A 69772-nucleotide genomic window follows, 5' to 3' on the forward strand; every position below is an offset into this window, starting at 1 on the left:
GAGGAGCAGGAGGAGTCGGTGCCCATCACACCCGAGCAGCGGCCCGAGCGCGAGCGCAGGAAGAAGCTGTCCAGGAGCAGCGGCAGCGGGCGGCCCTGCACATGTCACTGGGCCAGCTGCAGTTTTTGTGCAGAGGGAGATCGACATGGAGATAGCCGACAGCAATGGCTACCCATAGCCATCAGTCCAGCACCGTCCCCCGCAGCACCCACGCGCAGGGGGAGATCCGGAGGCAGAGACCTGCACCCACCTGCTCCAGCCCCAGTCCCAGCCCTCTCCCACATCCCTGCTTCTTCCTTATTTTATTAAAAGTGTTGGCTGTTCGCTTTGCAGCGCCTCTCTCTGCCTGCGGTCATTTGCTCAGTGGGAGGTGGGGCACGGGGGCTAACGCAGCCCCTTCCCACCCCACAGGTGCCTGAGCTGGGCTGGGGATGGCCACCGAGAGGGTGGGGAGAGGGGGCATCGCTCCGGGTGGTGGGCGCCCGTGGGAGAAACCATGCTGATTTGCACCAACGCCGGGAGGATGGAGGCCTCCATCACCGCCCCAGCACCAGCATCACCGCCCCGTCACACAGCTTCGCTTCACTGACAGCAAGACCAAGACTGACCTCTGGCCCATGGGAGCAGGTTCTTGACATTGGGTTTGCCATCAGGCCCACTTCTTCCTTTCTGCTCTTGATTTTCTTCACGAGGTCACGAGGCAAACAGCTCTCCTCCGCATGAAGATTCTGATCGCAGCTCTGAGAGGAAAGGATGTGGAACACCAGGCATTAAACACAGGCGCCACAAATACTCTGCATCAATCATCGTTAAAAATGTGATGTTCTATGTAAATCCACTGCAATATTAATGTTGCCATTTGTCATTAAGACCTGTGGCTTAAACCTGGAGATTTTCCCAAAAAATAAAGTGTGAAACTATACTATTGTATAGCTCCTCATTTACCAACAACAGATGGGAGGCACCTGTTGATTTTTTTTTAGAGATTAAGAGTCAGTTTTACAGCATGTGTTATAACTGCTCTTGTAAGTAAAAGGCCTCTTTTCCCTACCTTTAGGCATACTAATTTAAATTATCAGGTTTAAATTTTCAGAGAGAAAAACCTTTAACTGCAAAAAGGGACATGGACCCAGCAGCGCAGAGCAGTGCCATGTGCAAACCACCACCCTACACACAGGGAAAGCACAACAAGTCGGATGTGGTACCGAATAATGCCAAAATAATGGCTCTTCACATCAGTTCTCTCTGTCATCAGCTTAGTCCTTTTAGTCAGACACAGAAATCAGAAGTGATTTCTTCTTCTTTTGCTGAAGTAGACTTTTAAGTAGATATTGCCAAAGAATGCAAAAACAACCAAAAAATGTTAAAGCAGGTTTCCCGTTAAGTCCACTACCTCTCACAAAACAGACAAGTGGCTTCAAGAGATGCCTGCAAAGAAACTGCGTATGGAAGAGAACCCTGATAACTCCAGTACAAGCAGTCAATGTGGAAACGGCAGCACTGTCCCTCCTCCTGCTCTTCCTACGAGCTCTTCGCCAGCCACATGAAGAGGCAAAACCAAGGATGATGGAATCAGATCTGACAAGAAATTCACCCCCCACTACCCAAAACGATCAAGAAATCTATTTGAAATACAGATTCACATCCACTAGCATGGATGATGAACCTCGTCCTAAGCACACGTTGTGCCTTGAGACACGAGCTAAGGACTGCATGAAGTCACCACCACGAGCAGACGTTCAAACCTGAAGCATCCACAACACCCAGGCAAACCTCCACTATTTTGTCAGCAATGCTTCAAGTCACACGGAACTCAGTGCAGGACTTTACAAAATGTCACCAAAATTAATGACAGCAGCCTCTTTGCAGATTGCTTACTCAAAAGCAAAAACCAAAAAGCTATGTACCCTTGGGGAAACCCTTGTCCTTCTGTGCAGCTGGTGTCTTCCCAGGGCTCTTCCTCAAGGCAGGAGAAATTACCATGAATTTGGAAGTCCACACAAACTCAGAAGCACATTTAGTCCTCTGGCAGTCATTACCGATGGGCCAGAAGTCCTCTCACCCCTCCACAGAACTGCCCATTAGTCACCTGGCAGTCATTCTCCATGGACCGCAAGTCCTCCATACCTACCTACCTAGCAACCTACCTACCGACTTGCCAGAAATGAGTCAGAGCACACCAGAAGTGACACTGCCTGACATGAAGTAGACATGTTAGACCAGAAATGATGGTTTCAAGACAGAAAACACAACACAATCCACCAGAACAGCAAAAAAACAACCAGAAGAAACATCGCACACAAACCAAAGGCCCCATTCCAAACCCTAAAATCGCAAACAAACTGAAAAAAAAGGACTCTCCACAAAAAAAGACCACACAGAACACAAGGTAAGGTAAAAAAAACCTAACCCCAGGAACCAGGGACAACAAACCCAGATTCTCTCCTAACAGTAACACGCTTTAATTGTAACTTGCTTAAACTCTAGCATAACCCTGTCACCCCATAACCCTAGCACACTGTAGCCCTAAGATATCAGAAAATGGAACACAAACTCCCTGGAGATCTCTGCCAGGGCCTTCAGGTGGCCCCGGATCTCAGACATCATAACTCTGAAGTGGGAGTGAGATGGAGCCACCAGATGTCACCAGCATCCATCTTCACACACTGAAAAAGTGCCCAGGTTAAATGCTCCTGGGGAGAAAGGCCGAGGCACTCGGAGACTTTGAAGCAGCCAGCCATGACCACGGGGCTTCAGCTCATTGTTTCTGTGCCACAGCCACCAGGCAGATGACCCCATCCTACCCGCAAGACCCCTTGAGGCAGCCGTACTCAGCGCTGGGTGGCTGGATACAGCCTTTGCTCTATCGGGAGGTGCTTCTTGGGAGCAGGATCTCTCACGGGGTCACTGGGAAACCCTCCTCAGGCCTGGAGGCCTGAGAAACATCTCTGTGCTGCTCCATATCTCACCAAAACCAGGGGCAGAGCAAGGCTGTTCTGGTGGCCTCCAAGAGAACCAGCTCACCTGGGCTGCTCTGTGGCCACCGGCTGCCTTGGCTGTCAGGCGGGTCTCAGTATTGCTCTGCAATCAGCTGTCACCTCCCTGCAGGACGCTCTTCAGCACATGGTACATCTCCACTTGCTCACCCTGGGGACAAAGATCAAAAAAGAGTGTGGTGGTACATCTCCCCCCGCCGTTTTTCTGTTGTTTTTCCCCTTTACTTCGGCTGCTTTACAATCTCAGGAATTCCAGGCCACAGCTTTTGTGTAGCGAGTTGGTCAGTTAAGCGCCCCTTAATTGTACCAGAAACTCCTACATGGCTGGAGCAGAGAGCGGCTCTGTCCTTATCAAGATTCATATTATGGCTAACGAGGAGAATGAGAACAAACAGCTACCCCAGACAGCCTTGAAACAGAGTGGTACCATCGCTGCTAGAATTCCAGCAACAAGCCGACCCGAATTGTGGCTCGGATGGAAATTTACTGGCGATTAAAGTCAATCATCTCACAATCCTATAAACGGCAGTCCTAAGTGAGGCCCTTTGAGCTCTCCTGGACCGCTGCAGGCCGCACCAGCATCTCCCTCTGATCAAAATGTCTCTGAGAGTCAGCGAAAACTAGCAGACTCCGAAAGTCTGCTGCTACCAGAACTCCATTGCCAGAGATCGACAATGGAGCCTGGGCGGCTGATATTCTTCACTCCTCGAGACTCTACTCTCGCCCGTTGAGAAATGCCAAGGCATTAGATGTGAGTATTTCACTAAACTCGAGGGGAATTTTTAACAGGTATACTATTTTCATACATGCATTTATAGTTGTAAGTGTGCATGCATGAATCAATTTAAGTAGTTTTGTAGATGTATGATTTAATTTTAAAAGGAGTTTTATATTGCTGTACTATTCTTATAGCATTACTCTCCTAAACCGTTGACCAAGTCTGAGACTAAGAGTGGGCCCAGCCGCACCTGGGCTCCTCTCTGAGAAGGAGTTTAGAAAGCAAGGGGGTCTGTTCTGAACCTCGTGACTCAACGGGAGCGCCCCCCCCCCCCCCCCCCCACCTTGCTTTTATTCCATATATACGCAATGCTTTTATGAATCATTTTAACTTGTTGTGATTTAATTCTCTTTTATGTGCTTCTATGTAGTAATAGAGTGAACCTTGCCATCTTCGAATCTGTAACTAAGTCACTGTTTTGATCAATTTTGTCTAATCACTTTGTTAATCATTGATGATTGAGTGCTATTGAAAATATTATAATCAAATTCTGCAATTCGCTACAAGTAAATTCTAACTTTTACTAAATCAAACTGTGTAAAGTCACTCATTCATAGTGAATCGACATAATCAGCAGGATTCACAAACCTGCATTCGTGACAGAGAGCGATGGCGTTTGCTTTGTCCCCATTCCCAGGGTGCCACAAGAGACCTGCCACCCCCAAATCACACGCTGGGTGCTGTGGACACAACGTTGGTACAAGCTGCAGACATGGGTCAGGACGGCTGTGGGGAGCAGGCAAGGCATTCTGCGGTGTCCCCGGTCCCGGCAGAAAGCAGAGCTGGAGAGAACAGCGGGGGAAGCCCAAGGCGGACGGCGCTGGGGCCCAGCAGGGTGCAGCACCCACAGAAATGCCCGGCTCCTTGAGCCTTGGCCCCGGGGCTGCAGCACGGGGACAGCACCGGCTGCGACTTTGCTGGGAAAAGCCAGGCAGGGGAGACCCTCACACCCGCCACGGGTACCCAGACCTGGGATTTGACAACCGGTCCCTCTGCCCATCGCCGCCATGGCATCCAGAAAGCAGCGCCGCTGGCCCTGGCATGGTCCGGAGCCATCTCCTGATGGATGAGTCTTTAACCAGCAGGCCTGAAGAGAGGAGAAATTGTCCCCCATTAACCCATGCTCAAGGTTTTGCAGGCAGGAGGGTTTTTTGAGCTGTCTGGTGGTGCTGCTCCTGGGGAGCACTCAAGAAACAGGGCGGCTGCCTGTACCTGCAGGCAGGCGGTGGAGTGTGCACAGCGGGAGCGAGCGGTGGTTTGCGTGGCTGTTGAATGGATTCAGGCTTGAAATGTGTCCAGCCTGGTATGCCTGGTTCCTTTTTCCTTGCAAGTTGAATTTAGAGCCTAAATAGTATTATTTTAAAAGCAAAACCAACAAGCAAACCAAGAAAAAAACCAAAGCTGGGCAATTGTTTTCCTCCCACCTGGGCTTTTCTCCCCACTCCTGGCCACTCTGCAAGGTGATGCCAATTATTAGGGTGCAGGATTAGGCCCAAGGGCAGGGCTTTTGCAGGCAGCACATTCCTTGAGGCCCCCAGTAATGCAGTTCTTGGGGACTGCTCAAGAAATGGGGGCAGTTGCCCATCATTGCTCTTTTGTGTCTCTCCCCATTGCTCTCTGTCCGTCTCCCTGCCCCCATTTTTTAATTCCTCCCTCTCTGTCTTTAGCCCATTGCTATTTTTTTCTTTCTTCTTCTTTCTCTGTCTGACTCCCTGTCTGTATTTTCTAATTCCTCCTTCTCTGTCCTGTTGCTATTTTCTTCTTTCTCTACATCTCTCTCATCTTTTCTATTGCCCTCTCCTGCTTCCTGGCTTTATTCTTCCTCTCTGTCCTGCAGCCTGTCCCCTCTTTCCTGCCTCTCTCCCCTGCTCAGCTGCCTCTGCTTCTCCCTTCTCTCTGGGCCTCCACCCTGCTCGCCAGCCCGTTTTGCTCCTCCTCCACCTCCATCCTGGAGGCCATTGCTCTTCTCTCCTTCTCCACCTCCTTGTCCTCATCCGCATCCCTCTGGCTCTCAGTCTCTCTGGATTGTTTCCCATCCTTCCCTTGCTCTCTGTCCCGCGCTCTCTCCCCTTCCTTTTTCCTCGCACCCTTTCCCCTTTCTCCCGCTGTCCTGATCCCTGTTCCGTTTCTCTCTCACTCTGCTCTCCTGCTGCCTTTTCTCTCTCTCTGCTGCCCCGCCCTGCTCCCTCACCCTGCCTGTGTCTGTCCATCCCTCTGTCCTCCTTCCTGCCCTTCTCCTTCTCTCTCTCCCTGTCCTGCTGCTTAGCGCTGTTTTCTTTCCTGCACCTCCCCAGCCCCTTGCCCTCCATCTCTTTCCCGCTCTACCCCTGTGCCAGCTCCTCACCAGTATTTTTCCTTCCTCCACTTCCTGCCCAGCTCCTCCCCTGTTCTCCTCGTCCCTCTGTCCGTCTCCCGTCCCGCTCTCCTCCCATCCCTCTCTGGCCACCCCACCACCCTGCCCCACCCCTCTCTGCTGCTCTCTCCCTCTCTCCTCCTCCTCCTCCCGGCTCCACCGGGGCTCCAAGGCCGGGCCCGGGGCAGCCCCGGGGAGGCGGCAATGGGGCCTTGGGGGGAGCGGGGCCGGCCCCAGGGACGGTGTCCCCGCAGGGTCAAACAGCAGGACAGAGCGCCCGCAGTACGCCGGGAGCTGTAGTCCTGGGGCATGGGGCTGCTGAGCGGCCATGTTGGTTCCCAGGGCACGCCGGGAGCTGTAGTCCTGGGGCATGGGGCTACTGGGAGGCCATGTTGGTTCCCAGGGCACGCCGGGAGCTGTAGTCCTGGGGCACGGGGCTACTGGGAGGCCATGTTGGTTCCCAGGGCACGCCGGGAGCTGTAGTCCTGGGGCATGGGGCTACTGGGAGGCCATGTTGGTTCCCAGGGCACGCCGGGAGCTGTAGTCCTGGGGCACGGGGCTGGCAGGCAGCCATGTCGGTCTCTGGAATGGCAGCAACCAAGCGAGTTGAAAGAGCATGGGACGGCTCTGCTGGGGATGCTGACATGCCCTGAGTGCTGCAGATCATTGATAAAGATATTAAATAAAATACTACATAATAAATATTAAAAGATATAATAAATATATATAAAAATAAATATTAAATATTATATATTAAAAGATATCCAGATCATTGATAAAGATATTAAACAAGACTGGCCCGAAAACTGAGCCCCGGGGAACACCGCTTGTGACCAGTCGCCAACTGGATTTAACTCCATTCACCACAACTCTCTGGGCTCAGCCATCCAGCCAGTTTTTTACCCAGCGAGGAGTATATCTGTCTAGGCCATGAGCCGCCAGCTTCCTTAGGAGAAGGCTGAGGGAGATGGTGTCAAAGGCTTTACTGAAGTCCAGGTAGATGACATCCACAGCATTTCCCTCATCCACTAGGCAGGTCAACAGGTCATAGAAGGAGATCAGGTTGGTCAAGCACGACCTGCCTTTCATAAACCCATGCTGGCTGGGCCCGATCCCCTGGCTGACCTGCACACGGCTGTTGAGCTCACTCAATATGAAATGCTCCATAATCTTTCCTGCCACTGAGGTCAGGCTGACAGGCCTGTAGTTTCCCGGGTCCTCCTTCCAGCCCTTCTTGTAGATGGGCGTCATATTGGCAAGCCTCCAGTCATCAGGGACCTTTCCCTGTTAACCAGGACTGCTGGTAGATGATGGAGAGTAGCTTGGTAAGCTCCTCTGCCAGCTCTCTCAGTACTCTCGGGTGAATCCCATCCAGCCCCATAGACTTGTGAGTGTCCAGGTGGTGTGGCAGGTCGTTAACTGCTTCCTCCTGGATTATGGGGGCTTCATTCTGCTCTCCATCCCTGTCTTCCAGCTCAGGGGGCTGAATGCCCTGGGGATAACTGGTCTGGCTATGAAAGACAGAGGCAAAGAAGGCATGAAGTACCTCAGCCTTTTCCTCATACTTGGTGGCAATGCTCCCCCCTGCATCCAATAAAGGATGCAGATTCTCCTTGGCTCGCTTTTTGTTGTTAATGTATTTGTAGAAACATTTTTTATTATCTCTTACAACAGTGGCCAGATTGAGTTCTAGCTGGGCTTTTGCATTTCTAATTTCCTCTCTGCATGACCTAACGAGGTCCCTGTATTCTTCTTGAGTTCCCTGCCCCTTCTTCCAAAGGTGGTAAACTCTCCTTTTTCCCCTGAGTCCCAGCAAAAGCTCCCTGTTCAGCCAGGCTGGTCATGTTCCCTGATGGTTCGTCTTACGGCACATGGGGACAGCCTGCTCCTGCACCTTTAAGACTTCCTTCTTGAAGAACCCCCAGCCTTCCTGGACCCCTTTGCCCTTCAGGACTGCCTCCCAAGGGACTTTCCCAACCAGCGTCCCGAACAGGCCAAAGTCTGCCCTCTGGAAGTCCATGGTAGTGGTTTTGCTGGCCTCCTCCTTGCTTTGCCAAGAATCAAAAACTCTATCATATCGTATTATGGTCACTAAGCCCAAGATGGCCTCCAACCGCGACATCTCCCATGAGTCCTTCTCTGTTTGTAAACAGCAGGTCAAGCGAGGCACCACCCCTGGTAGGCTCACTTACCAGCTATGTCAGGAAGTTATCTTCCACACACTCCAGGAACCTCCAAGACTGTTTGCTGTGTTGTATTTCCAGCAGATGTCCGGCAAGTTGAAGTCCCCCACAAGAACAAGGGCTAGCGATTGTGAGACTTCTGCCATCTGCTTATAGAATGCTTCATCTATCTCTGCACCCTGGTTGGGTAGTCTATTACAGACTCCCAGCACGACGTCTGCCTTGTTGGCCTTCCCCAAGGATGAGGGCATCCTTACCCATAAGCACTCAACCTTATCATCACAATTGTTAAGCTCTATACAATTGAAACACTCCCTAACATACAGAGCCACCCCACCACCTCTCCTTCCTTGCCTCTATCTCTTCTGAAGAGCTTATAGCCATCCAGTGCAGCACTCCAGTCATGAGAATCGTCCCACCACGTTTCTGTGATGGCAACTATGTCATAGCCATCCTGCTGCACAAGGGCTTCCAGCTCCTCCTGTTTGTTGCCCATGCTGCATGCATTGGTGTAGATGCACTTGCGATGGGCTATTGATTTCACCCCCAATGTTGCCATGCCACCCTTGGGCTCCTCTCTAGCGAGCCTCCTTATATCCCCTTCCCCCTTCGAACCTAGTTTAAAGACCTCTCGATGAGCCCCACCAACTCATGAACGAGGATCCTTTTCCCTGTTGGAGATAGCTGAACTCCATCTGCCGCCAGCAGGCCTGATGCTGTGTAAACCTCCCCATGATCGAAAAAAACAAAATTCCACCGATGGTACCAGCCTCTGAGCCACCTGTTAATCAGCTGAGCTTTCCTATTCCTTTCAGTATTCTTCCCTGCCGCTGACAGGATTGAGGAAAACACTACCTGTGCTCCCGATCCTTCAACCAATTGTCCCAGTGCCCTGAAGTCCCTTTTGATCGCTTTTGGACTTCTCTCTGCAACCTCATCACTGCCAACCTGCATAACGAACAGCAGGTAAGAATCAGAGGGCTGTACCCGATCGGGGAGTTTCTTAGTAACGTCTCTAACCTGGGCCCCAGGGAGGCAGCAGACTTTCCTGTGGGATGGGTCTGGTCAGAATATTGGGCCCCCTGTTCCCCACAGGAGGGAATCGCCTGTGACAGTTACCCTCCTTTTTTTCTTAACAGAAGCAGTCATAATGCGTGGGGCTGACTCACTTGCCCTAGGCAACCCCCTGGATGGACCGTCACCTACATCCTCATTTGCCTGGCCCTCAAAGTACCAGAGCCCCACATCTGTTGTGTAAGGGCAACTGGGAAGGTAAGGGAGGCCGGGAGGGGATTCGCCTGCTGTCCCGAGCAGGGACCTGTTTCCATTCCCCCCCTGTCTCTGAGGTCCCCTCCTTCTGCTTCCTGGCAAGAGGGTAGGGGAGCCTCTGCTCCTTGTGGAGCCTCCATCTGCTGCCTTGGCACCAGGGATGGTAGGGTGTGGCTCCACCAATCTATCTCCCTCTCACACTCCCTGATACTCCTCAGCCTTTCCACTCTCTTTCAGCTCTGCCACCAGGCTGAGCAGATCATTCACTTGGTCACACTGAAATCAGCTGTTGTCTGTGCTGCCCTCTGGTATGAGTGACAGGCTCAGGCACTCCCTGAAGCCAGAGACCTGGACGGCTGTATGTTTGTGCAGGAGCTCCGTCTGGGTCGCCGCATTCCTTGTGGCGATGGCTTTTGGGTGAGTGGAAACCATAGCTGCTAGGTCCTCTCCTGAGAGGGCGATGACCACTAGTTGAGTTTCCCTTTAGAGCCAGGAGGGGACTGTGCCCTGCCCGCATGCCCCGCCTGTGCAAAGTGCCACACAAACTGCCGTGCCACACCCTGTTTGCCTGTCCTGTTCACTGTGCTCCTGATCCCTCGTGCTCCCTGAGGGCTGCTTTTGTACGTGAGGGGGTTAGGCCACCGTCGCTCTTGTCCCTGCCCATGCTGAGTCAGAGCTGCCTCTTGTCAGGAGCTCACTCTTTCCCGCTTGGGGTGGGGGGGCTGGGGTACCCTCCCTCCCTGCGCTTTTGCCTTGCACTTTTGCCACCGATTTGCCGCTTTAGGAAGGGTACCCCATCGCGATCCTCCGCTCCGGAGCCCTTTGCCTTGCTGGGTGTCAAGGGTGTCTCTGCAGCTATCAGGGCAGGAGCATGCAGATGGCTTCTGCAGCTTTTTGTCATGTCATAGTGTTGCCTTTAAGTAGTAGATTTTGGTAGCAGATTTTGTTGTACTAATGAAATATGATCCTATGCCTTTAAGTAGTAGATCTTGTTATACTAATGAAATACAGTCCTTGAGTAGCAGTGAAGTGATGCATATTTTGCTACATTGATAAAATGTAAAAAGGAAGGGAGGATGGCTAAGCGGATGGTTGCTGACCTTCAAAGATAAGGGGATGGCAGAACAAAAGGGGCATGCACATAATAGAAAAAACTGGGTAAGAGGTAATTCGGGCAGGGGGAGATCGCGACCACCGACCCAATTAGGGACTGAAGCAAGTACCCCCCTGACTCCTCCTGCACAAGCGCAGTGAATTAAAAAGACACTATAGCTTTAAAGACTATGCGAGTAAACTGTTAACCAATGAAGATGAGCGCACGAAGACAGGTTAATGATTATGTATTAGAAAGGTGTGGAGATTGTATATTCAATGTATAAATAAGGGAATAGAATCCAAACTTGGTGTGGTTGATTTGTGGAATTCTTCCACCTTGCACCCTGCGCAGAATAAAGCAATATCTCCTTTCAAAACAACTTTTGGTTTTGGGAGCTTTATTTCCAGGTAACAATAGGTTGCTGAGTAGGTGATAAGGCAGAAGCATGGCTGTGGCTTGTGCAGGTGCTTGTGATGTCATGTTGCAAAGTAGTTGAGAGGGCAGGAAAAAGTCCCTGGCTTCTGCAGCCGCTGATGTTGTCGCTGATGGCTGAGTAGCTGATAAGGCAGAAGTATGCAGCTGGCTTGTGCAGCTGCTTGTGATGTCACTGGTGTCTAAGTAGGCGACTGGGAATGAATGGACAACTGGCCAGTGCAGGTGCTTATGATGTCAAGGGTGTGTCTGCAGCTATTAGGGCAGGAGCATGCAGCTGGCTTCTGCCACTCTTTGTGATGTCATAGGTTGGTGAGTAGGTGATAAGGCAGGACCATAGCCCTGGCTTGTGCAGGTGCTTGTGATGTGTCTTGGTTTTGGCTGGGATAGAGTTAATTTTCTTCCTAGCAGCTGGCATAGTGCTGTGTTTTGGATTTAGGATGAGAAGAATGTTGATAACACACTGACGTTTTAGTTGTTGTTAAGTACTGCTCATGCCAGTCAAGGACTTTTCAGCTTCCCATGCTCTACTAGGTGCACAAGAAACTGGGAGGGGGCACAGCCAGAATAGTTGATCCAAACTGACCAAAGGCTATTCCATGCCATATGATGTCATGCTCAGTATAGAAACTGGGGGGGGTTGGCCGGGGAGCAGCGATTGCTGCTCGGGAACTGTCTGGGTATCGATCAGTGGGTGTGAACAATTGCATTGTGCATCACTTGCTTTGTATATTATTATTACTATTATTATTATATTGTTATTATTACTGGTACTATTTTACTGCATTTTATTTCAATTATTAAACTGTTCTTATCTCAACCCAGGAGTTTTCTCATGCTCACTCCTCCGATTCTCTCCCCCATCCCACCGGGGCAGGGGGAGTGAGCGAGGGGCTGCGTGGTGCTTAGTTGCTTGCTGGGGCTAAACCACAACATCGGGTCAGACACCCACTATACCTGTCACCTTTATCTGTCCTCTTTTTAATCTTTACCCATAAGGTCTCGACTGGCTCCTCATCCGTCCCCAGGCAGAGCTCCATGCACTCCAGATGCTCTCTCACATACAGGCCAACTCCCCCTCCTCGTCTTCCCAACCTCTCCTTCCTAAAAAGCCTGCATCCCTCCATTGTAACACTCCAGTCATGGGAGCCATCCCACCACGTCTCTGTGATCCCAGCAAGACCATAGCCCTGCAGCTGCACAGAGATGTCTTAACTCCTCATGTTTATCCCTCGTGCTGTGTGCACTCATACAGGCATTTTAGAGAGGCTTGTCTGCATGCTCGGTTCTCAGAGAGGGTTTGGGGGCTTTCTCCATAGTGGTGTCTTGTAGGCACTTCCTTGTTTTATGTGCAGGTGCTGGAGGTGACCCTACTTTAGCCTCTTTTGTTGATGTGCTGATCCCTTCCTGTCACGTCACTCCCTGCTCTTTGCTCAGCGATCCTGTCTGTCACTCCCTCACAGGACTGCAGGTTGCTTTCTCCCTCCCCGTCCTTCTCAGTTTAAAGCCCTCCTTATGGGGTCAGACATCCTGTTGGCGAAAACAGCTTTGCCCTACTTAGTGAGGTGGATCCTCTCTCCCCAGCAGAGGCTGACCAGCAAACAGCGTCCCATGGTCACAGAACCTAAGCCCTGTTACCAACACCAGTTCCATGGCCAATTACTGACTTGTCCTAGTAGTGCCCTTCTCCTCACACCCTTGCCTCTTCGCTGGCAGGACTGGAGGAACACCACCTGGGCCCTTGACTACTGCCTCCAGTAGGCAAGTCCTGTTCTTTTTTGTCCTTCTCTTGTTCCTCCTTTTCTTCCTCCTCCTCTCTACTGTTGCGTCAAGAGAGGCTTTGGAAGGTACCCAATTTATCGTTATAAGACCGGTCGCGTTCAGTGCACTGAACTATCACGATTACGGATTCACAAATAACGTAGGCACCTTTCGTCTAGTCGTGCTGCATGAACTATCACGGCCACACTTAAAGCGTCTGGTCGCGTTCAATGACCACTATCACACTAGACTAATAAATCAAAGCAATTTATTAAAGCAACAGACACACAGGTTCTTTGGATTACCGGTGATAAATTCACTGACTGCAAGGCACATGCAAATACCAAAGCTTTGGAATAACACAGATGCATCAACAGACCTAAAGCGACTCTATAGAGGTTTCCAAGTTTCGCGCAATGATGGGGGGGGTGTGTGTGTGTGTGTGCACTTGGTATAACCAAGTGTTGGATTCTTACCCAAAGGTGTCCCGATGGGGGGGAAGAGAGGCTCAGCCCGTCTACTGATCCCAGAGGTCAGAGTAGTACACGATGGTATCTTCCCTAACGTCCCCTCTCTCTTAGGCCAATTTATAGTACTTTTATCTTTCAGGTGGAGCTTGAGGGACTCTAGTCGTACATACTTTTGTTACGATTGGTGTAAAACTTTCTCGCTTCGTTTTAAAGGTACAGGCTCAGAAAAATTCAGAGCACAGGCTCAGTGAGGAGTGGTCTCACCTTAGAGGCGGGTAGGTTTTGGGATGGAGGTGTGTTTTGGTATTATAATGATATTATAATGAGCAAAGTTTACCAAAAGGACAGTATTTTGTCAAAATCATGACAGCTTGTTGGCTCAGGGTATCAGTTATGCAGCTTATCGGTGCCATGGTCCTCTTCTGAGTCCCTTATCACAGAGCTTGGCCGTGGTGTCTCCACACCACTCCTCCCTCTGGGCAACTCCCCTTAGAGCCAGCGCACCAGGCTCCCCTCATGTTGCCGACATCCAAGGTTGCAGGCTTAGGGAACTCCCTGATGGGATAGATTCCTTGCATCCACCTGCATTTCATCTGGACAGCTTCTTCAATGCTGTGTTTTTCTTGAAATTGTAAATCTAAGTCTAATGTCTAAGTCACCTCCAGCAATTACTCCACATCTACCTACCTGCTCTGCCTTCTCCTCCTTTTCCTGTTCCTGTTCTTGTTCCTGTCCCTTGTCCTCCTGTTCCTCCTTGTCCTCTTTCTGTTCCTCCTCATCCTCCTCCTGTTCCTCCCTCTGGCCTTCATGATCATTGTCCTCTTGTTCTTCTGTTCTTCCTCCTCTTCTTCCTTTTCCTCTCCTCCTCCTCCTCCTGTTGCTCCTATTCCTCCTTCATGTTCATGTTCATCCTCCTTTGCTTTGTCTTCCTTTTCCATCTGCTCCTCCTTTTCCTCCTGCTCCTCCTTTTCATCTTCCTTGTTTTTCTGTCATCTTTCTCCCTGTAATTCTCCTCCTCCTTCTCCTCTTCCTCTTCATTCTCTTCCTCCTCTTCATCTTCTTCCTCTTTTCTCCTTTTGTTCCTCCTCTTGTTCCTCCTCCTCTTTTTATTCTTTCTCCTCCTCATCCACCTTCTCCTCCTCTTCCTTATCCTCTTCCTCCTTCTATTCCTGCTCATTCTTCTTCTGTTTATCTTTTTCCACTTTTTCCTAGTCATCTTCCTGTTCTTCTTTCTTCCTCTTCCTCTTCCTCTTCCTCTTCCTCTTCCTCTCCCTTATTCCCTATTCCACTCCCTTATTCTTTAGGCAGAGGCCAACAACCCAGTATGGAAAACTACAGTCAAATAACAGCAAGATGTCTCAAATTGCCTGTGTCCTGACTTAAGAGGTAACAGCACCACACCCCGCCCCCCCCCAGCCCCACACCCAAAAAACCAACAGATGTGCACATATCGACCCTTTCATAGAGACCGAAGGACTGTAGGGTAATTTCTTTCTGAACCCACATGCAATCCTATGCCAGCCCAGTAGCATGAAGGGCTTGGATATGTGTGCATCTCCAACTCTAGTAGAGATGGCGGTTCTGGTCATCCTTTCATCTGGATTTGAGCTGAGAAACCTTCTAGGAAGGTCAGCTGTCCCATGCTCATCCACAGTCCAGCAAACAGATATTCCATTTGAATACAAGTCTCCTTTGTCTTTTTGTGACACAGTTGGGTCTGATGGGTTGGAGGTCTCAAGTTTCTGCCTAGTTTGGTCCTGGCTGGAGAGTGGGAGCAAATGTTCTTGGAGGAGACATAGGGGAGGGCACACACGGACACAGGCTGGATCCTCCTCTTTGGAGAAAAACAGGGCACAAAAATGCACAGGGCAAAGGCCAGGTCAGTCCCTGTCACGGATGCGGGTTTATGAATCCTGCTGATTATGTCAATTTATTGTGAATGAGTGACTTCACACAGTTTGATTTAGTAGCAGTTTAGAATTTACTGGTAGCAAATCGCAGGATTTGATTGTAATATTTTAATAGCACTCAGTCATCAGTGATTAACAAAGTGGTTAGAGAAAACTGGTCAAAACAGTGACTTAGTTAAAGATTCGAAGATGGCAAGGTTCACTCTATTACTACATGGAAGTGCATAAAGGAAAATTAAGTTACACTGAGTTGGAATGATTCATAAAGTGATTCATGATTGTGTATGCAGGGGATAAGGAGGACCCTCCCGCTGAGTCACGAGGTTCAGAATAGACCCCTTTGCTTTCTAAACTCCTTCTCAGAGAGGAGTCGAGGTGCGGCTGGGTCCACTCTTAGTCTCAGACTTGGTCAACGGTTTATAGGAATAAGGATAAGGCAGCAGTATAAGACTCACTTGGAAACTAAATCGTACATCTACAGACTGCTTAAACTGATTCACACATGCATACACACAAACATGAATACATATGTAAAAATGGTATACCTGTTAAAAATTCCCCTCAAGGTCAGTGAAATACTCACGTCTAATGTCTTGGCATTTCTCAACGGGTGAGGGTTGAGCCTCGAGGAGTGAAGGGTTTCAGCCCAGGCTCCGCTGTCGGTCTTCAGCAATGGATTTCTGGTTTTAGCAAACTTTAAGATTTTGCTAGCTCTGAGAGGCATTGCACTTGGAGGGAGATGCTGGTGCAGCCCGTGGCAGTCCAGGAGAGCTCAAAGGGCCTCACTTAGGACTGCTGTTTATAGGATTGTGAGATGATTGACTTTAATCACCAGTAAATTTCCATCTGAGCCACAATTCAGATCAGTAGTTGCTGGAATTCCAGTAACGATGATACCACTCTGTTCCAAGTCTGTCAGGGGTAGCTGTTCTCACTTCCCCTGTTAGCGATAATACAAAGATTTTGATAAGGACAGGGCTGCTCTCTGCTTCAGCCATGTAGGAGTTTCTGGTACAATTAAGGGGCACTTAACTGACTAACTCGCTACACAAAAATGGTGGCCTGGAATTCCTGAGATCATAAAGCGGTTGAAGAGAAAGAGGAATAAGGGGTGGGGGGGTGGTGTGTGTGCACCACCACAGTCCCCTTGAGACCACGTTGCCTCAGGTCATAGAATCATAGAATAGTTTGGGTTGGAAGGGACCTTTAAAGCTCATCTAGTCTAATCCCCCTGCAATGAGCAGGAACGTCTTCAACTAGATCAGGTTACTCAGAGCCCTGTCAAACCTGACCTTGAATGTTTCCAGGGATGGCTTCCTGGAGGGGGACATGGATCAAGGACAGAGCTGGGAAGGGCTGTCTGCAGAAAGTCTTTGCTAAAGCTATTTGAGGACCATGAGTGAATTCAAGTGATGGAGAATGGGGAAATCCTGCATTTCTGGGCCTGTGGGGGTCCCCAGGGTGCTGCCGTGTGTGGTCCCTGCCCCATGGTGTGTCCCCAGCATGTGTCCCTGTGACCTTGTGTCACAGCAGCCCTCTGTGAGGTGCCACGCCCCACAGGGGGGTCACAATGGCCAGGCTCTATATCTTCCTCCTGGGGCTGGTGCTGCCCCAGTTTCTCATGGCTTTTGCCCAGAGAGAGCAGTGCACTGATCTGGGAGATCCTGCTGCCATGAGGAGGATGAGAGTGCTGAGAGGTGAGGGGCTGGTGGGAGGTTAGGGGCTGACGCCTACTGGAGGCAGTGTCTGTCCCAGCCAGGTGCTAGGGGCTGCATCCCCATCACCTCTCATCTTGCTGCCAGGCACCTCTGAGAGGGCTCTGGCTCCATCCTCTCCCTGCCCTCCATGGGGCAGCTGGGGACTGCTCAGAGACAACCTGGCCTAGCTGTCTCTTGTTGGGGCTGCCCAGCCCTCCTGGCCTCTCCTCACAGAGCCCCATGTCCATCCCCTCTCCAGCTTGGGGCCCCCTCACTGAACTTGCTCCAGCACATTGCTGCTGTTCTGTCACTGGGGAGCCCAGAATGGGCCCAGTCCCCCAAGGTGGTCTTCCCAGTGCTGCAGTGAGGGGAAGGCTCTCTCCCATCATCCCACTGACTGCCCTCCTGCCTCCTTACCCCTCCTTGGTGTGAAGCCCTGCAGCCAGCAATACTTTTCTTTCTTTTCTTCCAGCTCTGTGCCCATGCATGTGTTCCCAGGCCAGACCTGTGCATTCTGAGGATGGAGGCAGGGCAACAGGGACTGTCCCTGCGGCCGTCACTACCTTTGCGGCCGTTGGGACTTCTCTGCTAAAGCAGCTGCAAGACCATGAGGTAAGGCGGGGCGGGGGTTGAGGGCTCCCCTCCTTGCCCCTGGCTTCCCCAGGGAGCCAGGGCAGAGGGGGATTTCACCTGACGGCACCTCTGCACTCCTGCAGGCTCTTTGTCCCCAGGCGCTAATCCTGCTGCTCAAGCTGGACTAAGGCCACTGTTCCCCACTCCTTTCCCCAGGAGCTCGCAGCACACTCCTGGGCAAGGCAAAGCCTCTGGCATAAATCTCAGCATCTCTCCGGCACCTTTGTCCAAGTGTCCAAGGCCCCTCCTTAGCTTTGGTTTGGGAACTGTCCCAGCACCAGTGCTCCTGCCAGTGTGAGGAGCAATGCTGTGCCCCAAGGTGCAGAGTGCTCGTGGCTTCCCCTCCTCGGGCCATGGTCTCGTTCCCAAGCCTTCCCCTTTGTCACAGTCTCTTTGGAGCTCTCAAATTTACAGGACAACATACTCCCTGATCTAAATTTTATTTCATGAGCTCATTAAGAAATACACTACATGAACTCGATGAACAGGGGTGCTCAATCCCCTTTTGCCCAGACTAGACTATCACATGAATTCACTTCTTAACCGGTCAAGTCATAAGTTTCAAAACTTACAACCCATAACTCTTAATGTAGTGCACCTATGAGCAAAAAAAAAGAATTAGTTACCTAGCCGACGGTGAGAGGGCTCATCCCTCCTCCGTCACAGTGCAGGGATCCCCTCTATCACACCAGGAAGCATGAAAGCTTCAGCCGCTCAGCTGCTATTGGATCCGCTTCAAAAGCTTTTTGAGTAAGCTGATGTTTTATACCCTCCAGCTTGGAGGTTTGGTCTATGCCATTTCCATAAAGTAGTGGACTCTGAGGAAACTGCTAGACAAAAGATAATGGCTGCCGCAGACAGCAATCTGCAGGTGATAATGGCTGCATCATGGCCCTTTAGCTTCTTCTGGCCGCCTGCCCTGCCTATATGGTGCTCTTGCTTTGACCTAATGGTGCTGCTCCCAGTATACATGAGGCCTTAGCATGAGCTGGGTTAGCCAAAACCTAGGCAGGAGTTGAGTGAACAGTCACACCCTTCCTCGCCTGGCACTTTCCCTCTGACCTCCACCATCCCCCGTCCTCAGGAATGACTTCCTTGGCTCCTGCACAGCCATTTACCCTGGTGGAGTTGATCTCCCTATCTGGCTCTCTGCTAGCATCAGAGGCGCTGCGGAAGATCTTAGTGTTGCCCATGGCTGTCCTGACTGATGCCTGCAGCTCGTACCTCGTGCCCATGTCACACAGACGATTTGGGGGGCAGCAGGTCTCTCTCGTGGCTCCCTGGAAAAGAGGGCAAAGCAAGTCCCATCACTCCCCTTTGTGGTCTGTCCCCAGGGTGACCGAGTGGAGACATACCGGGAGCTGGAGAGGATCTTGCAGGGAGATGATGGCTGTTTGACAAGCGGTGTCGTGAACCGCCTAATAGCAGAGGCATCCAGTGACATGCGAGCAGCCCAGGTGAGCTTGTCCTCTTTCAAGGCCACCAAAGCAGCCTGCCTCTGCCCCTGGTTTGGGGGGAAATACAGAGTGGCGCAGAGATGTTCCTTGGTTATTCAGACCCAGCGGAGGTCCTAAGGGAAGAGATTCTGGGGACTCGTCATTACAGGGAATTTGGCGAGGGGATGCAGAGAGCTGTGCGGACACGCGGACTTGGGGCTGTTTCTAACTGAGAGAGAGCTGGGTTCAAGCTCAAGGTTATTCCTCCTGCCTTGAGGAAGAGCCGTGGGAACCCACCAGCCCCACAGAGAGGTCCCAGGGGGGTTTCAAGTCTGCGACAATTTGTTCCTGGCATCTCCATGGAGAGGAGCCAGTGGCACGGGGCTGTGCCGGGGAAATGCCTCCCTTGTCTTGCAAGGGAGCTACTCGCCTACCCCAGGGAGCAAGAGGCAGCAGCTGCCTGGCCCTGAGCACAGCTGCCCCAAGGGGTTTCACAGAGGACACGGGGTCATTCAGCCTGTCTGAATGCCTCAGCCTTTTTCTTGGGAGTGTTTAGCCTGTGATGCTTTTGCAGGGTGTGACAGGTGATGTGAAGACGGCCGCTAGCGATGTCCTGGTGGCTCTGGCCCGCTCCCACTTCCACTTTGTCATGTCTGAGCTCCAGAGCCACCTGAAGGCCATGGGGAAGGTCCCTGACGAGACTGTGCTCCTCACCTTGGGCAAAATGGCCCGCAGCTATGGTACGGCACCCTCGGCCTCCTGGTTTGGGTAGGGGTCTGTGATAATAGCGAGAAGGGATCCTCCCCCTCCCTAAACACTCTGTGTTGAACTGGGGGGCTATGGAGTTGCTGTGCCTCCTTGCTCCAAGCCAGGGCCAGCTGGCAGCTCTGCCCTACCAGCCCAATCCCAGTTCCTGAAGGGTGGGCACCTGTTGGAAACAAACCCATGGGGTGTCTGTCCCCCACTCTCCTCCCCATTTCCCCAAAGGGCTTTCCTGTGTTCCCCTTGGGGAAGGCAGCCCTCCCCATGCCCTCTGGCATGCCCTGCATGGCCCAGCAGCCCCAGCCTCGCCAGAGATCGACCCCAGTCTCCCATGTCTCTCACTGACCTTGGTCCCTCTGTCCCTGCCTTCTCTGCAGCCCTGCGGTGCATCCCCTTCGTGGGGATGACGCTGCTCGCCCTGCGCACTGTGCTGAGCCAGGTGGGGAGTGGCCAGATCTTGCACGTTGTCTGCAGTGGTGAGTGTCAGCTCCTTGGCCGGGGCCCCTGGGGCAGGGCTGGGGTGGCCTTCAATGCCTTCATGGGATCTCAGAGGGAACGTGGTGGGTGCAGCCTGCAGCGAGGTCAAGCCTTGGTATTCCCAAACTCCTGTGAGTATGCAGAAGGAGAGGGGAAGCCCAGGAGGTTCCTGAGGGCAGGACATGGTGGCGCTGCACAGAGGAACTCCTAGGTCCCTTTCCATGGCTTCTGTTCCCCTGCTTTCCTCTGGGATTAAAATCCGTGCTCTGAAAGGGCATGTGTGTGGGAAGGGAAGGGGCTGCAGTGAGAAATGCTGGAGGGGAACAGGCCATTTGAGGAGGAGAAGGTGCAAGAGCGAGGAGGAGCGAAACAATGGGGTGTTTGAATCCAGATGCCTCAAGAGCACAGATTGCCCTCAGATCCAGATCTGGTCCTGGGCTGAGCCCTGCTGGAGCCTGGGACTGTCCTTAAAGCAGGCTTGGGCGTGGATGCAAGGGACCGTCCCTGCTGCAGACTCTCACATGCTCCCTTTTCCTTTCTCCTGGTGCAGTTCTTGAGCAATGGTCAAAAGCAGTCAATACATACTTTGGCAACCGGGAGCAATGCCCGTTCCCTCTCAAGGGGGTAGCACACTTCTGTGAAGCCATTTACCCGGTGTTCCGCTATGTGGTGGTAAATTGGCTGGACTGCAAGGATGAAGAGGTGAGAAGTGCTGCTTTCCATGCCTGGGTCCACAGCAGAGACATCCACGTTGGTGGGTCTGTCTGTGCTCAGTTGGGTGCGAGCAGAGGGGCGAGGGGAGGGAGTGGTCTGAGTGACAAGGCACCCCAAGCCAGGAGCCTGTCGGCACCGTGCCTGAGACTAGGGGCTCCCTGGCAGGAAGCAGCCAAGTCCTGGGGCCTTTCTGCAGGAAGGGTGGGGTATCAGCATGGGGAAGTGCTCTTTCCTCTCTGGAGTGAGCCCTTCTCCTGCAGGGCAGAAAGGAAAGGAAACCCCTCCCAGTGGGAAGGGCAGACTGGTGTCCAGGGGATGCTGAGCACTAGGCAGACCTTCAGCCCTCTAAGCAGAGCCTCTCCCTTCTCTCTTCAGGACAAGCAGGCTGTCCTCGGGGCAGTGGCTGCCATGATGGGGGTCCTTCTGCATGAGGAGCAGCACCGAGAGCATGCCTGTGAGCAGCTCCTCTGGCTCCTGCACCAATACCAGGAGGTCCGAGACACCTCCCGGGTCACCAAGGTGAGGTCTTGCGCAAGGCTCAGCGTGGCTCCTGGGGGGCATCTATGAGAGTGCCACGAGGTGCTGGGGAGCTGTGGGGTGCCAGGAGGAGCTGGGACGCCCTTAGAGAAGGAACAAGGAGATCAGAGGAGGCCTGAGGCTTCCTGGGCTCTTTGGACAAGAAAAGAGAAACCCAGGGGGGCACGAGAGAGGCAAGAGTCCCTGCGGCTCATCTTCTCAGGAAATGAGGCATTGCCACCTCCCTGGGGCTCTGTGTGCGGAAAGAGCTTTGCCCTAATGCCCAGGGCCATGTCCAATCCTGTCCAGTGAAGGGCAAGGTCTGATGAGTGGGAAGTGCCGGGAAACTGAATTGTCAACACTGGGCTCTGTTCAGAGGAAAGAGACCCTCCTGATGCTGCAAGCAAGAAGCCCCATTTAGGAGGGTTTGGGGCTTTCCCTGGGAGCCGGTGCTAGGGACTCCCCTTATCCCAGATGTGCTGGGTTTCTCCTTTCCCAGGTGCCTTTAGCCTCCTCTTCCTCCCCTGTTCTCTTGTAGAGCCTCAGCTATGTCCTGGAGATACTGGAGGGAGTTCAGACGCCCATCCCACAGGGCACGGCTCTTGCCATCAGCACCGCTGTGCACCGCCAGGTAAGGGGAGCCTGCGCCCTGCCGCCAGCCTGGGGCCTGCACACCTGATTGCCATGGAGGGGAAAGACCTGATGGCTGGCAGGGCAGGGCAGGACAGGGCAGAACCGGGCAGGGTGTCCCTCCGCCAGGACTTTCCTGCAGGCCAGGAGGATGCCAGGATTTGTCACCTAGGTGCCACCTTAAGGCTGCAGGAGGCCTGATCCTGGCTGTTTGGAATGGGCCTGAGGGGCAGCCCGGTTCCCACAGCAATTTCCCTCTTGGTCAAGTTGCAGGCGGACTCTGGAGCGCTGGCACCCTAAGGGCAGCCTTTTAACGCTGCTCAGTCTCGGCTCCTGGGCAGCCTGGGCTGCTGCAAACCTCTGTGTGTGCCTGGGGCCACTGTGGTGTGGGCTGGGTTTTGGCTGTGGATCCTGTGCCCAGAGTGCCCTGGGAGAGGCGAGCAGAGAGCACTGTTTCTTTTCAGTCCCTCTCAACACTGATGCGACTTTCTCTAAAATGGACCTTGTTCCCACAGCTCTCTGATGTGACCAAGGAGCCTGGCCCAGCCCATAAGGCAGTGCTATCCCGCTGCATCATGCTGCAGGGTAAGGAGAGGAGGCTGGGCGATGCCCCGCCGTGCCATGGCAGCTCTCTCCCTGTCCTTGGCGGTCAGGGGCAGCTGCCTGCTAACGCAGAATGTGATTTCTTCCCCACAGCGCAAAGCTGCCCTGAGGAGACGGTTGTGTTTCTACACTCCCAGCTGAGCGGTGGGAGCGAAGCCAGTTGCGTGGCAGCCCTGGGCCTGCTGGGAGCCCTGGCCCACTCTGATGGTCAGTGCCACGGACCAGGGACACAAGGCAGGGGTTGGGGCTGCTGGGCTGAGAGCAGGAATGGGCTGAAAGTGGTGCACCTGCACCCAAAAGGAGCTACAAAGAGCAGGTCCCCCAGCAGAGCTGGCACCCTGCAACAAGGCTCAAGCACTCCCCCAGCAGTTAGAAATGGCGGCACACCAGGGACGATGCTCCAAGCTCAGTAACACGGGCAGGCTGGCGGGTGGGCTGGTGTGCACAGGAGCTGCTTGTATCCACGCCATTTGTCTTGTCCTCTGTGTTACCATATTACCATAGCTTTCAGTCCCTATAAAATAGCTGTGCCTGTAGAAACAGAGTTGCTGCGGCTATGCCACTGCCTCCTGTGAAGTCAGTCAGACCCCACTTTTCTGTCCCGTTGGTGTGCAAAAAACTTGGTATCTTCAAGGGATCCCTTCTGCCATCTAGGCTGTGCCTCAACGCACACCTCTCTGTATGTCTTCCAGCACCTGCGACAAGAGAGAAGCTGCCCCAGGTGGTGGAGGCCGTGCGGTCCGTGTGCAACGACCCCAGTGCCCAGGTGAGCTGGTTTGGGAAGGGACAGTGCCACCAGGGGAGGCAGAGAAACCCTCGGGGCAGAGCTGGAGTGCCTGGGAAAGCGCCAGCACGCTGCCCAGGTGGTGGGTGATGGCTCCTCCCCGGGGAGAGCTGGCAGAGTGGAGCAGGCAGGTTGCTGTGCTCTGTGGGGCAAATGCCCATCCAGCCTGGTGCTAAAGCCCAGCCCTGGTGCCAGGAGTGAAAGCTGCTGCCGTGCACTCATCATCTCTCCCTGAGCCACAAAGGCTGCCCCCAAGCAAAGGCATCTTCCTTTTGGATTTTGAACAGGAGGATCGTAACCGCACTCTCTCCTGGCAGGTGCGAAGGGCAGTTCTGGAGTTCATCAGGGAGCTGCTCAGCTCCGGCTCTGAGAGCCGCTGGGCATGGGATGTGGTGGGGCACATCTTCATCGAGTTCAGACGGACCTCGGGCAGACTGGTAAGGGCAGAGCAGGACACTCAGAGCTTTGGCCGGTGCCTTGACTGCGCTGAGAGCTCCTGCAGGCATCTTTGGCCATGGAGAGCTCAACGCTGCAGGGCCATCAGGGTTGGCACTGCCGTCGGAGTGGCCTCCCAATGGCTGTTCCTTGTGGGCGTCTGTGCTGATGTTGGTGGAGATGTCAGTGGATGATGTGGGTTTGCACCCGGGCATGCCACCCAGGACTGTGGGGCTGCCTGCACACCCCATGGGCTGAGCTGTGCCCACAGGCGCCTTCTGCAAAGCCACCTTGCAAAGGGAGGGGCTGGTAGGGACAGGACATCCTTCATCCTTAAATGCTCATGGACAATCAGCAAAACACAGCCAGTGCAGACAGGTGGGCCTGGCTAGAGGAGATTTCTGTGGTGTTCTTGTGCCCTAGCCCTCCAAAACACACCCTGCCCATCCAATAGCAGTCTGGGGGCCTGCATCCCTTCTGGCAAGGGGACAGGCCATTTGGCCATCCCTTCCATGAGCATTTCCAGCTGGGTGCCCAGGAGATGAAAGCTGGGGATGGCTGAGCCTCCCACTGACTTGCTGAGGATCTTCCCTCTGGCTGAAGCTTCCCTCTAGCTGGGAGATCTGTGTGTGTCACTTTGCTCTGAGGCTTGGGGAGGCTCTGCTTTGGGAGCAGGGCAAAGGAAAGGGCTTCTGGGTGCTCCTCTGCATCTGTCGGGCTGAGCGTGCTGCTGCCAGGGCTGGCACCGAGTTACAACAATGCTGAAGGGCACGTTCCTCACCTCTGCTTTGCTGGCATGAGAGCAGCATTTAGGCCCTGGGGGACTGTGCAGACAAGCAGCGTCGCTCTCTGCTCCCAGGCTTCCAGTCCTTCCCAGGGTCCGGGACCTGGTCCTTGAGCTGGGTCCGGCTGTCCTTGTTCCCCTTTCAGGAGATCAGTGCTGCCAGGAGGCTGGCACAGGAGCACTGGTGAGTTGTGCCTGAGCTGTGTCAGTCAGGAGCCGAGAGTAATGGGGATTTTGCCAACTCTGTCTTACAGGTGGCAGGAGGCCTTTTTGCCTGCGAAACCCAAGAGGATGGAGCTCTTCAAGCCCTGTGCATGGACATCCTGAGCTCGCTGGATGTCTCTCTGAGAGGGATGACCAAAGTAAGTCACCCTCTGCCCTGCTGCTGTGGCTTCCTCTTGCCTTCGGGATGTTTTTCCTCATGCCCCCCCATGCCCTGAACCTCTCCCCTCATGTGTGCTGAAGTGCACAAGGCTCAGGGAAACGCAGACCACCCTTTTTGTCTTTGAGCTGAGTGGAAATGCCAATGTGGCAAACTGCCCGCTGCTTCTCTGCAGCTCCTGTGGCCAAGGCTGCTGCAGTATGTGGTGCCAGCCCAGTACAGCGGCATGCTGATCCCGCTCTCCTGCTGTCTCCGAGCCCTAGTTGAGAGATGGGAGAGAGCAGGGTGCAAGGAAGAAGAGGAAGATCTGGATGGCATGGACTCCCAGGAGCAAGGTAGGAGCCCCAGTGAGTGCTGCTGGGTTTGGCCAGGGGCCGGGCCAGCCTGTGTCTCCCTGCACCCCACCAGCCCTGAGCAGGAGCCCAGGAAAACCAAAGGGTAGAGGCAGGTGCTGCTGCACCTTGCCCGGTGCAGAGGCCTGGCTCTCCTGCTCGCAGCACTCTGCTGGTGAGCCAGGACTCATTCCTGGCCATGAGCTGCCTTCATCTCATGCTGGGCAGCCCTGGGGAGCCCCCCCGGGCCAGCGCTGTGGCAGTGCAGCTGCTCGCAGCCCTCAGCCCTGTGTGGGGCATCGGAGGTGCACGGGGCAGAGCACGGTGGGGGCTTGTCGGCTCACCCAGCCTTTCTTCCTCCCCGCAGCCCAGCTGCCGGCTCCCCAGGCCCTGTTGACTCGACTGCTGGTGAGTAGTGGGGCCCTGGGGAAAGAGCTTTTCTGGCCAGGGGTGGTGGGAGAGCCCAGGGCGGATATGCTGTTAAGGCCAGTGCTGGGAGCCCCCGAGGAGGAGGCAGCATGCCGAGCCTGCCCAAGCCCATTGGGGATCCCACTCCATTCTTGGGGCTGGCAGCACCCCAGGTGAAGCCATCGGCTGCCTGCTGCTGGCCGAGTGGCACCAGGCTCCCTCCCTCCCTCCCTCCCGGGAGAAGCTGTGGCTCTGGCAGCAGGAGTGACCCTTCTCTCCTGCCCTTGCCTAGGTGGTGGCAGCGGCTCCTTACGCGAGCAGCGAACGCACGGTCGCTGCCTTGCAGCTGCTGCAGGCTCTCCACGGCACGATCCACAGAGCCTTGGGGCCAGTGTGGGCGACCGAGATCCCCCTCCTGCTGCAGTACCTGGAAGGTAAAGTGCGGGTGGTGAGGGAGAGGCTGGGGGCGGGGGGAGGAAAATGCAGCTTCTCAGCGTGATGGAGGAGAATTGTCCTCATGTCCCCAGGACTTGCTCTGTTGCCTTTCCTGTTCCAGGGAGCCAGCACTGAGGCTGGGGGCAGCTGACCCCTGGTGTCAATTCAGCCCAGGGAATGGGTGGGGCCGTTGATGTCTCCTTGGATGGCAGGTCTTGGTGGCACCTCCATGTCCTGCCCAGGATGGTCTTTGGGGGAGGGACAGGACTGGTGCTCCTGGAGCGGGTGCAGGCCTTGGCTTTGGAGGACCAAGTCCCCAGGCCAGGCCAGGTTTGTAGCAGCCATCCTTGGCAGTAGCCTGGGAGAAGGGCTACAAATGGGCAGAAAGCGGTGGGTCATTAAGGAGAAAATGCGTGTTGCTGGTGCATGCTGTGTCTCAGTGGTCGGAGTTGTTCTGGGAGCTGCCGTCAAGCAGTGGGGATCAGCTGCGGTCAGTATGTCCTTCCCCAGCTTGAATCAGTGGCCCTGACAGATGCCCCTGGGATCCTTCCTGTGTCTTTGGCCTCACAAAGACTTTGATGTAGGTGCTTTCTAGCCTGATGGCCTGGGACTTTTGGGCGGTCTGACCGCAGAGGAGACCACAGGGCTTGTCTTTGGTGTGAGCTTAAATAGCAGCAAGAGCTTTTGCTTCCTCTTGCTTTCTAGGAAAAACCGAGAGCTCCGTGGACTCTGCAGAGTGGGAGCACCGTGTGCTTAAGGTACAGCATCCTTGCGGGGGTGTCAGGAATAGAGGGGGAGAAGAGGGAGCAGACAAACTTGTGGGAGAAAGCTCGGGGCTGCTTGTGTAGGCAGCAGGAGGTGGGGGTACCTCATGAGCACCCTGTGCCTCCCCCCGCAGTAGGTGCCTGCCCGCTCAGAGGAGCTGCTGTCTGCACACGTGCCATGGCTGATGGCTAATGCCCTCTAACGCTGTGGCACGTGCCTTAGCACTGCCTCCTCCTCTATGTCTGGTGTGCTGGGGGGTCTCGCCTGAGGTGTTAGAGGAAGAGGGAGGCTGGCGAAAAGAGCGTGGGGTGGGGGAAGAGACTGCTGTTCCCGGCAGCTCTTCCCCAGCAGCATCCCGGGACATACGAGTGTGGAAAGGGCCCTGGCCAAGGGCAGGGGAACACTCGCTTCCTCTCCTGTTCACCCCAGTTCCTGCGAGCATCGCTGGAGCCCATCGAGGACAAGGCCTGGACTGTGGGCCTGAGCCAGGAGCTGAGCCAGCAGCTGGGCAGCTCTGCCCCCAGCTCCTGGGAGAAGGTGCGTCTCCTGCCCCGTGCCAGGGCTGGGGCCGGCGCCACTGCTCTGCCCACACAGGCGGTTTTCACTGCTTCCTGTTCCCTCACCCTCAAAAGGCACTTTCCCCAGGCTGCCCCAGTGGCTGGCTACAGCCTGACACCGCAGCCGGCCCTGCCTGCTCCCGGGGCGGTTGGGTCCATCTGGGGCCAGCCCTCTCCTGATGGGTCGGGCCGTGACTGCATCTTGCGTTTGGCCTCTTCTCTTTCAGTTTTTCCTGTACAAGGCTCTTGGGACAGCGCTGGCAGCTTGTCGGGACCTCAGATATGTCCAAGGGCAGGTGCTGAGGTTCCTCCAGGAGACAAGCCCCGTGGAGCTGTCTGAGGCCCAGGTGAGGTGATGCTCATGTCCTGAGCATGCCCTGCCTGTTCCTGGGGGAGAGAGCGGGCTGCTGCTGGCCCGGCTCCATATCTCCTTGATTTCCACATTGCTGCCGTTTCCCCCTTGCTGCAACATCTTGTCAGGCTATTGTCACTGGCCACAGCCAAGTGCATGGGCTGGAGCCAACTCTCTGTTTCTCTGTGGTTGCAGGGAATGATTTCTGTTGTGTCCCATGCTGCCGAGAGCCACTTCCACTTGGTCCTGGACACAGTGACTATGTTCTCTGCCGCTTTCACCAGAGGCTGGTTCTATCAGACTTCCACGGGCTGGAAGGTAAAGGCTCCAGGGTTCTGCTGCTTGGCTTTCCTTTTTCAGCCTTATTTCCACTTCCACACCTGCAGCAGCCAAACCGGGGCAGCTGCCTTCAGATTAGCCCTCTTGTAAGAGCTACCTGAGACCTGTTTTTCAGAGGGGACGTCCTGGCATTGGGGCCCCTGAGGTGTCTTTGGAAACGATGGGGTTTGACACCTGGGGGATCAGAGCCACCCAGCTGGGGCAGCTGCAGTGGTTCCTTGCTGGCAGCCACGTTGCCCCTGACTGAACTTCAGCAGGAGCTAGCAACAAGATGGGGTGGGCACAGTGTGACCCTCTGTCCCTTCCTCAAAGCTGAGGGCCAGGAGCAGGAGTCTGGTGAGGTCTCGCTGGCTCTGCTCCCCACCTGGGGGCTGTGGGGAAACCTTTCTGGGCAGGGCACGGCCTTGCAGAGAGAGCAGTGCAGCCTGGTCTGGGGAGGCAAGCAGACTGGGCTCCTCTGCACCACTGACCTGCACAGGCTGGGCATCTCTGAGCAGGACCATGACAAGCGATGTCAGATACCTTTCCACTGAAAGGTTCCAGACAGCTCCCTGACCTCTCAAATCAGTGGTAAAACAGCCAGCAGCATGTGCAATGCTGGCTGCACCCTCCTCCCCATCCCCATGCAAGAACCCAAGCTGCAGGATGGGAACAGCTCCCAGTCCCGGAGCTCCCGCAGCTCAAGGAGCAGCTTGGGGAGCTGCTGGGAGGTGCCCAGGGAAACAAGGAGCTGGTGAAGGTGCCGGAGCAGGGCCTGCTGCAGGAGCCCGCAGGAGTCTCGGGGCTGATGTCTCAGGGCATCTCTGTCAACACAGGTACAGCGGTGGAAGAAGGAGAAAGCCCAGGGCATTCGCGCTGCTCTCATGCGCACCTACAGCGGCATTGCGCTGCATGCCCCCAAGGAGCAGCTGCTCACCCGTGTGGATAAAGAAATCATGGGCAACATCCTGCGGCTCTCCAGAGCCAAACAGAGGGTAGGAGCATGGAGCACACAGGGCGGGGATGCCTGGGTGCCCCAGCTCCAGCCCCTAGGGGCTGGGGCATACCGAGATGGATGGTCTTTTTCTAAAGATCCCCCAAGGAAGGGTTTGTCCTCAACGTACAGATCCAACCCCCCCTTTTGGTTCCCCCTGCCCACGCTCACCTGCCACCTCTCAGCCCTTCAAAGAGTTCAAGGGGTGCTTTTCTGTCTTTGGCCTCAGGACTTGCAGCTCAAGCTCGCCCTGGTGCAGAGCATCACTGAGGTCAGCTGTGCCATCCAGGCTGTGGGCGACTGCAGCAACTTTGAGCTCTCCTCAAAGCAGGAGGCGACGCAGACCCTGCTGGTGAGCGCCCGTAGCCAGGGCAGTCACATGGGGGGGTTTTGGGCTGTGCCATCAGACTGGTTTCCCCAGAGGCACGATGGACTCTTGACTTCATGCGAGCTCCTGCAGCTGTGTCCTGAGCCAGTGGGGCTGCTGGGTGCTGGTGCTAGCTGGCTGCGGAGCAGGGTCGCTCCTGTGGTGCCTTTGGGGATCCGTGGGGGTGACGGGGCAGTGTCTGCCCAGGCCTGGCAACAGAGCCTGTCCCCAGGGGAGGCAGGAGGGCTGTCCCCTGTCTCTGCCTGCTGCCAACTCTGCATTTGTCTTTCTGGGACTTGCAGGACTGGATAAAGGGGGAGCCCTGGGACTCCCTAGTGTATGGAGTGTTTCAGGCCCTGGAGGAGTTGAGGTGAGGTCTGTTCCCTGGGCTCTGGGGACTCCCATTGTACTCCATCACAGCTGGCTGGGACAGCCCCAGTGGCCTTGAGCATGGGGCCGGGAGCTGCTGGGGCTGTGGAGTGGGAGGGTGTTCCCCATTTTGGGTGTCTCCAAAAGAAGGGAGCTCCAGGGAGCCCCCTTAACCTGCGGGTGGGAGGTTGCCTGCTGCCTGGGATGTGGCAGGAATTGCTGGAGCTGAAGGCAGTGCTTGCTGGCATGGGGCTGGGGGTGTTGGATACAGGGCCCTCGTTTAGGAGGAACCCAGTTGTGCTTTAAGCCGCTCTGGAGAGAGCTAGTCAATCTCCTTTCTCTTTTCTCTTCCTTTTTCCTCTGGCCAGCAAGCTGAGGCCACCTCTGAGCAGGGTGGAAAATTGCAACCTGCTGGCAGTGTGCTGCCAGAGTGTCTTGTCCTATCCTTCCAAGGAGCAGATGAACAAGAGAAGGAAGATAGCGAGGGCAGCGGTGAACATGCAGGTACCCACTGGCCACTGCCTGCCCACCTCTGGGTCAGGATGCCACCTCAGTGCGCACTGGTAGTCCCCATGATGCAGAAACTCAGCTCTCCTTTCCTGCTTTCAGGTTCTGCACAGGAGAAGCATGGAAGATCTGGGGCATCTTATAGAAACCCTTCTGGAGGCAGAGGAGACCTCTGCCTGCTTTGATGACGTGGTCCATGTGAGTAGTCATGGGGCAACAGGGAAAGTGTTGCAGGGGCAGAGAATCGAGGCTTTAGAGGGTGATAGGAGGTGGATGCCTTTCCTATGGGAAAGTGGGGCTTTGGCTCTTTGCTCTGAGAGTGTGCATCTGGCTGGGGCCAGGGGCTGAGCTGGGGGGTGGGAGCGCCTGGCCACTGCAGCCTCAGGACAGGCAGAGAAGTAGGCCCTGCCAGAGGGAAAGCCAAGAGCCAGCCCTGAGCTGGGAAAGAGCAGCCTGGGGGAAGGCCGGGGAGGGGAGATGCTGTCAGGGAAGCAACACCTGCCTCAGGGCAGAGGTGGCTGGAGAGCGCAAGGCAGTGGAGGCTGCAGTGCCAGTGCTCGGTAGGGCCAGGGGCTGTGCTGGGAAGGGGCCAGAGAAGGAGAGAGGAGGGGGGGGGGGGATCTCAGGGAGAGAAAAATGCCGGTTGTGAGAGAGATACACCCTGCCTCAGGTCCTGAAAGGCTGGCTCACCTCAGCCAATGAATGGGAGCGGGAGAGAGCCCTGCAGGTTTGTGCCCATGTGTTGGGAGCTTGCAAGGAGCAATCTGAGCTCATGGTAAGTAGGGATCCCCTGCGTGCTCTGGTGCCCTCTTCCCAGCATTCGTGGCCCCAGAAGGGAGCCCTGCCCAACTGGGTGCTGGGTTTCGGGGCTCCTGGGATCACGGGGCAGCCCTTCTGCCTGCCCCTCTGCCCAGTCGCTGCTCAGGGAGCAGGATGGGCGGTAGAGGCGAGCAGGTGCTGGGTCTGCCTGTGACCCTTTTCCTGCTGCTCTCCCCTGCAGAGAGGATGTCCTTGCAAGCAGTTTGGCTCCCTGGTGGGACTGCTGGGGACTCTGACCAACGACTGCCTGGCCGCGTCCCGCAAGAAGGCATGGGTCTGCCTCAGCTACCTTCTCCAAATGCAAGGTGAGGAGAGCGGGCGCTTCCCAGACTTGCTCAGCCTGATCCTCCCTCCCTTCCTGGCCTGGTGACCACTGGGGTCCCGTGGGGCCAGGCCCTGTCCCAGGGAAGGAAGGGGGAGTCAATGAGCTCAGATGTTTTTGTGCCCCCACCCTGTTAACTCTCTGCCTCCCTGGCCATCTCAGGAAGGATCTCTGGGAGAGGGTCGCTGAGTCCGACCTCCCTGGGGCATGTGTGAGGCTGGGTGGTCAGGGCCTTCCCCCACTGCTGTCTGAGAGCAGGACGTTGTCACCAATGCTGGGGACTGTCTCCCTCCACATTCAAGGAGAGACAGATGGTGGTCAGACAATTCACTTGGATGAGGGCCCTGATATTTCAGAGGGTGACGTAGGGGACACAGCTGTTGGGAGCAGAGGCTGCTGAATCCCTGAAGTCCCAGCAAACAGTTCAAGGAGGAAGAGGGCTCCTTCCAGCCCAGGATTTGTCAGCCATTTATTGGGGTCAGGAAGTCCTGCTGCACCGAGTTCAGGAGCCCTGGGTTTCCCTGTGGCCTTCACTGCCACCACTTGGGTTCTCCTTTATTGGTACCTGGGGCCAGAGGTTGGGTTTTCTGTAGATGTGACTCCTCTTTTCTCCTGGTGTTTGTTCCAGCCAAGACCATGAAGGTGGTGCCTCAGGCAGATGAGATCAGGTGCCTTTGTGAGGCACTGAACAGCCCAGACACCGAGACTCTGGTGGAGACCTGTACCAAACTAGCAAAGGTAACTGGCCCCAGACCAGCGGGGTGGGGGCTCGGCTCCTGGCCTCCTGCATGTCTCCCTGCTCCCCTCCAGAGTCTCTTACTGTCTCCAGAGCGAGCTGTTTGGAACGGCTGCTGTTAGCAAGTAGCAGGAGGCTTTGAGACAAGACTGTCCTCTAGGCCTGCTGGAGTAGATACCATGATGGGTGTGTTTGTGCGCACACGTGTGTGAGTGCTCTTGTCAGAATACAAATTTGGTATATGAGCAAACAACATGGGGGGAGGCACTTCCAAATTGGTTAGCTGCATCAGATGTAAACAGCACTGTATGCACAGCAGGAGGATCAAGTGATTGCCCCCTCCATGACTGCTGAACTAACAGTCCTGTCAAGTTTGCTTTCCTTTCCGAATTGCTGGAGCAGAGCTGTGATGCGGTCTCTCCTGTTCCTGACTTCTTTCCAGGCTGTTTGCAAATGCATCCCTCCAGCACAGGCTACGGACTTTCTGACTGCCATCCTGGACAGATTGCTGCATGTCACACCTGCATGTGCAAGAGCAGTGTGGAAGTGGGTGTTCATCTTCCTGGTGGAATGCAGAAAGGAAATACTCCAGGAGGTAAAGGAGACCTTTTTTTTCCATTTGACTTTGTCTTTTCTCCTGTTGGCTGTTGCACTACACCCTGTGCAGTTGCCATGGGCTCAAGAAATGCTGCCTGTGTGCTGAGCCAAGGGGCTACTGATGGTCTGAGTCATGCATTAGCACCTGCTGCTGGTGTCTGCTCCAGCTGGTGACAAAGGATATGGGCACTTCTTGTCCAAAGTCTCCTGTTGGTTCAGCTCCTTCCCATGAGTGAGGCACTGGGAGGCACCAACCTTGCCCCTTGCCATTCTTCCCCTTCCTCAGGGTCACTGTCAGTCCTCCCTGCCCCGGGACCCACTTCACCCTGCTCTTTCTTCACTGGTTCCAAATTCTCTCTACTCTGAACATTGCTGGGCATGCTAGGTTTTCCACAGGTTGGGTACCTGTTCATTGCTCTCATTGCTTTCCCTGACTGTGGTGTTACCCAGCCTGCAAGGTGACCTTCCTTTAGCCACCAGTTGCTGCCTGTTTGTAGCCTGGGAGCCTCTGGCCTCATGCTGTGCCTGCCCTTTCCAGGCTCCTGTTCTCCTCCTCCACTTGTGCTCTGCTGCGCTCCACTTGGGCTCTAGGGCCACCAGCACATTGCTCAGCCCGGACTAGCTCAGTGGCTGTCTGCCGCTGACAGAGGTCGGTCACAGTGATGGCAATCATGGGTGGCAGCCCACAGGATCATGCCCAGCTGAGCTAAAGCTCACCCAGCTGTTAGGCAGCTCCTGTTACAGGCAGGGCAGGGCATCCCTGTGCCATCCCTGCAGAGCCAGCGGCCGCTCCAGGCAGCAAGAGCGCCGCATCCATGGGCTGCGGGGTCACTCCTTGCTACTTCCCCAGGCACAGAGCGGGTTGTGTCTGCACCACAGGCCAGAGGTAGGCAGCTGTGGGAGAAGCTGGGCTCTTCCACGGGATGAGGGAACTGGCTGCCACTTTGTCTTTATCATGACCACGGCTTCTAGCTGTGAAAGGCTCCAACAAACACCCTTTTCTTCAGGGGATGGTCCTCTGTGTAGCGACGGCGTTGGAGTTTTGGGAAAGGAGGGCAGAGGCAAGGAATAGTGTCCCTGGAGAACTGGGTTCCTCTGGAAGGAGTCACGTGCCCTTGCACAGGCCCTGCAAGAGTGTGTTTGGTTTTGCTCTTGCATTGCACAATAACACATAGGGAGAGTTATTTAAGTGCTGGGTGTGAAATGTGTCCATGTCCTCTGTGTGCACACAGCGCATGCAGCTGCTCATACGTCTGGGCCCAGGCACGTGCAGTGACTGAGGCTCTGCCTGTGAGAACATGCATCTGTGCGTGCGCGTGCACGCATGCGTGTGCGCTATTGCCAAGAGCAGGCTCAGCTCCAGGCATGAGCCAGGGTCAGGCAGGGTGGAAGGAGTGAGGTTTCGAGCTAGATCTGGACTCTGTGTCAACGGAGCAGGCATTGCTCATGTGCTGAATGACTGTGTCTGGGCCCCGCAGGAGGGGATAAAGAAGGCACTGAGCCCTTCTTTCTCCTCTTCTTTCATTCAGGTGCCAAAAATCCTGAACACCCTTTACACCTACATGCAGCAGAGCACCCACAGGCCCTTCCTGCTCCATATGGTGTTTCTTCTCGCCCGCTCTCACCATGAGGCTGTGATCAGCAGTCTCCTGCAGAAAGGTCTGCCTATGGACAGGTATGACAGGTATGTGCACTTCCCCACTGTAGTCAGAGACCCTGCAGCTTGCTTGTACTGGCGGGGGGGGGGGGGGGGGGGGGGGGCGGGGGGGGGGGGGGGGCAGTTGAGAAGCAGGTCTTTTTTTTCTGCCTGAACAGTCTTGAGTGTTGCAAGACTGCAGGCTTGCATCTGCTGTGAGTGGGGCATTGTAAGCCCCATTGCAGGTGAGGAGGTTTGAGGGCATTGCAGGACTGCGAGGATACAGGCTCAGGTGTGAACGTCTCTTCCCTTGCAGTGACATGGTGGAGCTGTGGAGGAGCCTGGGAAGAAGCGTCCTTGGGATTCAGATCCTGAGGTGCTTAGTAGAGAAACTAAACAGAGCAGGAAACAACCACCTGGGGACTCACTCCTCTGCTCGTGAGCGGCACAGCCGTCAGACTGCTCTGGAGACTCTGTCGGTACGTTCAATGGCACACACGTTTCTGCAGCTTTGCATCTGCTTTCTAACTCATACCTTGGCATGAGGGAGTCAGGTGCCCTTTGCGGATGCCCGTGGAGACTCCCAGGGCACTGTGCTGGGCCGGCCTCAAGGAGTGTGGGGAGCCGGGACAGTTTTGTGCTCCTGAGCCACAAGGCTGTCACAGAAGTGACAATTGTGGACAGTAACCCCCCTGCCCCAGGCAGGCAGGGGAACCAGGCTGGTGGGAAAAGGCCTTGCCTGAACAGGTGGTTCTTGGTCATGTTTCTCTGCAGCTCACCCGTGCCATCTCCGAGGTGGTGCTTGCCCTGAGGAGCACAGAGGAGCTCAGGCAACTGCTTCCCCACCTTCTTCCCAGCCTCATGAGGCGGGCCAGGGAAACGCTGGGTGAGGAGAGGCTGCTTTCCCCCATAAGCAGCTGGAGACAACTGTTCCTTGAGGGCCAGGTGCTTGAAGAGAAGCCGTGCAGGTAAGGAGCTGAAGGGGCAGATGGAGGGGCTGGCTTCAGTTCCCCTCACCAAGGCATGTGCCTTTGTGGAGCTGAGGGAGAGCTTCACCTGCCCCACTTCCTAGATGTGGAAACCAGTAGTCATGGTTGGGTTTACTTCTGTTCCTTCATGGAGAAACTCCAGCTCCTAGGCAGGAGTATCTAGCATGGAGTCAGTCTAGGGGTATGGGTTTTCTTCTGCTTCAGTGGGTTTGGGGCATGACAAAAATGCCAGTGTTGTTAGCTGCAGTCTTGGAGGCTATGAAGCATCATTTCAGGGGTATTTAGCTCTGCTAAAGATAAGTCTTCCCCTAACCTGCTGTGATTTGAGATTTCTTTGGGTTTGTGGTGGTGGTGTTATTTTGATTTGTTGTGTTTTGTTTCTTCTGCCAGGATTTTCCTTTCAGCTATAGAGTTGGTGCTAGGCAAATGCATGGCGCAGAAATGGATGCGGCTGCTCATGAATTGGGCAGTGTGGGCTCGCCTGGAAGACCCCCTGGCTCACCCTGAGGGGGTGTGTCTCCTGAGCAGGTAAGAGCCCCAGGGATGCATCTGGCCACCTTCTGTGGAGCTGTGCGTAGGGAAATGGCTGCTGGGACCCTTCCAGTGTGCCTGGGAAGCTGTCCTGAGCAAAAGAATAGCGTCTGTGTCAGCGCAAGTGAATTCTGGAGACCCGGCCTGTGGCCTCCCTGGGCAACTGGTGTGTCCCTCGCTTGTGTCCCCTGCACAGCGTCCTGCTCCATGCTGGGCTCATCTCCCCCTGTGTGGTGAGGAACCTCTTGCCATGGCTGGATTCCTCCTCAGTTAAGCTGCGGGTGAGTGCTACAGCTTTCTTTGCTGAGGTAAGGCAGGGGGTGGGGAAGGAAGGGTTCAGAGGGGTTTTGCCGAGATACTGCTGCTTGGGATGTCTAGCTCACCAGACTCACTAGCGCAAGTGGCAGAGGAGTGAGATTCTGCCATCCAGACAAACATCTGTCTTCCAACCCAGCTGAAAGAGGCAGAGCGCAAACTGAAAGCCATGAGAGAAATGGCAGAAGGAAGTCAACAGCTGGAGAAGGAACAGGAGAGACAAAGTTAGCGCTCCAGAGGAAAGAGGAGGAAAGCGAGTATTTGCAGAGGCCTCAGGCAGAAGTACACAGGGAACACAAAGAAACCCTGCAACTGTTTCGAGCCCAGCTGATTGAACTGAATGATCGGTACCAGAAGTTAAATGAACAACACCAGCAACTATTTCAGGAACTTGAACAGCTGGAAGGAGAAAGATCCAACCACATCATTTCCAGGCCATGCCAGGCTAACCTGGGAGCAGACAAGGAGTCCATCCTCCTGGAGGCTGTGAGAAAACAACCAGCAGAGCTTCGAGCATTCGTAGCTCAATAGAGCTATGATCCTTTTGATGGTCCCAATGAGCTGCCTGAACTAGTGCTTCCTCTAGTTGCTGGACAATATGTTTACATCTTTGGAGATGTGGATGGAGAGGGCTGGTATGTAGCAGAGCTGACCAATGGCACAAGAGGAGTTGTCCCCTCTAATCTTGTTGAAGAAGTTTCAGATGACGGATGACCTGATGACGCCAGAGTCTCTCCAGAGACAACTAATTGGTAGCAGGACACAGATGATGTCTGTCCTGTCTTCTCGTATCTTCTTGTTAAATCTTTTCTTAACAATCTCTCTGTGTAATCTCGCTCTCTATCCTGTGTGCATGCAAACTGAAAGGACTATGTGCCAGCTATTGGGGGTTGGCATGGGTGGACTGGGTGCCAGCTACTGGAGTCAACCAGGGGGTGTAGGCACCCCTGGCTTGTGGTGCCAGCTACTGGCATGGGTCCCAGTGCAGCTCGTGGAGTGAGTAGGGGTTCTCAGTGCAGCGAGTGGGGGTCTTGACCACCAGGCTCTGTGGCAGGAACGGTGTACATCCTGTAAACCACCTACTGGGGGAGACCAGCATGAGTGAGGTGAGTGAGAGGCTCTGTGAGTGTCTCTATCTTCCCCAAACCTGGTGTGCATGGGGTGTGCGTGTGCATCCACCAGCAGACTTCAAGCTGGACCAGCTGGTGACTTGCAGGGCCTTGGGTCTAGGCTGAGGTATCAGGTGGGCAGAGGGTCTGTGCTGGCACCTGGGGAGATTGGCAAGTGTGGGGTGCCTGCAGGAGAAACGTGTGAGTGCTGCCTGTTCGCAGGGAGCACGAAGATGGACCAGTTGGCGAGTAGCGGACCCATGGGGTGGGTCAGAGGGCTGGGATCTGGGCAGAGGTACCAGTGGACAGAGGGGCTGTGCCAGTACGCAGGGGATCCATGAACATCTGTATGCTTGTGAACGTAGAGAGTGTCGTGTGTGCCTGCACTAGTGACCTCCTGTCTCTGCCAGCCCAAGAGGAGGAGGGGACGTGGCTGGCTGTGTTTTATGTGAGTCCTGCATGCGGGTGCTGTTGACGGCAGCACCTCATCTGTGGCAGTCTGTGTGACTGGCTGTATCAGTGTCTTCTGCGTGTGTGTGTGTGTGTGTGTGTTGGCGCGTGTGTGTGTGTGTGTGTGTTGGCGTGTGTGTGTGTGTGTTGGCGTGTGTTGGCGTGTGTGTGCGTATCTCGGATGCGTGGTCAGCTTTGCTACTAGTTACCACCTGCAAGCAGAAAAGTGGCAGCTGAATCCCTCAGCCTGCACAAAGACTCCAGATCCCCAGGCTGGGCTCCAGCAGCCAGGCACGACTGTACTGGGTGGTACTGGTGTGTATTGGGCTCCAGCGGCATGGCAGGAGGGGTCCTGGGCTGGAGTGGCTGGAAGTGGTGGCCAGTCTTGACATCCCTTAACACTGTGGGTCTGTGGGGTGCATGGGGGGAGCTGAATCCCACTTCAGCCCAAAGGCTTCCAGCTGGGGAGGAGATGCCTGCATTGCTTCAGCTGAATTCCTGCCTGGCGCAGGGTCCAACCAACACCTCCCTGTCACTGCCTGTTTGTCCTTGTCGTTAGGGGTCAAGAATGTCAGTGTCCAGAGGGGAACATTTATACTTCTCATAGGCATCCATGCCCTGATAGGACAAACCACACTTTTGGAATCAGTGTCTCTCCACTCTTCAGAGAGGGACAATTGGTGATTATTTCAGTCAGCTAAAAAGTCCATTCCCCAAAGGTGACTCTGTTGCCTTTCAGGAGCTGTCAGCCCTAGAGCCCCTGGGACATCTCCAGGCAGCCCAGAAAGTGGCTGCTTTGGCTGGTCCTCTGCTGCTGAGCTGGGCCGGGCTCCTGGGATGGAGGGAGCTCATAGCAAGTGGGCAGTGCTTGTGAGAGACAGCTCTGCCCAGGAGCAGCTCCCCTGCAAAGTGCAGCAGGGCTGAGGGCAGTGCCTGCAGGCAGTGAGGGGAGAGGAATGAGGCAGGGAGAGGTTGGCAGAAGGACAGCTGGGCTCTCAGTGTGGGAGAAATCTTCACAGGTCTTTACATGGTAGGACTCTGGCTGCAGGGCAGTGCACATGAGTATCCCGGAGGGCTCTCCAAAATCTGGTACATCCAAAGCATCTGTCAGAACAACCCTCACAGTTTATCCAGTTTGTAGGAAGACGTGCTGCTGAGCAAGGCTTCCCTGCTGCATCATCAGAGGGACAAGACATGACAGCTGCCTTCTGCCGGGTACGGCTGCAGGGGTGTGAAGCTGGGTGTACATCCAGGGGTGCCCAGGACTGTCCTTCCAAGCAGGGTCCCTGCACCCCAGGGGGCTGTGTGCTGGGGCAGGACTCTGCCACCTGCCAGGGTCAGCACTCAGCCTGCCTGGGGAGCTCCTCCCAGTGCTGTGATGACAAGCTGTGGGTGGAAGGAGCAACCCGCAGCAGGGCAGGGTCCTTCTGCTGTCGAGAGAGTGCTGCATGGGCCAGGCCTGCTCACAGCTCCACATCACCCCCAGGACATTTCTGAGGGCAGTTTTGAAGAGGAAGATCAAGGTGGGGGTTACCTGAAAGGGCAGGTGTCTGTGCTTTGAGGATTCTTCTCTTGGTTGTCTGGGTGGGCAGTGGGAGATGGGACTTTATTTCTCTGTTCTGAAGAAGGCACTCAGACCCCAGCTCTTGTTAGGACTTGTCTGAGCTGCTCCTTCACACCTGCACACACAGAGATGCCCCTGGGGAGTGCCTTGTTGCCAGGAGGTGTCTGAAGGGCAGAGCTGAGCACACAGCGGGTGGGATGGGGTCTGTGAACATAGCCAGGGCAGAGACATGGGGACAGAGAAACAGCAGGGACAGCTCCAGGCTGTAGAGACATGGGCAATAAGGTAGAGGGAAGTACCACCAGAAATGCCTTGGGAGAGGAGATTCGAGCACCTCCCTGCCATCCCCTGCAGTGCAGACACCTGCCCTGGAGCAACCCCCTCACCTCTCCCACCTAGCAGAGCCTCTGCCCTCACAGCCATGGGGTCTCAGGCTGAGTCACCTCCTTCGCACCCCGATCTCTGATGAGGAGAAACCCACAAATGCCTGTATCTCTGTCCTTGCCCTGTCTCCCTCAGCAGGCGCATTGGGGCATTTCTGCATGTTTCCCCTCCTGTCCCTGCTGTGATTGTCCCCACCTAACCTGCGGTCTGTTGGCACTGCAGTGTGGGGGACTGGAATGAGCTGGCCCTCCTTTCAGGACACCCCATCTTTAGGACATTTGACTTCCCCTGGGAGTGCTGCTGGGCTGCAGGTTGCCCTCCAGAAGGGCACAGCTCTCCCATAGCATCTCTGTGTTATGTAGGAGGCCCACGGAGAAGACACCTCGGTGCTAAGGCCATGGAAATGCTGCCGGACAGCTGTAGGTGGGCAGCTGCAATGAGCTCCCTGTGTCCCCGGCTGGGAGGGGAGAGCTGAGATCATGCTCAGGTACGATGAGGTGGGCATGGAGAGTCTGGAGATCTGCACTTTGAAACCGGGATCCTCTGCTCTCAGTAGTGTCCACTTTCTTTTCAGGGGAACATCTGAGTACAATCACCCTCCAGCTCAAAGAGGTGCCAGCACAGGGCAGCTGAGAACAGGACTGATGGACAGACTGGCTCATCTCACTCTACACTAAGGGAAAACCCCTTTGCCTCTCAGGACCCACAAGGTTTCACTCGGAGTGCAGCAGAAATGCCAGGGATTTCTGCCTTAAAACACTCCTCAGGTGTGGTGGGGCAACGAGGACAAAATAAACAAATCAAAATCCCCAAAGCTCTGCTCTACGGTTGGGTGATTTGGGAGTGACAATGCTGAAAAACTTCTTGATATCACAAGTGGATTTGATCTGAGATCACCCCATGGCCCTATTTACCTTTTGGTGTAGGGCAGGACTGTCTCCTCCAAAGCCCACAGCAGAGCCCCCTGCTCCCAGAGACACCCTTAGTTGGCCCTAAACAAAGCTCATGAAAGGCACCTGCCAAAGGTGGTTCCTGGAAATGGGAGAAGCAGATTAGGGGATTTCTTTGAGAAGCAGAGTAGGTTTTGCTCAGAGAAATCTCCCCTAACTTCTCAATGCCTTTTCTTCCATAGTCATCCACACCTAGAAGCAGCAAATGTCTTAACGGCAGCTCCATCACTGAGTTCCTCCTCCTGGTGTTCGCAGACACACGGGAGCTGCAGCTCTTGCACTTCTGTCTCTTCCTGGGCATCTACCTGGCTACTCTCCTGGGCAACGGCCTCATCATCACTTCCATAGCCTGCAACCACTGCCTCCACACCCCCAGGTATTTCTTCCTCCTCAACCTCTCTCTCTTCAACCTGGGCTCCATCTCCACCACTGTCCCCAAGTCCATGGCCAATTCCCTCTGCAACACCAGGGTCATCCCCTTGGCATGTGCTGCCAGGTCTTTTCCTTTTTGATGTCAGCAGAACTGTGTCTTGTCACCATCATGGCCTATGACTGCTACATTGCCATCTGCAAACCCCTTCAACTACAGGACCCTCCTGGACAGCAGAACTTGTGCCAAAATGGCAGCAGCTGCCTGGGGCAGTGGTTTCCTCCATGCTCTGCTGCACACTGCTAATACATTTTCAATACCACTCTGCCGAGGCAATGCCATAAACCAGTTCTGCTGTGAACTTCCCCAGATGCTCAAGCTCTCCTGCTCCAACTCCTGCCTTAGGGGAGTTGGGCTTCTTATGGTTGGTGTCTTTGTGAGCTTGGGGTGTTTTCATTTTCATTCTTTTCTCCTGTGTGCAGATCTTCAGGGCCGTGCTGAGGATCCCCTCTGAGCAGGGACAGCACAAAGCCTTTTCCACGTGCCTTCCTCACCCGGCTGTAGTGTCCCTGTTTGTCAACACTGGCATGTTTGCCTACTTGAAGCCCCACTCCATCTCCTCACCATCGCTGGAGCTGGTGATGGCTGTTCTGTACTCAGTGGTACCTCCAACATTGAACCCCCACATCTACAGCTTGAGGAACAAAGAGCTCAAGGATGCCATTCGGAAAATGATTTCTTGGATGTTTTTCAGTAGTGATAAACTTCTCTCCTCACAAATGACTCCCAGGGTATCCCATTCCAGGCCTATGCTATGTTTTTTTTAGTTATCATGTTCATCATTAGGATTATCATCATCATTACTCTTCTTATTATCATTATCGTAGCTGCTATCATTATCATTTTGTGGTACTTTGTGGTTATTTTGTTCCTACACAAATGTTTAGACTCAGTTCACTTCTACTGAGGAACGGACCTGTTCTTTCTCACCTGGAGTCCATACAAATGTACATCTAACACTGGGTCAGAGGTGGCTCTCATATAGCATCTCTGTAATATAGGGTGACCTCCTCAGTGCACAAAGGTTGGGCTCATCTTCCAAAGCTGATGCCAAGAACAGGCATGAGCAACTGCTCCCCAAAAGGGCCTGTTTCTTCATTGATTAAGGAGCAAAGAGCTCAGTGTCACATTGTGACTTCTTAGACACCGAAGGCTGGATTTAAGACTAACCCGTCAATGTCTACTTACAATGGAGATGGTGAGCAGTCACCGATGTACATACCCAGGACTTTCCCATGCAGATGATGGCCTTGAGAAAGTGAATCTGGAGCTGCCTGGAGACCCCAGGGATCTCCATAGACAGCGTGTGCCTGGGGCAGGCAGTGACTAGAGACGCACAAAGTAAGAGATCACCCAAGGTGGAGTCACTCAAAGCAGAAGTGCTAAACCCAGGCAACGGCAGGGAAACAAGGACTCTGCAGTCCCAGCGGAGGAAATGGGGACCCAGCAGGCACAAGGAAGGGAGAGGCAGGAGAGTCGTTCATGTCACCCTCAGACATAACTGAACATCTACTCTCCTTTCAAATGCATCATAGTCCCTTCAAGCACCCGCCACATCCACAGAGCCCCAGGGTGGGGCTTCACAGCAGTGATCCCCACCCAGCTCCCAAGGGCCAGTGGGGAGCACAAGGAGAGGGCCAGGCATGACCAGAAGATCGGAGTGGTTGGCGCTGCCTGTAGGCTGGGGGGCAGGGGCAGGGGAGGGCGAAGGGACTTCCTGAGGTTCCTCACATACCTCTTGATCTTTCAGAGTAACATGTTAGGAGTCTTACCCCCAAATCTAAACCCCCAAAACCGCTTCCATCTCCCTATTGCCGATGTTGGAAAACTGAAAAAAAAAAAACCCAAACCCACAAAACAACTGAGTCAGGAAAGACCTTGCAGGCACCTGGTGAACTTACCTTCCCCTTGAAAAGTCCCCATCTCCAAATGTCCCCATTGTGAGCTAGAGCTGTGAGCTAGAGCTGTGAGCAGCCCCATCCCGCATAACACCCTCCAGGTGGAAGAATGACCCTGCCCTGCCAGGGCTTTCTCCTTCCACCCAGACCTTCTCCCTGCACCACCGTAGGGAGCTCCCAGGGCAGGCCAAGTGCTGACATGACATGGGGCAGAGTCACCGTCCCGAGCACACAGCATCTCTGGAGCAGGAGGACATCACTCTGAATTGCAGCCCTGTGCAGACCCGAGTGCACATCCCAGCTGCACACCCTGCAACCATCCCTCGGAAAGGTAGCAGTGATGGCCTGTCCCTCTGACGGTGGCAGAAGAAAGTCCTGCTCTGGAGCGCCTCCTTCTCCTGCACCCCTGAGAAGCTGTGAGAGCCGTCCTGACAGATCCCATCAGCAGAAGATGTGGCAGCTTCGGAAGACCTCTCTGGGAACATCAGCCACACTGTCCTGCAGCCAGAGACTTACTATGTCAAGGACTGGGAAGATCATAAGGCCATCGAATCCACACAGTCCAGTAAAACGGTTGTCCCTTTCCTCCACCTGGCTGGAGGCAGGCCCCCTCTAGTCCTGCTCATAGTATTCATTACTCACTTCTTGTAAATGCGAATCAAAAGTCCCTTTATTAAGATCGGAAGTAAAATCAACCCTTCTACTCTGTCTGGGGAACTGCCCACTGGAAACTGGAGCTGCAATTTACCTGGAAGAACCACCTTTTGTGACTCTTTTTCCTTGCAACTCATGCACCCATGCCTCTAGGGTCGAGGTAGATTTTCCCATCCCACTTCCTCATGTCCTCTCCATGGTCACGCAGGTAAAACCACAGGGTGGCCCGTGGTGTGTATCCACTATATCCTCTCTGTTGAGCAGAGGGACGCTTACTCCTAACAGCTGAGATACTGGTCCGTACAGGTGGGGAGTAGGACATACCCTCTTTGAGTTGCTGGAACACGGGACAGTTTTTCAGACAGTTCTTCCACAGCCGAGACACAGGCCTGTAGGGAGGAAGAGAGACTTTCTTCGTATTTCCAGAGTTGGCCGGTGTCCTGGTTTAGCCCCTGTCGGCAACCAAGCTCCACACAGCCGCTCGCTCACCCTCCCCTCCCCAGTGGGATGGGGGAGAGAACTGGAAGGGCAAAACTAAGAAAACTCAGGGGTTGAGATAAGAACAGATTAATAATTGAAATAATAATTATAATACAAATAGTAATAAAAATTGTAATGGAAAGGAGAAAAACGAGAGAGAGAAAGAAAACCCAGGGAAAAAGAAAAACCAAGTCACGCAACCACTTACCACCCGCCAACAGACACCCAGCCAGTCCCCAAGCAGTGATCGCTGCTCCCCAGCCGACTCCCCACAGCTTATATACTGAGCATGACATCACATGGTATGGACTATCCCTTTGGGCAGTTTGGGTCAGCTCTCCTCACTCTGCCCCCTCCCAGTTTTTTTGTGCACCTGGCAGAGCATGGGAAGCTGAAAAAGTCCTTGACTAGTGCAAGCACTATGTAGCAACAACTAAAACATCAGTGTGTTACCAACATTATTCTAATGCTAAATCCAAACCACAGCACTATCCCAACTACTAGGAAGAAAATTAACTTTATCCCGGCCCCCCCCCCCCCGCTCCTCCCCTCCCCCATTTCTCCTCAGGCTGCTCGGCCTCTGCCCCCTCCGGCCCCGCCCCAGGCTGCCTGGGACTGACAGGCCGCCTCCGGCTCCGCTCATTGGCTCAGCTGTGGCCAATGGCGTGGCTGTTGCCAGGCGGGCACAGGCAGCCCGCGCCTCTCCTCCCAGGGCTGCCCTGCGCCCGCTGCCCCCCAGCCCGCAGCGGCTCCTCAGCCCGCCGGGACACTGGGCCTGCGGAGAGACGGCCTGCGAGAAGGGCCATGGCCCTGGGGCTGTTCTCTCAGCAGCGCAAGGGCTGTGCACAGCCCTGCCCTCCCTCAGGGCTCTGCTGGGGGCTGGGCCTGCCCGCGGAGGGAGGGGAGGGGAGGGGAGGGGAGGGAAGGGAAGGGAAGGGAGCTGCCAGGAGGGAGCTGCCTGGAATTGCTCTGGATTGGCAAGTCTTTCCCAAAAATGCAGGTCTGTCTGTGCTGCCAGCAGCCACAGCCCTGGGCAGGAGGAGCTGTGTGACAGGAGCCGCTGGCATGGGCCAGGCCGGCAGCAGGCAGGAGACAGGGCTCTGCCCCTGGTGCCAGCGCCTGTGCTGAGCCCAGCACCCAGGGCCTTCCTCAGGCCTCGCCTTCCCCGGGGCAGTGAGGAGGAGGGACGCCCTGTCCTGGTGTGGCCCAGGGCATCTTCCTGTGGCCAGGAGGAAGGACAGAGCCCCGTCTGTCTTCCCGCGGGGGCTGACCGCTGTCCTTTGCTTCTGTCCCTGGTGCTCCCCAGTACTGGCCAAGCAAATACCAGGGCACCAGGGGCTCCTGGGGCTCAGATCAGCTTTGCGGCTGCCCCTTTGCTTTTGCAGATGCAGTTGTTTGCTACCCCCTTCAGTGGTCAGAACTTTTTCTCTTCATGGCACATGGACTGGACAGAAGCCAGTTCCCTGTTAGTCTGGGGGAACTTCAGGGAAACGAGGAAGTCAAAGCATGCACACAGGTGTGAGGACAGTGAAAAGGAGCTGTGTCAAGGTTTTTTCCTGCTGTTTCAGATCTGAACTCAGACATCTGTGCACATCCCAGCACCAAAGTCAGGTTTTTTTTCTTCCAAGCTCCACAGCTTTTCACCAGCAAAAGTGAGCTGGCTTTCGGGATAACTCAGCTCCTTTCTTGTTTAATTGTGTGCCCACACTTTCCCTTTTTCCAGCAATTTCTTTCTTCCCCCTTGACCCTCGCCCAGTTCCATCCTCTTTCAAAGCTAATTATGATTTGATTTTCTGGACAGATCATCGAGTAGGTAGACAGAGGCTCTAAGTCTAGGCTGACTGTATAGCTGTAGGCTGAGCTATTCTACCTCTACCTATTCTACTTCTGAAGGCTGGATAGATATGGGCTATGGATAGAGTTATTGTTTGCCAGTTATCATTTCTTTTGGGGTCCTGTGACAGTAATGGTAAGGCTGCCAGCCTGCAGCTCTGCAGCAGTTAAAATTATCACTGAAAGCGTTTTGATGGCGGATGCTGTTCTGTGTGTTGCATTTTCAATAATTGTTTCACTGAGCTGGAATTTTTTCTGTGCAATTAGGTGACAGGGATCTTCTTGCAGTGGGCTTCTGTTTCTGGAGCACGTCCTGACAGCCTTTGTCATGCAGAGCTTTCCTATCTGCTCCCGAGAGGAGTGATGGCCACGACATGGAATGACTCCTGTGTGTAATGGCTCTACCAGTAGGCTTGGATTTAGTGAATTCCTGTGGACAAACATATGCAGCAGGTGCTCCATCCAAGAATGTTGATGTGCTGACACTCCAGAGTGAATTTGGAGGTGTTTCCTCCTCCTTGTCCTCTTCCTCTTCCCTGTTCTTCCTCCTCCTTTTCCTTCTACTCCTGCTCCTCCTCTGGTTCTTCATCATAGTCGTCGTCGTCCTCCTCCTGTTCTGCCTCCTCCTGTTATTGTTATTCATCTTGTTCTTCCTCCTCTTCCTCCCATTCTTCCTCCTCCTCCCTCTTCTTCCTTCTCTTCCTTCTCCTCCTCCTCTTCCTCTTCTTGCTGTTCTTCCTCCTCCTCTTGTTCTTCCTATGACTCCTGTTCTTCATCCTTCTTTTCGTCCTCCACCTCTTCTTCCTCTTCCTCCTTCTCCTTCTCTTTCTCCTCCTTCTCCTCATATGCCTCTGCATGTTTATCCTCTGCATGTTCATTGTCTTCCTGTTCTTCTTGTTCTTCATAGTCCTTCTCTTTATACCCCTCCTTCTCCTCCTCCTCCAACTCATCCTCCTCCTATTCCCTTCTGCTTTTCTTCCTCCACTTCCTCTTATTCTGTTGTTCTTTCTCTCCTGTTCTTTATCCTCCTCCTGCTGTTCCTTCTGTTCTTTTTCCACCTTCTCCTTGTTGTCTACTTCCTCCTCTTCCTTCTCCTTCCTCCTCCTCTTCATCTTCTCCTACCTCATATTCATCTTTTTGTTTCTCCTCCTCATCATCCTGTTCTTCTTCCTGTTCTTCATTCTCCTTCTCCTCCTACTCAACTTAATTTTCTTCCTCTTATTCCTGGTGTGGCCCAGGGCATCTGTGTGCCCACACTTTCCCTTTTTCCAGCAATTTCTTTCTTCCCCCTTGACCCTCGCCCAGTTCCATCCTCTTTCAAAGCTAAAAAGAGGAACTTTTTAGGGTAACACTTTATGGGGTAAAATCTTTATGAGCATCATTTTCTCTTCTAAAACTTTGCTTTCTGTTCCTCACCTTCTGTAACAGAATCCACGTTTGGCCTATTGCAAAACATTTTTTCTCCTGGGGATAATAACTGGGCTCCATCACAGTTTATGACCATCCATCAGTCTGGTTTTAAGGCTCTGTTTGACACAGACCCAACTATTCCAGTAGTGACATCAGCCAGTTGGCCATTCAGCCTGCTAGCATTCATGAAGCTGACAGTACCTTAGCAACTGAAGACAAAATTCAGAGACCCTTCTGCAGAAAAGCCCTTCAGGCAAATTAACCATTTTTCAAAAGCTCTTGACAATTTCATTCAATAGTAATAGAAAAATTCAAGACTCCTGAAATGTATCTCTACCTACGCGTCATGCAATCCAATGGCACCCCTAGGACCCCTAACATTGTGCTCTTAAGTCTCTTCACAGACATTCTCCTGAACATAGGTTAAACATCTTGTCATGGTTTAACCCCAGTCGGCAACTAAGCACCACAGAGCCGCTCGCTCACCCTCCCCTCACACCCCACAGGGATGGGGGAGAGAATTGCAGGGGAAAAAAAAGTAAAACCCCTGGGTTGAGATAAAGGTAGTTTAACAGGGCAGCAGAGGAAGAAAAATAGTAATACTACTACTACTAATGAGAAAAGAACACACTAAGCACAAAGTGATGCCCAATGCTGTTGCTCACCACCCGCTGACCAATGCCCAGCCCGTCCCCGAGCAGCAATCGCTGAGCCCCAGCCAACTCCCCCGTTTCTATACTGAGCATGATGCCCTATGGTATGGAACAGCCCTCCGGCCAGTTTGGGTCAGCTCTCCTGGCTCTGCCCCCTCACAGCTTCTTCTGCACCCGGCAGAGCATGGGAAGCGGAAAAGTCCTTGACTACCACAAACACTCCTGAGCAACAACTAGAACATCAGCGTGCTATCAACATTATTCTCATGCTAAATCCAAACCACAGCACCACACCAGCTACTAGGGAGAAAACCAACTCTGTCCCAGACAAAACCAGGACACACCTGCAGATAAACAGGCAGCTTTAGGTGCCCAAGGCCCCGCGCCCGCCGCCCCCATGCACCTTTGTTGGTCTGGGCGTTGCTGATCTGCAGGTCGCAGTTGGTCGCCTTCAGCTTCTCGCGGCCCATGATCTGGCGCTTGAGGTCGCACAGGGGGATGTGGAGGCCGCTGAAGGTGACCGTATCATAGCTCAGCTGGGAGGAGAACTTGTAGTGGACGCATGACATGCTCCTCCTCACAGCCCAGCGGGCGGCCACACGATGGGGAGAGGCCCCCGCAGCCCCGGCTCCTCCTCCGCTCCCTCTCTCGCACGCAGCGCTCCCAGGCCCGACCGCTCGCTACGGCCACTCGGGCGCCCGGCCTCAGCATTCCACCCAGGGGTTTCCTGGATGACAAGTGCACAGGCTGCCTCCAGTGCCTCATGTCACCCAGCGTGTTATGGCAAAAGGCCTGCATCATGGGGGCACGGCAGCCCCACCCTCTTCCTCCTAACCCTGAGCTCTCCCTAAAGGCAATCGCCATTCCTCCACACCTTCTTCCAAAACCTTCCCATCTACCACATCCACTGAGCGGGCAAGGGAGATTCTCCAGAAGCCCTTACGTGAAACCCATTCGAATAAGCCAGCATGCTGGCCATTTTTTTCCTGGAGGGAGTTCATCCGGCCCTGCACACTGCCGCATAACGTGGATGTTCGCAGAGAGATTCACTTGCTTTTCTGCAGGAAGCCACAATCACACTAAAGGTAATGGTAAGAGTTTGGCTGCCACTACGGGCCCAGAGCATCCTGATTGCTCTGAGTCATCTCCTCTGGGTCCCAACCTTACTGGTTTACCTGAACAGCCCAATCCGGCACATGCTAACCCTTGCACAGGAAATCATTTGCATCATTCAGACTTACCTGAAGATCAGACTACCCTATTTGCACAACTACCAGGGCAATACTGGATAGGTGAAGAAAGGGCATTCCAGGATTTACCCTCCACCTGAGCTGAAAAGGGGATTCTAAGTGCATTAATACCTTCCGCACAGGTTAGAACCACTATCTCTTCTGCCTCTGGAGGTCGTAGCTACTGATAGCTATGGGAAGAAGTGTTACAGCCCTCTGATGGAATGTGGCACTAAGTTCCCCCTGTCTGTAACAGCTTTTATCCCTCGTTTATGGGTTGCAAAACTAGAAAGAGCTATTGCAAATGTGTCAAGAGAATTAGAAAAAGCCATTAATGAAACCGCAGGGAGTATTACAGCCCTACAGGAACAAATCAACTTATCACCACAAATGCTAATACAGAATTGATTAGCCTGAGACCACCTTTTAGCAGCACAGGACACAGTGTGTGCATTGTTGAATCACAGCTGCTGGGCTGTTGATGTAAATCAAGACCAGAAAAATGAAACTGGTTGAAAAAAAAGAAAAAGACTCATTTAACTGTATGACGTGAAGTAAGGCAGGGATCTTCCCTAAATCTCTTTGGCTGGTTAACCTCTTGGCTCCCAAGCTCAGGTAGAGGACTGTGAACTAAAAGGATTTGGGTTGTTGCATTCACTATCGTATTTTGCTTTGTAATTGTATGTGTGTGTTTATAGTGTTGTATACCTTATGCACTCAATTTCCGGCTTATAAAATGAATAGTATAGTGTGAGCCTGATGGTCCAAAGAAAAGGAAGTAAAATCTCATTCCCTAACTATTGTACCAATTAGTCTTTAGACTATGAACTTGTATGAACTTTCTTAAGATACATCGAGCTGACACCGCATACTGCACCGCCATGGTTCAGCCAGCGTGCCCAATGACCCCAGCTCTCTGCAAGGAGAAGGACAGCCCCCACCCTGAAGAACAAAGGACACCCCTGCACTGCCCAGATCATGCCAGCATCCCAGCCCCTCCCACACCTCTGGGAAACCCTCCCCTTCTCTGGCAGCAGAGACAAGGAACTGCAGCAAGACCCACTCCAGGGACGTCTGGATCAAGAAAGCAGCAGATACATGATGACGACACAGAGACAGAGTTGCTTTGCAAAACAGCAGCGTGTGTGTGTGTGCGTATTCAGTAACAATTTGTCAAATTGCGTTGGACTTCAACGCTTGAATGGTCTAAGAACCACGTGTCAGACCACATTCGGGGTGCGCCAGTTTGAATGGGACAGCTTGTGCGCACGAATGCAAGAATTCCTCTTGTAATGCTGTACTTTGCCTCCCAGCCTCTCTCGTCGGTCGGCATGGGCCACTTGCCAAATTTTCCTGACAGCTCCCCAGCATGGCCACATGGTACCAGCACTGGTTCCACCACACTTGGGCGCAGCATCTTCCCCCTCTGGGGCAGAGACGGGGAGGGAAAACACAAGCCAAAAGCACCCCATCCTCACTACCGGGGCTGGATGGGGCAGCACACATATGTCGGCATCGCAGGGCCACCGGTGGTGGCCCCATGCCTGCCCCTTGGAGAGGAAATTCACCTCCCCGCAGAAAGCATGCTTGGGATGGGAAACTGTTGGGATGGGAAACAGGGCTGATGCAATCATGGTTGGGATGGGAAGCCATCATCGGGATGGGAAATCACCATTGGGATGGGAAACCATCATGAGGATGGATGGGAAACTATGGTGGGGATGGGAAATCAGCATTGAGGACACGAAATCATCAGCAGGCAGGGAAATCATTGAGATGGGAAGTCGTTGTGGTATGACAAATCAAACCATCACAAGGCTGGCTGAAGCAGGTACTGGCGGAACCATCGCCATGGGGACGCCCCCCCCCCCACAATGCTGTTTGTCCCCAACAAATCCCACACCGACCAACCGCCATGGCAGGTACAGCAGCAGGCTCCTGCTCCTCCTGGTGCTCCTGCCCCCCAGGTAACTCCCCAGACGGCTCTGCCCACCAATATCTCACCCCATCACCCCTCTTTGCTTCCCCCAACAGGGAGGTTCCCTCTCCGCCTGCCCATGGCATCGGAGGTATCCAGCATCACATTCACCACCCCGGCCATGCCGCCACCGGTCACTGCCTGTGTGCTGCCTTCTGTCCCGGGGCTGACACTGTCCTCTGAGCCTGCCCAGCTCCACACTGTCACCTACCAGCTGGCCCAGGACAGCGTCTGCCAGGGAGTGCCAGGGCCCCTGGGGGCCCCGGGGCAGGGGGTGCAGCTCCATCGCGCGGTGCCGCTTCCCCCCGGGGTGCAGCTCCCCACCGTGGTGCAGCTCCCCCATGGGGTGCAGCTCCCCACCGTGGCTGCTCCCTGGTCCTCTGCCTACAGCTGGGGACAGCCGGTGGTGACAGGGATGCTGCTGCCCCACCAGCTGATGGAGCTGGGGACGGGGGCCATGGTCAAGGGGCAGCCCCTGAACCCCACGGGCTCCTGCTCGCTGCACGTCCCTGCCTGCCCCACCGCCCTGGCCCCCCGCCACCCCACGGCTCAGCTCTGGGTGCAGGGCCCCCCTGTGCTCCACACCCTGCCTGGCAGCACCCAGAAGCCATCGGAGGCCACCAACAAGGACGCAGCGGCCATTGAAGATGGTGACCCTGCTGCCAGCCCCCACCAGCGTGCCCTGGCTCTGCTCACCAGCAGAACTGCAACAAAACCCAAAGGTGAGGTTTGGGGGGTAGCAGAGCCTGCAGGTGGGCAGCCAAGCTGAGGAAGCCCTGCATCACCCTGGGGTTGGGTTGCCTTTGTTTGCTATTTCAGCAGTGGTGACCACCCCGGCAGCCACAGGGAAGCCCACGGAGCTGTCCAAGCAGGGGCCATATGCCTTCACCAAAGGCATTCCTGAGCAGGTACAGAACACCACCGCCAACTACATGCTCACCTGGCTCAACAACATGGACAGCGAGGACACTGTCCCTGATGTCCCTGACAGCCCCAGCTTGACTGACTTCCTCCACCAGCTCCCCAGCCTCTCTGAGTATGCGGCAGATGGCGGCTGCCCCAAAGAGCAAGCGGCGGTGGCGGGTCTATGGGACAGCAAGGACACCGTCTCTGATGTCCCTGACTTGTCTGCTTTCCTCCAGGAGTTCCCCGACCTCTCCGAGTACGTGGCGGAGGGCGGCTGCCCCAAGGATTGAGTGGTGGCGGCAGGCCTGGGGGACAGCAAGGACACCCGCCCTCATATCCTTGATTTCCCCAACAGCCTCACCACCAACGCTTTCCTCACTGAGTTCCGTGAATTCTTGGAGGACATGGCGGACAGCAAGTGCCACCAAGACCAAGCGGTCGTGGTGCGGCTAGGGGACAGCGAGAACACCACCTCTGCTGCCAGTGTCCCCAGTTTGACCACCAAGGTCCCTGACCTCTCCAAGTATGTGGCAGAGGGAGGCTGCCCCGAGGAGGGAGTGGTGGTGGCGGGCTGGGGGATGGCAAGGACGCCATCTCCGATGTCCCCAACATCCCCAACTTGACCTCCTCCCTCAACAACCTCCCCCACCTCTTGGACTACAGGGCAGAGGGCGGCTGCAGCAGACAGCGAGTGGCGGCGGTGATGCCCCCGGCTGCCCCCCGGCGCCATCCACCCCGCATGGACCAGCTGCTGGAGGAGGCACTGTGGAGGCAGCCCCGGGTGCTTTTGACCCGCTTGCCACTGCCGCCGGGCACCGTCTCCTGCCAAATGGTGGCCAGCTCAGGAGAGGCGGGCGGCAAGAAGGCCAAGCGCTCCGTGCCAGCCAGCACCTGCAAGACACAACATGCAAGAGTGAGTGCCCCACGGGACACCATCTCACCAAAGAAAAAGAAGATGGTGGTGGTGTGCCGGGTGGCCAAACACTCAAATACTCTCTTGCAGAGGAAGATGGACGGGGACGGCGATGCAGCAGGCGGCAGCGGGCAGCAGGCAGGAAGCAGCAAGCGGAGAGCATCCAAATCCAACAACGTCCCCGCCAAGCAACCTAGAACCCGGGGCGATGCCAGGGGTAAAGGTCCTTTGTGCAGCAGGAGGGGACAGGTTTAATGCAGCCAGTCCACCAAAACCCTGCAGCATGGAGTCCTTAAACCATGGGCCTGGAGCTCCGGCCCCGCGCCCAGCCCAGGGACCCTCCCCCAGCCCAGTCTACTGAACTGTGCGGCTGCTAAAAGGAACCACCGCCCCGAAACAGCATCCCCACCGCGGCCTGGTACCAACACCCCTGCTACCGCCATCTCTGCCCCTTCCTGCCGCTGACAGCCCCACTGCCAGCATCCCCACCGCAGGCGGGAAACAGCATCCCTAGGAACAGCAGCCACACCACAGGGCTGAGGACACCCCGCAATGACCTGAGGGCACTTGCTGAGCTCCATCCAGAGTTTCCACCCGCTGGGGCAAAGAGTGAAGGTGGTGGGGCTGGGACACCAACTGCCCGACCTGGAGCCACAGCCCGGCCCCAGTGGGGGCACCCCCAGACTCCCCAAGACCCTGCCCGTGGCCCCGAGACCCAGCGTGGCTGACTCCAAGCCCCTGCCTCACGGCAGGAAGGAGACAGCACTGGAGGCAGCATCGAGCAGCAAGGCACACACTGGGGCTTCTGCCAAACCCAAGCAGCCAAGCTGGCTGCGCCTGTCACCCACGGTGGGCCAAACCCCACGTGAGGGGCTGCCCCAGCACCTGCGCATGCTGCCGTGGCTGCCACGCACCCCCACCCACCCCGTGCTGGCCCTCGGGGGCCTCACGGCTGCGCCCACCCCACTGGAGGAGCAGGAGGAGTCGGTGCCCATCACACCCGAGCAGCGGCCCGAGCGCGAGCGCAGGAAGAAGCTGTCCAGGAGCAGCGGCAGCGGGCGGCCCTGCACATGTCACTGGGCCAGCTGCAGTTTTTGTGCAGAGGGAGATCGACATGGAGATAGCCGACAGCAATGGCTACCCATAGCCATCAGTCCAGCACCGTCCCCCGCAGCACCCACGCGCAGGGGGAGATCCGGAGGCAGAGACCTGCACCCACCTGCTCCAGCCCCAGTCCCAGCCCTCTCCCACATCCCTGCTTCTTCCTTATTTTATTAAAAGTGTTGGCTGTTCGCTTTGCAGCGCCTCTCTCTGCCTGCGGTCATTTGCTCAGTGGGAGGTGGGGCACGGGGGCTAACGCAGCCCCTTCCCACCCCACAGGTGCCTGAGCTGGGCTGGGGATGGCCACCGAGAGGGTGGGGAGAGGGGGCATCGCTCCGGGTGGTGGGCGCCCGTGGGAGAAACCATGCTGATTTGCACCAACGCCGGGAGGATGGAGGCCTCCATCACCGCCCCAGCACCAGCATCACCGCCCCGTCACACAGCTTCGCTTCACTGACAGCAAGACCAAGACTGACCTCTGGCCCATGGGAGCAGGTTCTTGACATTGGGTTTGCCATCAGGCCCACTTCTTCCTTTCTGCTCTTGATTTTCTTCACGAGGTCACGAGGCAAACAGCTCTCCTCCGCATGAAGATTCTGATCGCAGCTCTGAGAGGAAAGGATGTGGAACACCAGGCATTAAACACAGGCGCCACAAATACTCTGCATCAATCATCGTTAAAAATGTGATGTTCTATGTAAATCCACTGCAATATTAATGTTGCCATTTGTCATTAAGACCTGTGGCTTAAACCTGGAGATTTTCCCAAAAAATAAAGTGTGAAACTATACTATTGTATAGCTCCTCATTTACCAACAACAGATGGGAGGCACCTGTTGATTTTTTTTTAGAGATTAAGAGTCAGTTTTACAGCATGTGTTATAACTGCTCTTGTAAGTAAAAGGCCTCTTTTCCCTACCTTTAGGCATACTAATTTAAATTATCAGGTTTAAATTTTCAGAGAGAAAAACCTTTAACTGCAAAATAGATTGTTTCAGTCAAGTATGCTACAACTGTAAGTTTTATTCCATTAAGAGCTGGTTTCCCTCGAGAGTCACCCTAAATTAAGGAGGTATTTCATCAGTCCACTTCCATGAGTTTCAGTGAAATGGAAAGGGGGCGGGGGGGAGGATCTCTGCTCCTCAAGTAGATTAATTAGAACTCCTCCAATTAGAAATAGCTGATGCTGCTGCAGTTGCCCAGTCTGCTTCTCCACAGCTGTAATCTGAAGCTGTCATGAACTGCCCTCCCTCCATTTACTGCTTAGTAGCTAGTTCGGGCAGTTGTTGCTTCTGCAGCTCTTAATCGAGGTACAGCAGTCAACATTTAAACTCCTTTGATACTTTTAGGCCAGGGTTACTCATCAGACAAGACACAAGACACCAAATCTTGGAGCCAAAGGGCAGAAGAGCTAAAAAAAGCCAGATACAGGAAAGCTATGTGGTTTCTTGGTCATGCTACTTTATGTCACTTCACATAACTGTTGCCATAGGAACATTAGGCAGGGGACACTTACCCTTTGGCTTTAGGATGTTCTGCATGTACCAAAATACTCCTTGCACTATTTAGTAAAACATTAACCTTGCTCCTTTTTTTTTATGGTGTCACACACAGTAAAAAGCTACTGCTGAGCTTCCAACCTGCTGCCTGGTTTCGGAAGCTTTTAACTTCAAAGGAGAAAGCCGTCTGTGTTCTTGCCTAGGCAGCTGAAGTCCCCAGTTACTTATCTTCTCTGGGTCACACCGACAGCATCTTCTCACCTACCACTGAAAGGAAGAGCTGATTTTGTGAGTATCAAACACATGCTGAAAGCTTTCCATTCACATCACATACTGCTTGTTAAATAACTAGTAAAACTTAGGTAAAAATCCATTGTAACTTTGCTGTATTTATATACTATATACATTTTACATACTATATGTATTTACAGTGGGGCAAGTGCTTTTTATCTCTAAAAAAAACAAAGATCAAACTTTAGACATCTCTGAACCACACAGCTTGTATCAACCAGGCAGATTATTCAGATGAACTGTATTTAATACAGGTTCCCCACTCACCTCCTGATTCAGGACCAGTGAATAAGAAGTCCCTCACCGTTTGGTAGCATTTAATATTAAAAATAGAAATCACAGCATGAACTTGTCTGTAACTAGACACTTTAGAGAGGCAAAACAGACAATTGAGGCTGAAGACAAATGACGGTATATTAAGTCAACATAATAAAAACATATGGAAGAGTACACAAACAGTCTTGAGAGAGACATTCAGAACTGCATATGCCTTGTTTCACAAGTATTCCCTGACCTGATCCTCTTCCACCAAGTGTACCTCTTCCTTGCTCCAGCCTTTCCACCTACTCTCTGGGACCTGGCACTCTTGAAGGCTGCTCTTGCTAGTAAAGGCTGAGGCAAAGAAGGCATTCAGTACCTCCGCTTTTTGCACGTCTGTGTAACCAGGTCCCCCGTCTCGTTGCGCAAGGGGCCCACAATTTCCCTCGGCTGTTTTTTGTCTCCTGCCTACTTAAGAAGCTCTCGTGGCTATCTTTGACATCCCTGCCCAGATTCAGTTCCATTTGGGCTTTGGCTTTCCTGACTTGGTCCCTGGATGCTCGGACAATGTTTCCATCTTTCTCCCAGGACACCTGGCCTTGTTTCCACCCTCTGTAAGCTTCGTTTTGCACACAATCATGGAATCAGAATCCTTTAGGTTGGCAAAGACCCTTAGGATCATTGAGTGCAACTGTTAACCTAGCACTGCCAAGGCACCACTAAAGCAGGTCCCTAAGCGCCACCTCTACATGGCTTTTAAATACCTCCAGGGATGGGAGGAGATGGATGAGGAGAAATTGGAGGAAAGGGTGAAGGAGGAGGAGAAGAAGAAGGAGGAACACAAGAAGGAAGATGAGGATAAGGAGGATGAAAAGATAGGACAAGGATGAAAAGGAACAATGAGGAGGAGAAAGATGAGAAATGAGCAAGAGGAGGAAGAAGAGGAGGTGGAGGAGGAACAGAAGGAGAAGAAATAGGAAAAGGTACAGGCATAAGAAGAGGAAGAGGAGGATGAGAAAAAGGAGAAGAAAAAAAGGAGGATGGTGACAGGAGGATGAGGGGGAAGAGAAAGAAGAACAGGAAGAGGAGGAATAAGAGGAAGAAAATTAAGTTGAGTAGGAGGAGAAGGAGAATGAAGAACAGGAAGAAGAACAGGATGATGAGGAGGAGAAACAAAAAGATGAATATGAGGTAGGAGAAGATGAAGAGGAGGAGGAAGGAGAAGGAAGAGGAGGAAGTAGACAACAAGGAGAAGGTGGAAAAAGAACAGAAGGAACAGCAGGAGGAGGATAAAGAACAGGAGAGAAAGAACAACAGAATAAGAGGAAGTGGAGGAAGAAAAGCAGAAGGGAATAGGAGGAGGATGAGTTGGAGGAGGAGGAGAAGGAGGGGTATAAAGAGAAGGACTATGAAGAACAAGAAGAACAGGAAGACAATGAACATGCAGAGGATAAACATGCAGAGGCATATGAGGAGAAGGAGGAGAAAGAGAAGGAGAAGGAGGAAGAGGAAGAAGAGGTGGAGGACGAAAAGAAGGATGAAGAACAGGAGTCATAGGAAGAACAAGAGGAGGAGGAAGAACAGCAAGAAGAGGAAGAGGAGGAGGAGAAGGAAGAGAAGGAAGAAGAGGGAGGAGGAGGAAGAATGGGAGGAAGAGGAGGAAGAACAAGATGAATAACAATAACAGGAGGAGGCAGAACAGGAGGAGGACGACGACGACTATGATGAAGAACCAGAGGAGGAGCAGGAGTAGAAGGAAAAGGAGGAGGAAGAACAGGGAAGAGGAAGAGGACAAGGAGGAGGAAACACCTCCAAATTCACTCTGGAGTGTCAGCACATCAACATTCTTGGATGGAGCACCTGCTGCATATGTTTGTCCACAGGAATTCACTAAATCCAAGCCTACTGGTAGAGCCATTACACACAGGAGTCATTCCATGTCGTGGCCATCACTCCTCTCGGGAGCAGATAGGAAAGCTCTGCATGACAAAGGCTGTCAGGACGTGCTCCAGAAACAGAAGCCCACTGCAAGAAGATCCCTGTCACCTAATTGCACAGAAAAAATTCCAGCTCAGTGAAACAATTATTGAAAATGCAACACACAGAACAGCATCCGCCATCAAAACGCTTTCAGTGATAATTTTAACTGCTGCAGAGCTGCAGGCTGGCAGCCTTACCATTACTGTCACAGGACCCCAAAAGAAATGATAACTGGCAAACAATAACTCTATCCATAGCCCATATCTATCCAGCCTTCAGAAGTAGAATAGGTAGAGGTAGAATAGCTCAGCCTACAGCTATACAGTCAGCCTAGACTTAGAGCCTCTGTCTACCTACTCGATGATCTGTCCAGAAAATCAAATCATAATTAGCTTTGAAAGAGGATGGAACTGGGCGAGGGTCAAGGGGGAAGAAAGAAATTGCTGGAAAAAGGGAAAGTGTGGGCACACAATTAAACAAGAAAGGAGCTGAGTTATCCCGAAAGCCAGCTCACTTTTGCTGGTGAAAAGCTGTGGAGCTTGGAAGAAAAAAAACCTGACTTTGGTGCTGGGATGTGCACAGATGTCTGAGTTCAGATCTGAAACAGCAGGAAAAAACCTTGACACAGCTCCTTTTCACTGTCCTCACACCTGTGTGCATGCTTTGACTTCCTCGTTTCCCTGAAGTTCCCCCAGACTAACAGGGAACTGGCTTCTGTCCAGTCCATGTGCCATGAAGAGAAAAAGTTCTGACCACTGAAGGGGGTAGCAAACAACTGCATCTGCAAAAGCAAAGGGGCAGCCGCAAAGCTGATCTGAGCCCCAGGAGCCCCTGGTGCCCTGGTATTTGCTTGGCCAGTACTGGGGAGCACCAGGGACAGAAGCAAAGGACAGCGGTCAGCCCCCGCGGGAAGACAGACGGGGCTCTGTCCTTCCTCCTGGCCACAGGAAGATGCCCTGGGCCACACCAGGACAGGGCGTCCCTCCTCCTCACTGCCCCGGGGAAGGCGAGGCCTGAGGAAGGCCCTGGGTGCTGGGCTCAGCACAGGCGCTGGCACCAGGGGCAGAGCCCTGTCTCCTGCCTGCTGCCGGCCTGGCCCATGCCAGCGGCTCCTGTCACACAGCTCCTCCTGCCCAGGGCTGTGGCTGCTGGCAGCACAGACAGACCTGCATTTTTGGGAAAGACTTGCCAATCCAGAGCAATTCCAGGCAGCTCCCTCCTGGCAGCTCCCTTCCCTTCCCTTCCCTCCCCTCCCCTCCCCTCCCCTCCCTCCGCGGGCAGGCCCAGCCCCCAGCAGAGCCCTGAGGGAGGGCAGGGCTGTGCACAGCCCTTGCGCTGCTGAGAGAACAGCCCCAGGGCCATGGCCCTTCTCGCAGGCCGTCTCTCCGCAGGCCCAGTGTCCCGGCGGGCTGAGGAGCCGCTGCGGGCTGGGGGGCAGCGGGCGCAGGGCAGCCCTGGGAGGAGAGGCGCGGGCTGCCTGTGCCCGCCTGGCAACAGCCACGCCATTGGCCACAGCTGAGCCAATGAGCGGAGCCGGAGGCGGCCTGTCAGTCCCAGGCAGCCTGGGGCGGGGCCGGAGGGGGCAGAGGCCGAGCAGCCTGAGGAGAAATGGGGGAGGGGAGGAGCGGGGGGGGGGGGGGCCGGGATAAAGTTAATTTTCTTCCTAGTAGTTGGGATAGTGCTGTGGTTTGGATTTAGCATTAGAATAATGTTGGTAACACACTGATGTTTTAGTTGTTGCTACATAGTGCTTGCACTAGTCAAGGACTTTTTCAGCTTCCCATGCTCTGCCAGGTGCACAAAAAAACTGGGAGGGGGCAGAGTGAGGAGAGCTGACCCAAACTGCCCAAAGGGATAGTCCATACCATGTGATGTCATGCTCAGTATATAAGCTGTGGGGAGTCGGCTGGGGAGCAGCGATCACTGCTTGGGGACTGGCTGGGTGTCTGTTGGCGGGTGGTAAGTGGTTGCGTGACTTGGTTTTTCTTTTTCCCTGGGTTTTCTTTCTCTCTCTCGTTTTTCTCCTTTCCATTACAATTTTTATTACTATTTGTATTATAATTATTATTTCAATTATTAATCTGTTCTTATCTCAACCCCTGAGTTTTCTTAGTTTTGCCCTTCCAGTTCTCTCCCCCATCCCACTGGGGAGGGGAGGGTGAGCGAGCGGCTGTGTGGAGCTTGGTTGCCGACAGGGGCTAAACCAGGACACCGGCCAACTCTGGAAATACGAAGAAAGTCTCTCTTCCTCCCTACAGGCCTGTGTCTCGGCTGTGGAAGAACTGTCTGAAAAACTGTCCCGTGTTCCAGCAACTCAAAGAGGGTATGTCCTACTCCCCACCTGTACGGACCAGTATCTCAGCTGTTAGGAGTAAGCGTCCCTCTGCTCAACAGAGAGGATATAGTGGATACACACCACGGGCCACCCTGTGGTTTTACCTGCGTGACCATGGAGAGGACATGAGGAAGTGGGATGGGAAAATCTACCTCGACCCTAGAGGCATGGGTGCATGAGTTGCAAGGAAAAAGAGTCACAAAAGGTGGTTCTTCCAGGTAAATTGCAGCTCCAGTTTCCAGTGGGCAGTTCCCCAGACAGAGTAGAAGGGTTGATTTTACTTCCGATCTTAATAAAGGGACTTTTGATTCGCATTTACAAGAAGTGAGTAATGAATACTATGAGCAGGACTAGAGGGGGCCTGCCTCCAGCCAGGTGGAGGAAAGGGACAACCGTTTTACTGGACTGTGTGGATTCGATGGCCTTATGATCTTCCCAGTCCTTGACATAGTAAGTCTCTGGCTGCAGGACAGTGTGGCTGATGTTCCCAGAGAGGTCTTCCGAAGCTGCCACATCTTCTGCTGATGGGATCTGTCAGGACGGCTCTCACAGCTTCTCAGGGGTGCAGGAGAAGGAGGCGCTCCAGAGCAGGACTTTCTTCTGCCACCGTCAGAGGGACAGGCCATCACTGCTACCTTTCCGAGGGATGGTTGCAGGGTGTGCAGCTGGGATGTGCACTCGGGTCTGCACAGGGCTGCAATTCAGAGTGATGTCCTCCTGCTCCAGAGATGCTGTGTGCTCGGGACGGTGACTCTGCCCCATGTCATGTCAGCACTTGGCCTGCCCTGGGAGCTCCCTACGGTGGTGCAGGGAGAAGGTCTGGGTGGAAGGAGAAAGCCCTGGCAGGGCAGGGTCATTCTTCCACCTGGAGGGTGTTATGCGGGATGGGGCTGCTCACAGCTCTAGCTCACAGCTCTAGCTCACAATGGGGACATTTGGAGATGGGGACTTTTCAAGGGGAAGGTAAGTTCACCAGGTGCCTGCAAGGTCTTTCCTGACTCAGTTGTTTTGTGGGTTTGGGTTTTTTTTTTTTCAGTTTTCCAACATCGGCAATAGGGAGATGGAAGCGGTTTTGGGGGTTTAGATTTGGGGGTAAGACTCCTAACATGTTACTCTGAAAGATCAAGAGGTATGTGAGGAACCTCAGGAAGTCCCTTCGCCCTCCCCTGCCCCTGCCCCCCAGCCTACAGGCAGCGCCAACCACTCCGATCTTCTGGTCATGCCTGGCCCTCTCCTTGTGCTCCCCACTGGCCCTTGGGAGCTGGGTGGGGATCACTGCTGTGAAGCCCCACCCTGGGGCTCTGTGGATGTGGCGGGTGCTTGAAGGGACTATGATGCATTTGAAAGGAGAGTAGATGTTCAGTTATGTCTGAGGGTGACATGAACGACTCTCCTGCCTCTCCCTTCCTTGTGCCTGCTGGGTCCCCATTTCCTCCGCTGGGACTGCAGAGTCCTTGTTTCCCTGCCGTTGCCTGGGTTTAGCACTTCTGCTTTGAGTGACTCCACCTTGGGTGATCTCTTACTTTGTGCGTCTCTAGTCACTGCCTGCCCCAGGCACACGCTGTCTATGGAGATCCCTGGGGTCTCCAGGCAGCTCCAGATTCACTTTCTCAAGGCCATCATCTGCATGGGAAAGTCCTGGGTATGTACATCGGTGACTGCTCACCATCTCCATTGTAAGTAGACATTGACGGGTTAGTCTTAAATCCAGCCTTCGGTGTCTAAGAAGTCACAATGTGACACTGAGCTCTTTGCTCCTTAATCAATGAAGAAACAGGCCCTTTTGGGGAGCAGTTGCTCATGCCTGTTCTTGGCATCAGCTTTGGAAGATGAGCCCAACCTTTGTGCACTGAGGAGGTCACCCTATATTACAGAGATGCTATATGAGAGCCACCTCTGACCCAGTGTTAGATGTACATTTGTATGGACTCCAGGTGAGAAAGAACAGGTCCGTTCCTCAGTAGAAGTGAACTGAGTCTAAACATTTGTGTAGGAACAAAATAACCACAAAGTACCACAAAATGATAATGATAGCAGCTACGATAATGATAATAAGAAGAGTAATGATGATGATAATCCTAATGATGAACATGATAACTAAAAAAAACATAGCATAGGCCTGGAATGGGATACCCTGGGAGTCATTTGTGAGGAGAGAAGTTTATCACTACTGAAAAACATCCAAGAAATCATTTTCCGAATGGCATCCTTGAGCTCTTTGTTCCTCAAGCTGTAGATGTGGGGGTTCAATGTTGGAGGTACCACTGAGTACAGAACAGCCATCACCAGCTCCAGCGATGGTGAGGAGATGGAGTGGGGCTTCAAGTAGGCAAACATGCCAGTGTTGACAAACAGGGACACTACAGCCGGGTGAGGAAGGCACGTGGAAAAGGCTTTGTGCTGTCCCTGCTCAGAGGGGATCCTCAGCACGGCCCTGAAGATCTGCACACAGGAGAAAAGAATGAAAATGAAAACACCCCAAGCTCACAAAGACACCAACCATAAGAAGCCCAACTCCCCTAAGGCAGGAGTTGGAGCAGGAGAGCTTGAGCATCTGGGGAAGTTCACAGCAGAACTGGTTTATGGCATTGCCTCGGCAGAGTGGTATTGAAAATGTATTAGCAGTGTGCAGCAGAGCATGGAGGAAACCACTGCCCCAGGCAGCTGCTGCCATTTTGGCACAAGTTCTGCTGTCCAGGAGGGTCCTGTAGTTGAAGGGGTTTGCAGATGGCAATGTAGCAGTCATAGGCCATGATGGTGACAAGACACAGTTCTGCTGACATCAAAAAGGAAAAGACCTGGCAGCACATGCCAAGGGGATGACCCTGGTGTTGCAGAGGGAATTGGCCATGGACTTGGGGACAGTGGTGGAGATGGAGCCCAGGTTGAAGAGAGAGAGGTTGAGGAGGAAGAAATACCTGGGGGTGTGGAGGCAGTGGTTGCAGGCTATGGAAGTGATGATGAGGCCGTTGCCCAGGAGAGTAGCCAGGTAGATGCCCAGGAAGAGACAGAAGTGCAAGAGCTGCAGCTCCCGTGTGTCTGCGAACACCAGGAGGAGGAACTCAGTGATGGAGCTGCCGTTAAGACATTTGCTGCTTCTAGGTGTGGATGACTATGGAAGAAAAGGCATTGAGAAGTTAGGGGAGATTTCTCTGAGCAAAACCTACTCTGCTTCTCAAAGAAATCCCCTAATCTGCTTCTCCCATTTCCAGGAACCACCTTTGGCAGGTGCCTTTCATGAGCTTTGTTTAGGGCCAACTAAGGGTGTCTCTGGGAGCAGGGGGCTCTGCTGTGGGCTTTGGAGGAGACAGTCCTGCCCTACACCAAAAGGTAAATAGGGCCATGGGGTGATCTCAGATCAAATCCACTTGTGATATCAAGAAGTTTTTCAGCATTGTCACTCCCAAATCACCCAACCGTAGAGCAGAGCTTTGGGGATTTTGATTTGTTTATTTTGTCCTCGTTGCCCCACCACACCTGAGGAGTGTTTTAAGGCAGAAATCCCTGGCATTTCTGCTGCACTCCGAGTGAAACCTTGTGGGTCCTGAGAGGCAAAGGGGTTTTCCCTTAGTGTAGAGTGAGATGAGCCAGTCTGTCCATCAGTCCTGTTCTCAGCTGCCCTGTGCTGGCACCTCTTTGAGCTGGAGGGTGATTGTACTCAGATGTTCCCCTGAAAAGAAAGTGGACACTACTGAGAGCAGAGGATCCCGGTTTCAAAGTGCAGATCTCCAGACTCTCCATGCCCACCTCATCGTACCTGAGCATGATCTCAGCTCTCCCCTCCCAGCCGGGGACACAGGGAGCTCATTGCAGCTGCCCACCTACAGCTGTCCGGCAGCATTTCCATGGCCTTAGCACCGAGGTGTCTTCTCCGTGGGCCTCCTACATAACACAGAGATGCTATGGGAGAGCTGTGCCCTTCTGGAGGGCAACCTGCAGCCCAGCAGCACTCCCAGGGGAAGTCAAATGTCCTAAAGATGGGGTGTCCTGAAAGGAGGGCCAGCTCATTCCAGTCCCCCACACTGCAGTGCCAACAGACCGCAGGTTAGGTGGGGACAATCACAGCAGGGACAGGAGGGGAAACATGCAGAAATGCCCCAATGCGCCTGCTGAGGGAGACAGGGCAAGGACAGAGATACAGGCATTTGTGGGTTTCTCCTCATCAGAGATCGGGGTGCGAAGGAGGTGACTCAGCCTGAGACCCCATGGCTGTGAGGGCAGAGGCTCTGCTAGGTGGGAGAGGTGAGGGGGTTGCTCCAGGGCAGGTGTCTGCACTGCAGGGGATGGCAGGGAGGTGCTCGAATCTCCTCTCCCAAGGCATTTCTGGTGGTACTTCCCTCTACCTTATTGCCCATGTCTCTACAGCCTGGAGCTGTCCCTGCTGTTTCTCTGTCCCCATGTCTCTGCCCTGGCTATGTTCACAGACCCCATCCCACCCGCTGTGTGCTCAGCTCTGCCCTTCAGACACCTCCTGGCAACAAGGCACTCCCCAGGGGCATCTCTGTGTGTGCAGGTGTGAAGGAGCAGCTCAGACAAGTCCTAACAAGAGCTGGGGTCTGAGTGCCTTCTTCAGAACAGAGAAATAAAGTCCCATCTCCCACTGCCCACCCAGACAACCAAGAGAAGAATCCTCAAAGCACAGACACCTGCCCTTTCAGGTAACCCCCACCTTGATCTTCCTCTTCAAAACTGCCCTCAGAAATGTCCTGGGGGTGATGTGGAGCTGTGAGCAGGCCTGGCCCATGCAGCACTCTCTCGACAGCAGAAGGACCCTGCCCTGCTGCGGGTTGCTCCTTCCACCCACAGCTTGTCATCACAGCACTGGGAGGAGCTCCCCAGGCAGGCTGAGTGCTGACCCTGGCAGGTGGCAGAGTCCTGCCCCAGCACACAGCCCCCTGGGGTGCAGGGACCCTGCTTGGAAGGACAGTCCTGGGCACCCCTGGATGTACACCCAGCTTCACACCCCTGCAGCCGTACCCGGCAGAAGGCAGCTGTCATGTCTTGTCCCTCTGATGATGCAGCAGGGAAGCCTTGCTCAGCAGCACGTCTTCCTACAAACTGGATAAACTGTGAGGGTTGTTCTGACAGATGCTTTGGATGTACCAGATTTTGGAGAGCCCTCCGGGATACTCATGTGCACTGCCCTGCAGCCAGAGTCCTACCATGTAAAGACCTGTGAAGATTTCTCCCACACTGAGAGCCCAGCTGTCCTTCCGCCAACCTCTCCCTGCCTCATTCCTCTCCCCTCACTGCCTGCAGGCACTGCCCTCAGCCCTGCTGCACTTTGCAGGGGAGCTGCTCCTGGGCAGAGCTGTCTCTCACAAGCACTGCCCACTTGCTATGAGCTCCCTCCATCCCAGGAGCCCGGCCCAGCTCAGCAGCAGAGGACCAGCCAAAGCAGCCACTTTCTGGGCTGCCTGGAGATGTCCCAGGGGCTCTAGGGCTGACAGCTCCTGAAAGGCAACAGAGTCACCTTTGGGGAATGGACTTTTTAGCTGACTGAAATAATCACCAATTGTCCCTCTCTGAAGAGTGGAGAGACACTGATTCCAAAAGTGTGGTTTGTCCTATCAGGGCATGGATGCCTATGAGAAGTATAAATGTTCCCCTCTGGACACTGACATTCTTGACCCCTAACGACAAGGACAAACAGGCAGTGACAGGGAGGTGTTGGTTGGACCCTGCGCCAGGCAGGAATTCAGCTGAAGCAATGCAGGCATCTCCTCCCCAGCTGGAAGCCTTTGGGCTGAAGTGGGATTCAGCTCCCCCCATGCACCCCACAGACCCACAGTGTTAAGGGATGTCAAGACTGGCCACCACTTCCAGCCACTCCAGCCCAGGACCCCTCCTGCCATGCCGCTGGAGCCCAATACACACCAGTACCACCCAGTACAGTCGTGCCTGGCTGCTGGAGCCCAGCCTGGGGATCTGGAGTCTTTGTGCAGGCTGAGGGATTCAGCTGCCACTTTTCTGCTTGCAGGTGGTAACTAGTAGCAAAGCTGACCACGCATCCGAGATACGCACACACACGCCAACACACGCCAACACACACACACACACGCCAACACACACACACACACACACGCGCCAACACACACACACACACACACACGCAGAAGACACTGATACAGCCAGTCACACAGACTGCCACAGATGAGGTGCTGCCGTCAACAGCACCCGCATGCAGGACTCACATAAAACACAGCCAGCCACGTCCCCTCCTCCTCTTGGGCTGGCAGAGACAGGAGGTCACTAGTGCAGGCACACACGACACTCTCTACGTTCACAAGCATACAGATGTTCATGGATCCCCTGCGTACTGGCACAGCCCCTCTGTCCACTGGTACCTCTGCCCAGATCCCAGCCCTCTGACCCACCCCATGGGTCCGCTACTCGCCAACTGGTCCATCTTCGTGCTCCCTGCGAACAGGCAGCACTCACACGTTTCTCCTGCAGGCACCCCACACTTGCCAATCTCCCCAGGTGCCAGCACAGACCCTCTGCCCACCTGATACCTCAGCCTAGACCCAAGGCCCTGCAAGTCACCAGCTGGTCCAGCTTGAAGTCTGCTGGTGGATGCACACGCACACCCCATGCACACCAGGTTTGGGGAAGATAGAGACACTCACAGAGCCTCTCACTCACCTCACTCATGCTGGTCTCCCCCAGTAGGTGGTTTACAGGATGTACACCGTTCCTGCCACAGAGCCTGGTGGTCAAGACCCCCACTCGCTGCACTGAGAACCCCTACTCACTCCACGAGCTGCACTGGGACCCATGCCAGTAGCTGGCACCACAAGCCAGGGGTGCCTACACCCCCTGGTTGACTCCAGTAGCTGGCACCCAGTCCACCCATGCCAACCCCCAATAGCTGGCACATAGTCCTTTCAGTTTGCATGCACACAGGATAGAGAGCGAGATTACACAGAGAGATTGTTAAGAAAAGATTTAACAAGAAGATACGAGAAGACAGGACAGACATCATCTGTGTCCTGCTACCAATTAGTTGTCTCTGGAGAGACTCTGGCGTCATCAGGTCATCCGTCATCTGAAACTTCTTCAACAAGATTAGAGGGGACAACTCCTCTTGTGCCATTGGTCAGCTCTGCTACATACCAGCCCTCTCCATCCACATCTCCAAAGATGTAAACATATTGTCCAGCAACTAGAGGAAGCACTAGTTCAGGCAGCTCATTGGGACCATCAAAAGGATCATAGCTCTATTGAGCTACGAATGCTCGAAGCTCTGCTGGTTGTTTTCTCACAGCCTCCAGGAGGATGGACTCCTTGTCTGCTCCCAGGTTAGCCTGGCATGGCCTGGAAATGATGTGGTTGGATCTTTCTCCTTCCAGCTGTTCAAGTTCCTGAAATAGTTGCTGGTGTTGTTCATTTAACTTCTGGTACCGATCATTCAGTTCAATCAGCTGGGCTCGAAACAGTTGCAGGGTTTCTTTGTGTTCCCTGTGTACTTCTGCCTGAGGCCTCTGCAAATACTCGCTTTCCTCCTCTTTCCTCTGGAGCGCTAACTTTGTCTCTCCTGTTCCTTCTCCAGCTGTTGACTTCCTTCTGCCATTTCTCTCATGGCTTTCAGTTTGCGCTCTGCCTCTTTCAGCTGGGTTGGAAGACAGATGTTTGTCTGGATGGCAGAATCTCACTCCTCTGCCGCTTGCGCTAGTGAGTCTGGTGAGCTAGACATCCCAAGCAGCAGTATCTCGGCAAAACCCCTCTGAACCCTTCCTTCCCCACCCCCTGCCTTACCTCAGCAAAGAAAGCTGTAGCACTCACCCGCAGCTTAACTGAGGAGGAATCCAGCCATGGCAAGAGGTTCCTCACCACACAGGGGGAGATGAGCCCAGCATGGAGCAGGACGCTGTGCAGGGGACACAAGCGAGGGACACACCAGTTGCCCAGGGAGGCCACAGGCCGGGTCTCCAGAATTCACTTGCGCTGACACAGACGCTATTCTTTTGCTCAGGACAGCTTCCCAGGCACACTGGAAGGGTCCCAGCAGCCATTTCCCTACGCACAGCTCCACAGAAGGTGGCCAGATGCATCCCTGGGGCTCTTACCTGCTCAGGAGACACACCCCCTCAGGGTGAGCCAGGGGGTCTTCCAGGCGAGCCCACACTGCCCAATTCATGAGCAGCCGCATCCATTTCTGCGCCATGCATTTGCCTAGCACCAACTCTATAGCTGAAAGGAAAATCCTGGCAGAAGAAACAAAACACAACAAATCAAAATAACACCACCACCACAAACCCAAAGAAATCTCAAATCACAGCAGGTTAGGGGAAGACTTATCTTTAGCAGAGCTAAATACCCCTGAAATGATGCTTCATAGCCTCCAAGACTGCAGCTAACAACACTGGCATTTTTGTCATGCCCCAAACCCACTGAAGCAGAAGAAAACCCATACCCCTAGACTGACTCCATGCTAGATACTCCTGCCTAGGAGCTGGAGTTTCTCCATGAAGGAACAGAAGTAAACCCAACCATGACTACTGGTTTCCACATCTAGGAAGTGGGGCAGGTGAAGCTCTCCCTCAGCTCCACAAAGGCACATGCCTTGGTGAGGGGAACTGAAGCCAGCCCCTCCATCTGCCCCTTCAGCTCCTTACCTGCACGGCTTCTCTTCAAGCACCTGGCCCTCAAGGAACAGTTGTCTCCAGCTGCTTATGGGGGAAAGCAGCCTCTCCTCACCCAGCGTTTCCCTGGCCCGCCTCATGAGGCTGGGAAGAAGGTGGGGAAGCAGTTGCCTGAGCTCCTCTGTGCTCCTCAGGGCAAGCACCACCTCGGAGATGGCACGGGTGAGCTGCAGAGAAACATGACCAAGAACCACCTGTTCAGGCAAGGCCTTTTCCCACCAGCCTGGTTCCCCTGCCTGCCTGGGGCAGGGGGGTTACTGTCCACAATTGTCACTTCTGTGACAGCCTTGTGGCTCAGGAGCACAAAACTGTCCCGGCTCCCCACACTCCTTGAGGCCGGCCCAGCACAGTGCCCTGGGAGTCTCCACGGGC

General features: G+C 54.1%; 1 protein-coding gene across 1 annotated transcript; it reads left to right on the forward strand.

Moving 5' to 3' along the window:
* The first annotated feature begins 16818 nt into the window (after window positions 1-16818).
* On the forward strand, window positions 16819-36679 carry LOC142597030 (maestro heat-like repeat-containing protein family member 2B). Its single transcript, XM_075727467.1, has 34 exons — window positions 16819-16945; window positions 17418-17557; window positions 18913-19035; window positions 19589-19754; window positions 20154-20252; window positions 20804-20955; window positions 21343-21486; window positions 22022-22114; window positions 22629-22698; window positions 22810-22923; window positions 23409-23482; window positions 23818-23937; window positions 24974-25081; window positions 25277-25436; window positions 25801-25841; window positions 26134-26275; window positions 26982-27034; window positions 27471-27578; window positions 27826-27945; window positions 28146-28268; window positions 29105-29263; window positions 29492-29614; window positions 29932-29999; window positions 30367-30502; window positions 30608-30703; window positions 31506-31629; window positions 32275-32384; window positions 32825-32977; window positions 34458-34663; window positions 34932-35094; window positions 35390-35583; window positions 35995-36132; window positions 36332-36443; window positions 36590-36679. The coding sequence occupies exons 1-34, from the start codon at window positions 16819-16821 to the stop codon at window positions 36677-36679; spliced, it is 4149 nt and encodes a 1382-aa protein (XP_075583582.1).
* The last annotated feature ends 33093 nt before the right edge of the window (window positions 36680-69772 follow it).

Source organism: Pelecanus crispus, unplaced genomic scaffold, assembly GCF_030463565.1.
Source record: "Pelecanus crispus isolate bPelCri1 unplaced genomic scaffold, bPelCri1.pri SCAFFOLD_38, whole genome shotgun sequence".
NCBI classification, from domain to species: domain Eukaryota; kingdom Metazoa; phylum Chordata; class Aves; order Pelecaniformes; family Pelecanidae; genus Pelecanus; species Pelecanus crispus.

Bases quoted from the DNA above. Each gene is read 5' to 3' on its own strand.
- LOC142597030 (XM_075727467.1), top strand. From the start codon at position 16,819: ATGGCCAGGCTCTATATCTTCCTCCTGGGGCTGGTGCTGCCCCAGTTT. The intron at 23,938-24,973 runs GTAAGGGCAGAG...TCTGTCTTACAG, and splicing joins GACGGACCTCGGGCAGACTG to GTGGCAGGAGGCCTTTTTGC. The intron at 31,630-32,274 runs GTGAGGAGAGCG...TGTTTGTTCCAG, and splicing joins CTACCTTCTCCAAATGCAAG to CCAAGACCATGAAGGTGGTG.